At 43.0% G+C, this 57,005-nt stretch overlaps 2 protein-coding genes across 7 annotated transcripts; both read left to right on the top strand.

Moving 5' to 3' along the window:
• The first annotated feature begins 19,605 nt into the window (after window positions 1-19,605).
• LOC119878871 (corticosteroid 11-beta-dehydrogenase isozyme 1-like) lies at window positions 19,606-21,992 on the top strand. The gene is made up of 2 exons (XM_038589420.1): window positions 19,606-19,777; window positions 21,435-21,992. The coding sequence occupies exons 1-2, from the start codon at window positions 19,639-19,641 to the stop codon at window positions 21,653-21,655; spliced, it is 360 nt and encodes a 119-aa protein (XP_038445348.1). The 5' UTR covers window positions 19,606-19,638; the 3' UTR covers window positions 21,656-21,992.
• Window positions 21,993-33,257: 11,265 nt separating this feature from the next.
• Window positions 33,258-56,470, top strand: LOC119878872 (TRAF3-interacting JNK-activating modulator-like). Of its 6 annotated transcripts, none has more exons than XM_038589421.1 (16): window positions 33,258-33,522; window positions 37,408-37,811; window positions 39,695-39,839; window positions 39,983-40,046; window positions 40,308-40,332; window positions 40,599-40,628; window positions 40,723-40,818; window positions 47,168-47,239; window positions 49,458-49,598; window positions 49,713-49,850; window positions 51,070-51,199; window positions 51,778-51,840; window positions 53,294-53,353; window positions 54,445-54,581; window positions 55,455-55,568; window positions 56,222-56,314. In XM_038589421.1, the coding sequence occupies exons 2-16, from the start codon at window positions 37,467-37,469 to the stop codon at window positions 56,312-56,314; spliced, it is 1,653 nt and encodes a 550-aa protein (XP_038445349.1). In that variant the 5' UTR covers window positions 33,258-33,522; window positions 37,408-37,466. The 6 variants fall into 6 exon arrangements, 5 of the variants coding, with proteins under 5 accessions (XP_038445349.1, XP_038445353.1, XP_038445351.1 ...); XM_038589423.1 differs by lacking the exon at window positions 33,258-33,522 and adding an exon at window positions 33,984-34,027; XM_038589424.1 differs by lacking the exon at window positions 33,258-33,522 and adding an exon at window positions 36,167-36,305.
• Window positions 56,471-57,005: the final 535 nt, after the last annotated feature.

Genomic DNA, 57,005 nt, shown 5'->3' with positions numbered 1-57,005 from the left:
TTTAAATATTAAAAAAAAAAAAAAAACCTAAAGGAATAAGAGAGCCTTGCCAATAGCCTCTGAATGCTCAGACCTCTCTTTGCGAGCACCATAAGCGTCTCCAATTACCTATTCATTATTCTCCAAGTAGACCCTCTTTGAAAAGATCAGCTTTCTATATGTATTCCTTTTCTGGTTTACTCATTTCCAGCATTGCTTCATATTTTTTTACATAGATGTATAGTATTTCAGACACATTACGAGATGAGTAGCTAGGGGCCACTACCTCATAAGACAATGCTTTTGTGGGAAAACTCAAACCAATGTATGAAGTCACTTGTTGGATCTTAACCTGTTTGTGGGTTAAGAGCTGCCTGTGTGGTCTAAACCTACTTTAAGAATTCATCGTTACAAAGAGGGGGAAAAAATAAAATAGGTTTCTCCACTAGAGATATCAACTAACAGGATTTGGAATACCCATATGGTGTTTTGCATCAAGGCAATAATATACAGATGTTAATCTCATCCTTGCTTTCAGCTCTGCTTACCCACTTTTTCCTGAAAGGCAGACAATGTCCCGATGTATGGATATGCCTTGGAATGTGGTGGGAGGGGAGGGCCAAGGTCAAGGTCTGGAGATGCAAAGGGGCCTAAGAACTAGAGTAGGAAGGGGTGATATTTATCCCTCACCCAACTGTTTTATGTTTTTCTAAGATGAATCTTTACCCTTAAATCCAATTATCTCAGAAATAATTTTCAGGAACCACACTTTACAAGGTGAGTGACAGTGTTTATACATGTGAATAGAGGTATTTGTGTGGGCAGGAGGCAGGTGCTGCTTCAGATTTGAAGAGAATTTGAGGAGAAGGGAGACAGGGGAAGATAAGGTATGTGCATGCGGAAGAAGGTATGTGCATGTGTAGATAGATATGTCATCTATAGGGTCAGGAAGATGCCCAGAAAGGAGATTCAAGTAAGAATCCACAACCTGGACGTAAAAATTTCAGGAGCCACAGTTGTCTCAATTCAAGAGGTTGTGTTTAGGCAAACCTGAAGGATTGAGACAGAACCTGTTGGTGGTTGTGCCAGCCGTGCAAAAGGGGCAAATGCAGATTTGCGAGGAGAGAGACTCCCTGCTGAAGACAGTAACAATTTAGCACAGGTTGAGAACCATGCAATGCCATCCATGACAACCATTGCTCTACCTTTCTCCCTTGAAAGGCTGGGTAGAGCTTAAGTAATCATGGCTATTAACCCGACTAAACTATTGGTTTTGTTCCAGTGCACTTCCTGATGAAAATAGGAGAACCCTACCATCATGTCTTTACATTTACTTACCGAGGAGTTTGAGAAGGCTTAGAACAAATACACTCTATTTGGAAATATACAGATAGAAAACTAGATCTTAAGCAAAGAAGAATATAAGACCTGTTGAATCACTATGTTGTATACCTGAAACTAATCTAACATTGTGTGTCAGTTATACTTTAATAACCCCCCCCAAAAAAAGGAAAAGAATATTTAAAAATGCCAGAATTAGGGGTGCCTGGTTGGCTCTGTTGGTTGAGCATCTGCCTTCGGCATGGGTCATGATCCCAGGGTCTTGAGATCGAGCCCCATGTCTGGCTCCCTGCTCAGCGGGGTGTCTGCTTCTCCCTCTGCCCCTCCTCCTTCCCTCGTTCTCTCTGTCTCTCTCTTAAATAAATAAAATCTCTTAAAAATGTCAAAATTAGACTTAACACAGATGCAGCACTTAAGTTTCAAATTTGTCTCTTGAATTTTTTTTAAAAATATTTTTTTATTTATTTGAGAGAGAGAAAGAGAGCACGAGTGGAGGGGGGTAGGAGCAGAGGAAGAGGGAGAAGCAGACTCCCCGCTGAGCAGGGAGCCCAATACCAGGCTCCATCCCAGGACCCCAGGGTCATGATCTGAGCCAACAGCAGACGCTTAGCCAACTGAACCACTTAAGTGCCCCATGCCTCTTGAACTTTCTTAACAGAAAGAACAAGAGGGAAGGTCAGTATATAGATAAGATTATATTCAAAAGAAGGAGGTATTACAGGAAGCAAATAATATCCTAAATAAATTTCTCATAAAAGACTACAAAGTGAAGGCATAAAGTAAAGAAAAGAGCAATGTCCCCAACAACTTTCTTAAATGTTTCTTTAATTTTAAAAATTACACACACACACACACACACACCCTCTATGAATATCTGAAAAAAGAAGTATAAAACTTAAAGTAAAAATCATCCACAATCATGCCAATATTTTTGAGAATTTCTTTCCAGATATAGAGATATAAAACAATTATTTTCCTATTGCCAGACATTTAGGTTCCTTTCAATGTTTTGCTATTTTAAAAATCCTGTAATAAATGCCTTCTATGTAAATCAGTAGCGGAGTTGATGATTATTTCCTCGATAAATTCTTAGTACTAGATTTGTTGGGTGAAATGATAGAAACATTTTGAAGGCTTTTGGTACATATTTCCAAACTGCCTTAGATAAAAGGAAAAAATAAAGGCTAGACTTTTAAATAGACAAAATTAAAATGAATTTAGATAAATATGAACATCATGCCCCATTTTCACCCTGAGTATAGACATGAGTGTCTCTCTCACACCTACTTTGCAGAGTTCACAAAGTGTTTGGTAATTGACAAGTTTGTAAGAAGAAAAAAATGTGTTTAGTAGTCATAATTTTCATTTCTTTGTTTATTTGTGACATGGAACATGAGGTCCAATATGTGGAGCAAAAATAATCCCTTTGAGACCAGTGGTATTCTATTTTTGATTACTATTATATCTTATTCCATGTAACAGCATATGGCATGTAGTGGATATTTAATAAAAGCCTGGTCATTAGTGAATTAATTTCATTTCCATGTGTCTATGGGATATTTTTATTTTCTATTCTGTGAATTGTTTTCCCATGCCCCTGCCCACTGAGATGTTAGCAAAACTTGCCTAATAATAAATATACCTAATCGATTTCATATGCAACTTCTTGTTGGAAACATTGACAAAGGCATATCTTTGAAACTCAGCTAAATATAAAATTAATAAAGTGAAAAGTGAATTTGACATGGTGTGAATATACAGCTTTAGACAGTTGGGTTTGACCCAAGGAGAATTCCTTGTTCAAATACTTGTTGAAATAAGTATTAATTTCAATAAGTAGAAGTCCACTTAAGATACTTCAAGATGCGGAATGCCTAGGGAGAGAGAGCATGACTTCACATCTGAGAAATGTACTCTACACATGAACTTGCAAAAGTATTTGTGAAATATATTCATTCATTTATTCCAAAAATATGAATTGAGGATCCACTCTGAGCCACACACAGTACCAGATGCCAGGGCTATGGCAGGGAGCAAGGAAGGCAAGGCAAGGTGCATCACTGTGGAGCCTCCATTCCAGTGTAAACGACTATCGCATTGTTTACAGTTATAAAAAAACTGAAAGCAATCTGAATGTCCACTACTAGTGACAGGTTTCTAATACAGTGAAATATTATGTAAATTTTTATACATGCTGACTATAAAAATCATGATGCTTGAAAGAAAAGTAATTTAGAGAACAGTATATATAGTATGAGTCCAACTATGTTTAAAGAAAGGGGCTTTTACCTTTCATTTTATAGACTTCAGAGCTATTTATTGTACAATAAGCTTAGAATAATTAGAAAAATCAGAATAATTTTTTTAAAGTAAGGGATCGAGTTCTATGTGGTAACTAGAACCAAAATATTACTCCTCCCATGGGGCTGACTTGGGGGGAGGGGAGGACTGAGATTGTGCTCAATCTCACAAGTAAACAAGCAAATTCAAGTGACTGAAACTATTACATTAGCAAATTCAAACTACTAAATGCCATGGTGGGAGTGGACTGTTGATTTTTGTTGTGTTTTGTGTGTTTGTTTGCCTACAAAATTGTCAATTGCTGAGAACTTTGTTCACTCCACAGAGTAGGTATAATAAGCTGGGCACTCTCGATATACTCCTGGTGGAGAAAAGTGTGGGTTGTTTTTTTTTTTTTAATTAATTTTAAGTGGTTTCTACCACTGATCTTTAAAAGTCTAGCCCCTCATTTTTCTTTTTGTCTAAAGCAATTTGGCAATATGTATCAATAGCCTCAAAAGTACTTCCATCATTTCACTCAGAAAATGTCATGCTGAGAATCTATCAGGATATAATCATCAGTCCAGTCACAGAAATACGTAGGAGAACATTTATCGGAGGATTTTTTTCAACCATGTCTGCTAATCTGCAAGCAAAGCTACCAACGCTGAGAATAGCCCGCTGGCATGTGCCTGAAGTCAGTCATCACAGTCAACTAAATGTGAAGATCCAATTAATGCATAGTCCATTTTACTCCGTGGGTTTTAAATTTTTTGATATTTGCCCACAAAGTTGTCTGGTTCAGGAACTCCCAGGTAGTCATACGATAAACCCTTTATTTCTAGCATTAGGAAAGTAATTAACATCAAATAAATGTCAAACAATATTTATTTATTCATTCATTTATTTATTTAAAGATTTTATTTATTTATTCATGAGAGACACAGACAGAAAGAGAGGCAGAGACATAGGCAGAGGGAGAAGCAGACATCACGGGGAGCGCGATGCGGGACTCGATCCCAGGACCCCAGGGATCCCTACCTGAACTGAAGGCAGACCCTCAACCACTGAGCCACCCAACTGCCCCATATTAAGCAATATTTAAAGAATACTATTTTGAAGGGGTGTCACATCGCTGGCCTACATTGGACATCCATCTGTCTCAGCCCATCCCTAGGGAGGCAGCTGGCCATACAGCAATGATAGCTTAGACATTGCAAGAATATAAGGCCATGCCAGGATCCCCCAGAGATAGCATGGCTTTGCCATACCTGCTTTTCTCAGCACCTTTGTGCACCTTTCTTCTCTCTCCATTAGCCCCTCCTTCATTTGGAACCTGCTTCAACCTGGCTGCCGCAGCCCTTTCCTCAGCCCAATGGCTTTCTATATGCTTTGAGTTTCCGCCCCATCACCAGCTATCCTGGTCTCTCAATCTCCCAACTCCAAACTCCCCCTGGAAGGAAGAGGTATCTAATTGGTGCTGCTGAATTTTATAAGTCAATGCCCCAAGTTATTCACGGCCTGACCAGTCTGGAGGCACAATCATTGACTCAGGTCTAACCAGTGAGGCCACAGGGAGGACAGAGTTAGGAAAGAAGCAGGGTACACGATGGTTGATGTGTCTGAGTCATTTGTATTAGCCTTTGGATAATCTTCCTTAAAGACTGCTCCTGTCAGCACAGGTTGTCCAACTGGGGCAGGCCAGGGCAGGTTTGTGTCAGGTAGCAGCAATGGCAGCGTGGCTTGAGATATCAACACTGAGATGAGATGAGATGAGATGAGATGAGATGAGATGAGATGAGATGAGATGGATGAGATGAGATGAGATGAGGAGGATGTCCATACAAGAAGCAGCAATGGTAGTCTGGTACGAAGTTTCAGAGCTCAAGTGGACCAAGAAGGGTGTCCATGTGGTACCTGGCATGGAGCGTTAGAACTAAGAGAGAGAATACGGACATCTGCAAGGGGTGCTGCCAAGGGACAGCCCAACATGGAGTAAAGAGGTCACCCATGTGCCCTAGGATGAAGTGCCAGAGCCCGGTTGGGATAAGAAGGGCACCCACACAAAGGGCTCAGAAATAACTAAAGAATAATCACATATGAGGGGAATTCATCAAATAAGTAATACATATTAAGGATAATGGATCTTGTTGTTAGCGTTACAAAGTAGAATGAAGCCTGTGATATTGGATTGGACCTGGAGGTATCTATGAACCAATTGTTCTTAATATCCATGGTTAAATATGGAAATATAGATGTGTATGTCTATATATGCACGCATATATTCCCTAGCTCTGTCTACTGAGAGGACCTGGGAGCACACTGAGTGTCTAGATCTTGGTTTCTAAACATCATTCTCCACTAAAAAGATCCAAGTATTCTTGGAGAAATGGTTGATTCCAGGACAATGCCAGAAAAGGTTTAAGATGAACCTGAAAATCTTGTGCCAGTAATTTAAAAAACTTCCCAAAGAATAATAACGACATGTTACTAGGACACAGAAACTTTTAAAAGGTTCCCGCTTGCCAACCCTGGAACCATTGGGGCATTCAACTAAATAATGATAATAACGGATTATAAGCCATAAGATACAATAAAAACCCATGATGATATAAATAAGTACATGGAAAAATGGGGAGTGAGAAGACATTTCCATATGGTGGAAAGCTAAATGATAAATTTAGAAAGAGTGATGAAATTAGAAACAATTAGTAATAATTCAAAAAAAGAATTAGTAATAATTCAGCCAGAAAACATCAATGGTTGCCAAAACTAGTGAATAAAAGTTTAATAAGAAACATGATATTTACTGTCTTAAAGTACCACCCTCCTCAACAACAGAAAAACATGATTCTAAAATGAACAAAGGACTTAAGTAGACATTTCTCCAAAGAAGACGTACAAATGACCAACGGGTATATGAAAAAAATGCTCAACATCACTAATTATCCAAATGTAAATCCAAACCACAATGAGATACCACCTAACAACTGCTGGGGTGGTCATTATCAAAAATTAGAAACAAAACAAAATAAAAACAAGAACAGAAAGTAACAAGATCTGTTAAGATTTAGAGAAATTGGAACCTTTGTGCACTGTTGGTGGGAATGTTAAATGGTGCGGCCGTTATGGAAACTAGTATAGAAGTTCCTTAAAAAATTAGAAATAGAGTTACCACATGATCCCAAAATCATACTCCTTGGTATATACTTGAAAGAACTGAAAGCACACCTCAAAAAAGATACTTGTATACTCAGGTTTATAGAAGCATTATTCATAATAACTAAATCATGGAAGCAACACAAATGTCCATCAACAGATGAGTGAATAAGCAAAATATAGTATATACATACAATTAAGCCTTTTAAAAAAAGGGAAATCCTGATATATGCTACAACATGGATGAACTTTGAGGTCATTATGTTAAGTGAAATGAACCAGTCACAAAAAGGAAAATATTATATAATTACACGTACATAAGATACTTAGAGTAGTCAAAAATCATAGAGACAGAAGGTGGATGGTAGTTCCAGGGGCTAGAAGGAGAGGGGAATGGGGAGTGACTGTTAGTGGATACACAATTTCAGCATTGCAAGATAAAAAGAGCTCTGGAGATGGATGCTGGTAATAACTGGCACAACAATATGAACGTACTTAATCCAGCTGAACTGTACACTTAACGTTGGTTAAGATAGGGGTTTTTTAAAGTAGCATCTTACAAGATATTGTAGTAGATTGAATGGCGATCCTCAAAAAGATATGTCTATGTCCTAACTCCCTGAATCTATATATGTGACATTATTTGGAAAAAGGGTCATTGTGGCTGTAATTAATTTAAGGATCTTGAGATGAGATCATCCTGGATGACCTGGGTGGGCTCTAAATCCAGTGGCAAGTGTCCTTATAAGAGACAGAAGAGGGGTGGCTGGATGACTCTGTTGGTTAAATGTGTGCCTTCCACTCAGGTCATGATCTTGGGATCCTGGGATCTAGCCTGCTTCTCCCTCTTCCTCTGCCTCCTCCCCCTGCTCGTGCTCTGTGTCTGTCTCTCTCTCTCTCTCTCCAATAAATAAAAAACCTTTAAAAAATAAAATAAAAAGAGACAGAAGAAAAGACATAGACAGAAAGATACAGTTGTGTGAAAACAGAGGTGGAGCTTGGAGTGATATGGTTATGAGAAATGCTGACAGCCACTAGAAACTAGAAGAAGCTCTAGAGGAGGCTTCTCTCTCCTCTAGAGCTTTTGGAGGGAGTGCAGCCAGGCAACACCTTCACTTCAGACTTCTGGTTTCCAGAACTGTGAAAGAATAAAATTCTGTTGTCTTAAGTCAGCCGCTTATGGTAATTTGTTACGGCAGATCTAGGAAACCAATAAATTACTTCCCACATTTTGATATGGTTGTGGTTTGATATGCATTGTGGTTATGTCTGAGAATGTGAAGGAAATTCACACTAACTTATTCGGGGGTGATGGGACATTAGATCACAATGACCTCAATTACAGTAATTACTCCCAAATGGTTCAGAAAAGGGAGTACAATTCTTGCAACTCTTCTCTAAGTTTGAAATTATTTCAAAAGAAAAAGTCCCCATCCTAGAGGGTGTAGTGACTTGGAAGAGGTATATGGGTGGATTTTGTGGGGCTTTCTCATGGGTTCCTTGGGGATCCCCTGTAGGAGATGTGCTAATACTTCCTCCAGCTGACTCTTTTTTGGCTTCTTCCTCAGCTCCAAGGCTTTGATCAGCCCATCCCCCTTGGCCCAGTCCACCCCACCATCCAAGCGCAGGGGACCCCAGGCCAGCTCCCCTCCACAGGTTCCACATTTGATTTCTGAGAAGCCTGATGCTTATCGATATATTTGATCCCACGATGCATTCAACTAGTTCCCAAACTCCAGTGGATACTTGCAAAGGTCTCCAAATAATCTTAAATCCCCTCTCGTGCAACTTAAGGTGATAAGAATGCAAATGCCTCCCTGACCCCCAGTGGATGAACACATATGACAATGACCATTCTCCTTTCTCTAAGCACAACTATTTAAGCTGGATGTGGGTGATTAGGTAATGCTCGTGGAACCGGATGGGCCCACCCCTCAACTGTGGGGCTCTTGAAATCTACTCTTTTATTCTCACCTTAGGAGATGTGCTCAACGCTCAGGACAATAGGAGGAGCCATATTTCATGGCCTGTACCTACGCAAGAAAAGCTCTTGCCAAAGTCATCTTGCAAAACCTAGTAACCGGTTTTATCTCACTTATCTCTGATGTATTTTGCACTGTTTCAACACCATACACCCCTCTTATATGTCCAGCCAAAACAGTCCCCTCAGGGTCATGTCCTCTGGCCACCCTGAATGCCATGTCTCAGTTCGCTTTATTCCAAAGTCTTACTGCTGGTTTCCTTAGGATTCTTTTCATCCTGAGCCCCCTTCTCTTTTCACTCAATATGCTCTCCCTGGACATCCCCATCCAGTCCACGTTGCTTCTGTTACCACTGGGTTGTGGGTTGTCTTAATACTTACAACGACACCTCAGGTTCTCCTAAGCCTGCAGTAGAAAGATGATTTATTTTTAGAACCCGAATCAACCCAAACAACTAAGGGAGTTGGACCGTGAGGGGCCCAGCTAAGGAAATATTTTTAGGAAGAACTGGATAAAAGGAGCAGGATCCAGGATGAGTTCCCCTCCTCGAAGCCATCAGGGAATGGTGAACCCCAAGTTGAGGCTCACTCAGTAGAAGATGTGGTGCATTTGCCTGGGGTCACTCTGAAAGTCTGAAGGCAGGCAGAAATGAAGCTTTTCAATCCTGCACACTTTCTTCAGAGTTCTCAATTCAAGCAGTTTAAAATCTGCCTTTGAAATGGAAATACTGTAATTTCAAAATCTCAGCAGGGCAGTTGGGGATGGAGGGTGTGGAGTGGATGAACAAAAGCACTGAGGCCTGCTTTTGACCTCTTCTTCTCAGCTAACAAGCTCCAGCACACAGCTAAGCTGCCAGCCCTCTGGCTCTTGCTGTTCCTACAGTGGCTAAGTCCCAACGTTTCTGGGACAGAGCTAATTGCAAACAGTATGTCCCATTCATCACCAAGTCTGCACTCTTACTTGTCAGACTCCATGTCCCATATTTTGCTTCAGAAAATATGATCCCCAGAGCTCTGTTTCTTTGCGGTCTAAAACTTCCCCGGAGAGAAATCTAGCTGACATCTATCTGTTCTGCTGTGATGGCTCCATTCTCCCCACGTAAACAAAAGTTAACCCAGGACAGAAGCACTCAGGCGTCGACCCCCTCACTTTCATGACAGTTTCGTGCAAATTAGTATATTTATTTACTTGTTCATTTGATTTAATTAACCTCATACTCTGGCATATTTTCTAACTGGTAATTGAACAAGTGGATCTTGTATGCTGCAATCAGAAAACAACTTTATTCTTTCCCGCAGACCCATTTATGGGTTAGCTCATCCCTGAAACTGGATGTGATCGCAGGCAGATGGCAACGCGCTAGGATAATAAAAGATCCTCTAGCTGCTTCCAGTCTCAAGAAAGGTCTCACTTCAGTAATTAAAATGTCCAGTCACGAGTAATTTAACTAAAGCTTCTCCCCGATCAAGCTCTAACCTGCTATAGGAAACAGGGATAGGAAAGAGTTGGATTCAGCTTTTCCTCTCATTCCCTATCTCCTCCTCATTTACCAGGCTGCCTCGCCCCTCTTGTTTAAAAAAAATAGGGGGCACAGGGAAGAAGGAGGTTCAGGAGAGGTAAGGTCCCACCCACTAGGCTGGCCCCCTACCAGATGTACCACTGAACTGTGGCCACAGCACTTGTTCAAAGCTCATGCTCTCTGACCTCAGAGGATGACCAAACCTGACTCTTGCATTGAGTGTTTTTGTGGGGTCTTAGGAAGCCCCCGCTGGAACACTGCTAGCTCTTCTTGTGATGTGGACAGCAGATGCTTATGTTATTTATTTCCCTCAGGCCCTGGGGGTACAGTGGGAATACAGGGGGGTACACTCACCACTTGGGGCTGTCCTTTGGGACAAGATTGGGAATGACAATGGGGAAGAAGGGGTGCGCATTAGGACAAAGCCCCATACCACCAACTCTGTAGTGGCCTTGCCCATAATAACCAGAACCTCTCAGGTTTAGTCAAACCCCATTCCTTGGTGCTCCTCAAGGTCCTAGGGACAAGCTCTCCTTGAGGTGCCCTTAGAGCTTCTATCACAAGGATAGACATGAGAAGGCTTACCCTTTCTCCTTGGAAGATCACTGAGACGCTGTTCATTTCCGCTCCCTACCCAGTTCCTTTTGGTTTTTTCACCTTCTGGCCTTTAATTCCCTCAGGATGGTTGCAGGTTCATATGTTACAAACACCTTTTGGTTTGGGGTGTTTTGGGGGTTTTGCTTATCTGTGTTACCATGTGCTGTCCAGGCAGTCTGGAACCTCCCTTCTGAAGATGGAAGTCTTTGCCAGTTACTTTGCTCTCAGCCTTTGAACCTCAACTCAAACTAGAGTGGGAGAAGTCAATTTTTAACATGTTGTTACATATTATTTATTCCATCTTGGCCAGGGCCCCTTAACTCACAGAATCTTTCTAAAAAAAAAATTAAAAATCTGGGTTTTTGGAGGGGCCTTGTCCTTTTCAGCTTTCTGAAACTTCTCAATATATTTTACATAAAGAATGATACAGAGGTTCCCTCACACAAGAGAATCAGCATTATATGGGAAAATGTTTAAGAACAGCTCTGTGAATAGAAAGTGGGCTTTAATGAAATGCACCAGATTTGTTTTGGAATAGTGAACACCTAGGAGATTTTTCTCCCTTCTCTTCTCTTTTTTCTACTTTTTGACATGTTTCAGCTTTTCTTTAGTGAGCCTAGACTGGTTCGCAAAATCCTTTATCTGCAACTCCAAAATCCAAAAAGCTATGGGCTGGGGCGTGGAGTGGGGGTTGGGAGCTCTAAATACTAAGGATTTTTTTTCCCCATAATTAATTCTCTATAGTTAATTTAACTTGAATTGAAGGGAAGCTACTTAAAGCTCTTATCTCAGAATAAATCTTCAAATATTTTAATGCAGAAATAATAATGTTTTTGCTTTCAGCATGCCTCCCCAGACTCTACTGGGAGTGCTATATAATATACATTATAAGCCCCATGCCACCTCCTAAATCAAAAAATAATTCTAAATTATTTTACACATCGGACACTATGGGTTTTGGACAAGTGTTTATTACCCTATACTTTTGAAAAGGAGAAAATATAATGAACTGTGTTATTATTTTTCTTGCTCTAGTGGCTACTCATTATCACTAACTCATCCTCACCTTTAGTCTTTGTACAAGCTACTCCCATACTTCCCTGGCCCTTCTGTACCTTCTCTTATCAAAGTAGACTTCACAATCTACCTCCTGAAGGTGAAATCTGAAGTTTCCTCGTTAGTCCAAGATCTTTCTTCACCTAAATATTCATCTTGGGTTTGGGACACATTTTTCCCAGGTCACACTAATTTGGGCTTTAAAGAGACACAATAACTCATAATTCAATGATTGCTCACCCAGTTCCTGTATAAAACTTCAGCACCTTCCAAAGACCTCCCCTCTTTATTTCTTCTAGGAGTTCCTAGATCATGTTCAATGAACATATGTTACCATGCATCTCTGGTTCCCACACCCACCCTCAAAGCCCACCATAAATATGGTTTATGGAAAAAGGCCTTTCCTTACTGAACCCTTCAACACAGACCCAGAACACAGACTAGAGGACTCTGGGGAGGGAGTAGACTAAAATCTGCAGTTCTCTTCATATTTGAGTTTGTTTTCTAAGATCTTATTATTTTTAAGTAATCTCTACTCCCAACATAGGGCTTGAATTTACAACCCCGAGATCAAGAGTTGCATGCTGTACCAACTGAGCCAGACAGGTGCCCCAACTCTCCATATTTGAATTTGAGAATAACTGGTTTAAAGGTCTGCAGATCAATGCCAGATCACAAAATTTAAGAGATAAAATTTATAATAAATGTCAATGACAGTTGCAGTGTACCTCATGTATGGTTTTCATAATAAAGGTTAATGAGTTTTCAACAGTCTTTGTCCAATCTTGACTATTGTCTAGTAACTCAGTACTTTCTTCACCATTTAAAAATATTTTTAGAGGAGTCTGGGTGGCTCAGTTGGTTAAGTGTCTGCCTTCAGGTGAGGTCATGATCCCAGGGTCCTGAAATCAAGTCCCACATTGGGCTCCCTGCTCAGAGGGGCATCTGCTTCTCCCTCTTCCTCAGCCCCTCTCCCCACTTGTGCTCTATCAAATAAATATATAAAATCTTATATATATATATATATATATATATATATATATATATATATAGTTTTTTTTAACCATACATCTTATCTGGTAACTTTTTCTGCCATATCCTACTGTTTCTCTATCTTTCTCCTCTCTTCCTCTTTGTCTTTCTCTCTTCTCTCACTCTCCTCTCTGGAAAGAAAACAACAACAAAAACATCACCAGCAACAAAATCTCTCCTTTCCTCCTAAGAAACAATTGGAGATCTTTTTTGTACTTTGAACATAACCTAAGGCATAATTAAAGACAGAGAGTGGGATACACTAAGCTCCCTTAGTGGGACAAAATCACTGTTACAGGACTTCAGACTATGGGTTCACATAGTCTCTTGCTTCTGCATCCCTGTTGCTATCTGGGCAGACACACAAAATACCATAGTCAATATCTTTATTATCATCTAGAAGGGTAATGTGAGCTGACATGTCAACCCAGAACCTGTGAGTGTGACCTTTTATGAAAAATGTCTTTACAGATGTAATAAAGGTAAGGATCTCAAGATCAGATTATCTCAGGTTATATTGATGGCCTAAATCCATTGGCAAGTATCCTAATAAGAAGAGTAACTTACACACAAAATTGGAGAAGGCCATATGGAAATGGAGACAGAGATTGAAGTGATGCATCTATAAACCATGGAACATGTAAGATTAGCACCAGACTGATATCAGAAGCTTGCAGAGACAAGGAAAGATTCTCCACTTGAGCCTTTTTGGAGGGAACATGATCCTGCTGATACCTTGGTTTTGTATTTGTAGTCTCCAGGAACTATGAGAGAATAAATTTTTTGTTTGCCTAAAGCCACCAAGTTTGTGGTAATTTGTTATGGCAGCTCTAGGAAACTAACACAAAGAACCTAGTAGTTGCTAGCCCTCTGGGTGCCCTTGTCTGTCATCTTAGAAGTGAAAATAACACTACTATTCCTAAATTTTGCCTACGGCAACCCTCTATGGGTCTCCTCCCTCTCTGGGAAACTCTGTACTATCGCTTTAACTATCGCTCATAAACTGCTTTGCTGCCCTCCAAAAAAATAATAATACATTTTGCCTATTTGAGGCTCAATTGTCACGTAGAGAGAATCTTCACCAACTCAGGAATGGCTGGATTTAAACATCTGCTTCTGAAAAATACTCAGATAAAGAACAGTGGCTTCTGACTGAGTTGATGTATAGAATTGTTGAATCATCATATATGGATACCTGGAATTAATCTAACACTGTAATATTAGTTATGCTGGAATTTAAATTTAAAAAAATTAAAAGAAACATGAGGAAATCTCACCTACTTGCTTGAAATTCATGGCCACTAGAGTCAAATTTGAATCCTGATTTGACTCCTGGTTCTCCTACTCATAAACTATGCACTTTAGGCAATTATTTAGCCTTGAGACTAGCACATAAGACCTAATAAATGATAGCTCCTATTTAGCTCCAATTTTGTGATTGTTTTGTTTTACTTCACATGGCGCTTCTCTGTTTGTTTTATTCCTTTCCATGGCAGGAAATAGCTACCCCAGTCCCAACCCACACGACTTTTAGTTTCAAAATCCACAGCAGCTAATAGAATCTTTGCATCACTTATTTCAATATCTTTAAAGAGAGAGACCACGATGTATGTTCAAACCATTGTGCATATTAGCTCCTATCACTGGCTTGACCTTCTATGTCCTGCGAAGGCAAGATCTTTTTGAAGGGTATGTATGTAGGAAGGCAGTGGTGAGCATTTCCAGAAGTCTTTTAAGTGTTTATATTCAAATCTCTTTATATATTCTTTCATAATGTATGCCTTTGATTTCATGCTTTAATTAAAGTAAATCTCCTACCTTGAGATCATATATTGACCCTTTATTTGTTACTTTCCATGTATACTCTCTAAAATAATTTGGAATTTTTTTATTAGAAGGGTACTTCTTTCTCTAAGTAGCCTATTGTCCCAACATAATCTTTTCAATAGGTATGTACTTTTCTCACCAATTTGAAACATGAATACCAATAACAATCACCTTTACTAATAATTTTTATGTGCCAGAGTTTGCGCTAAGTATATTACATGGATTGTTTCAGCTTAGCAGTATTATTACCCACATATGACAGCTAAGAAAATGGCCATACTTGGGATTCACACTCAGGTCATCTAATTATAGAGCTCATACTTTTAACCACTATGCTACTCTTATAAATAATTTGGGTCTATTTTTTAGCTCAAACAATAGGAAAGATTTTTGACATAACTGGAAGTCCAGATTTAGGGTTGACTTGGCTCGTGCTTCACTTTGGCAGCACATTACTAAAATAGGGTTGACTTGACTTGAGTTCAGTGTCCCCATGATTCTCTGGCTCTGCTGCCTTCCATGTGTGATTTCATCCCCAGGCTGATAGTGAATAGCTGCAGTAATTCTAGCCCCCCATATCCATTCACAAGAATGTCCAGTAGAAAAGAAAACAAAATGGCTACTTTAAGAAACTCCCCCAGAAGAATAAAGAATTTTCTCAGACCTCCAACAAAATTCTCCTCCAAGATGGGGCCAAATACTCATTCCGTGTCAATTATGGACTAGGAGATTAGATTAAATCAATTATACAAGCCCAACCCTAGAGTTAGAGATGGAATCAAATTTCCTTTGGAACATGGGCAGCATAAAAAGTAAGAAGGACTATCATTAAGGATTAGGTTCAGCTTCTCTCTAATGCAGAAAACCTAAAATAGCAGTAGGTTAAATAAGTTGAAAAGTAAATAAGTCTGGAGGTAGGCAAGTCCTGGAGGTAGAGCTTAGGATAGAGGCTCCATGGTCACCCCAGTTTCCCTCCTGTCTCAATGCTCTGCCATCTCACCATGTGGCTTCTACTTCATGGTCCTAGATCATTCTGAAGCCACAGCCATCATATCCACCTTCAGGCACCAAGAAGGAGGAAGGAGTGGAAGGGAAAGAGACTGATTTCTTCTTTTAAAGGACATTATCCCAGAACTCATATGATACATTTCTGTTACAACCCATTGGACAGCACTTAGTCATTGGCAACATTGGCTGAAAAAAGCTGGATAAATGTGGACTTTATCCCAGATATTATTTGCCCAGGACACAAATCAGAGATTCACAACTAATAAAGCAGAGCAAAAGATATAATGAGAGCATGCTAGCAGTCTCTACAACAGGTGGAAACATGAATTCAACTGGGGTTCAGTTACAAAAGAATAAAGGGGAACCTAAATTCTGATTAGGCAACGAACAATGTGTCCTGAAGCCCCAGTGGAGTGTTTGGTCCAGTCCTAGACTAGTCAACAACCCAGTGTATCAGATACTCTGGTTGGACATCCTGTGCCACACACCCATTCCTGGAACTTGACCATAGAGTCATTCATGCCAAAAAACTCATGATTGAGAATGGAGCTGGAGCAGCTCCCTAAAGAGATTTGTTTGTATCTTTTTGAGAGTTAATATACTAGTAATTAAAGTTTCAGATTGAAGATATTAATCTTTGTCCACTATGTTCCAAATTGTTTTCTAGTTTTTTCATTTACCCTTTTACTGTTATAATGATGTTATTATAGTTATTGCTTTCACTACAGAAGTTTTACATTTTGTATTATCAAGTATTCTTTTGCTTTTTCACATTTTTTTTTACTTTTCTGTTAGAATGATCCCTTTATAATACGGATATGATAAATATTCACCTATAGTATCTTCTTTTCCTGATTGAATTATTTTTTATCAGTCAGAAGATTGCATTCTGCTGCAATATAACAAAAAGTCCAATTACAATCACTTAACACTAATAAGGGCTTACTTTTTTCTCAGGTAATAAGTTCAAAGTTTGTTTGGTGGACTTATTATATCTTAAAGAATCCAAGCTCATTCCACCATTTCCGTGCTCTAATCCTAATATGTAGGTTTTTCCTCAAGTTCACAAATGATCACTGCAATTGTAGGCATCACATCTGAAGTACTTTTAGAATGAAAGAAGAAAGGCAAAATGTAAAAGGTACATGCCACCTGAATCTACCTATTTCAGCAGGAAATCAGTATCTTTCCTGGAGACCCCATCTATAGGATTTCTCACTGGCTAGAACTAGATTACTTGGCCTCACAAAAGAGCAAGGGAATCTTGAGGAAATAAATATTTTTATCTCAACACACTTCTGCCTCTGAGAAAAAAAAATCTAATTCTATTATCAAAAAGGGGGAAATGGATATTGGGTAGACAACATCTGCCATATTTTTCCATCTAGAATTTTGGGGATATATGATATAGAACAAGGAACTAACAATTTTTGCCACTGACTTAACCAACTTTCCAGCATCTTTATTGATTAAGTCATTCTTTTTTCATTGATTTGGCAAGAAATTTCATTTAAGAATTTATAGAGTTTCTGTTGTGTGCTCTGCGGCAACACGATCAGGATCCCGAGGGTAAGAGGATGAGGAAAATAAAAGAAAAGTAAAGGAGATGGGGACAGGAGGGGACACAGTGGATGATGTCCAAGCAGTGCAGCTTTATTCAAGGTTTCTACAAGATTATATAGCATAAGCAAAACAAAGACAAAGAAGTATCTGTTCTTAGCATGTTTGTGAAACCCTCCAAGGTTCCCCTTTATCAGCATGCAAGACAGACCCACTGGTGCCAGAAGACCTTGGTAAATAGATAAGCTTGTTGCTCCAGATGTACATACCTCAAAGAAATATTAGATATGGTTAACAGACCAGCAAGGACAGCACAGACCCCTATTCAACTTTATGGCGAGGGCCATAATACATTGTATCTAATGTGTTATGTGGGCGATCACTGCACAAGCCAGCTCTGAAAACCATTGCTCAAGCCCTTTCTCAAGCGTCAACCAAACTATTCACCCTTTAGGCTCCTGAGCCTTTTGAGTGAATGAGGGATGCAAGTCGAGGCCTGGTTTTGGTTCAGTTACTCCAGCTAGTCCGTGGTCGCCCACAAGTTTCCAGTTCCAATAAGGGCAAGAGTGGTATCTAACAGATCAGCCTGCATTAGATCAAACTTTGGACAAAATATGGAAAACAACCATTGAAGGCAATGGGGGAGAAAAGGCAAAAGCTGACAAAAACTGGAGTCTTGTTGATACTTGAAAGGGGGAACTGACACTAGGTGAGTTTCCCAATTTTACAGCTTATGCCTAAAGGCAGGCCACAGTCAACACAATGCCATCTTACTACCTTGAAGAACCAGAAAGAAGAGTTTAGGGTTTCTGTAGCAGCCAGAAAGTGGAGGGGGACACCCTGGAAAGGAACGAGCCACAGGGGAAGAATACCAAATTCTATATACAGACTCTTCCAAAATCTGTTTGTCCCCTAAATTACACCACTCATAGGCAGGTAGATACCAAGAAGCCCAAATAAGATTAAATAATTCAACGGATATTTTAGCTGAACCCTGCTGCAAGAGACACAGGGTTTCAGCCAAGTTAAATGCCCACATGAAAAAAAAATCAATATTCTTTGGAGGAATATGTCAGAATCCAGAGGCTCTACAAGCATCATTCACAATATCAAGAATACACAGCAAAGTTCTCTACATACAAGAATAGGAAATATGACTGATACTCAGGAGGAAAAGCAATCAATGGAGAACATTTCCTTAAAAGACCTTATTTTAGAATTAGCAGACAAAAATCCTAAAGTAACTGTTATAACTCTTTGATCAGCAGAGTCTAAGGTCTCAAGCCATTTCTAATCCCTCCCTTTAGAAAGGGTATAATGAATAGGTTATCCTATTAAGCAGATGTCCACATGTCCTCCCAAAAAACTGGCTGAGAATTAACCAGGATGATGAAAGTAAGAAAAAGCAGGGGTTTTTTTTCTTTTTGTTTTTTGTTTTTTAAGATTATTCATTCATTTATGTTATTTGAGAGAGAGGGAGTGACAAAGAGAGAGCATGTGCAGGAGAGGGGGCAGAGGGAGAAGGAGAAGTAGACTCCCCACTAAGCAGGGAGCTCAATGTGGGGCTGATCCCAGGACACCAAGATCATGGCCCAAGCTGAAGGCAGACGCAGAAGCAGAAAAAAGGCAGGGATTTTCATTTCGCTTGTATAGAAAGAAAAATCAATAATAGGTTGCTATGTTGGCAGAGAGCTCTTGCCCAAACCTTCGGATCTCAGCATTCTTGGGTTCAAGAGGTAGCAGAGTTAGCAGTTGTGGGATTACATGGCTCTTTTATGGTCATTTATTTACCACCTTTATTAAAATCTAACCAATCTCTCTTCAGAGAAGATTTTTCCTGTAGCCCACCCCACCCTCCCACCTCAATCTCTTCAAGGAGAGTTTCTTTGATACCTTAATAATCTTTTTTCTTTCAGAAATTCAACACAGGGGATCCCTGGGTGGCGCAGCGGTTTGGCGCCTGCCTTTGGCCCAGGGCGCGATCCTGGAGACCCGGGATCGAATCCCACGTCGGGCTCCCGGTGCATGGAGCCTGCTTCTCCCTCTGCCTGTGTCTCTGCCTCTCTCTCTCTCTCTGTGACTATCATAAATAAATAAAAATTGAAAAAAAATATTAAAAAAAAAAAAAAGAAATTCAACACAGCATGATAATCTCATAGGAGTAAAGAGAAACTATGTCTCAAAGGGTAAAAGGACTCCACAGGGGTTACAAATCCTACTACAGATAAAGCAAAGATCATCTCTGTAGAAGCTAAAATGGGTCATCTTCTTAACCCATTTCCTTATTATTTAGGGAAAATGTCTTCTCCACTTGTTGCACCCTATTCTGCAAGCAAATTTGCTCTGGACGGATTTTTCTCCTCTGTCAGGATGGAACATTCAGTGACCAAGGTCAATGTGTCGATCACTCTCTGTATCCTCGGCCTCATAAACACAGGTAAGGTGAAGAGAGTGGAATAAACAGCCTGCAGATGACTGCCTTCCTTACCATTGTGGGCAAAGAAGGTGCTGAACTCTTTGACTCATGTGTAAGGCACTAAAAACCAGCAAAAGCACAAGTCTCCATTTAACGAAGCACTTCTGTCACTAGTGGAGCCTCTGACTATTCTTTGACCCTTCTTTCCATTCTGACCACCAAGTGTGCTGAGTGACACCAGACTCATCACTTGACCCTATTCTTTACATCCTCAGGAACACTCGATGGCCACTACTTTCCTCTTGAGGCTTATCAAGTACAAGTTTCTTATTCTTAATATCATCACCTGTAATAAGACATATTGATATCATGAACCTTTTTCTTCTTCATGAATAATCTCTAAACCCAATATGAGGCTCAAACTTACAACCCCAAGATCAAGAATTGCATGTTCTATTGACTGAGCCGGTCAGGCACCCCTCATAACCCTTTGACATGATGCACTGAGAAGGACACAGTATCATTTTTGTGATATTCTTGCCAAAAAGGCATAATCTCAATCTAGTCAGCAGAGGGAGATGGACAGAGGCACCTGGCTGGCTCAGCCGGTAGAGCATGAGGCCCTTGATCTCGGGGTAGTAAGTTTGAGTACCATGTTGGGTGTAGAAATTACTTAAAAATTTAAAAAAAATTTTTTTTTAAAAAGAGAGAGAAATGGACAAACCCAAACTGACATTCTACAAAACAGTTGATTAATAATACTCTTCAAAACTGTCAAGCCCATGAAGGACAAGGAAAGAATGAAGAACTGTCACAGACTGGAGAGAAAATAAGAAGAAATTACTACTAAGTGTAATCCTGGCTAAGACCCTCAAACACAAAAAGGTTGTTAGTGAACAAAATAAGGTCTGTGTTTTAGTTAGTAAATTTGTCCCAAATATATTGTACACTGACAATAGTACAGTGCTTATGTGTGACGTTATAATTAGGGGAAGCAGAGTGAAGGCTACAAGGGAATATTCTGCACAAGTTTTACAACTTTTCTGTAAGTCCAAATGCAAGTTTATCTAGAATAGGTACAATGAGAAAACTTTATTTAAAGAGTAATTGAGTCAATTGAGTGGTTGTTCTTGAACAAGAGAGAAAGAAAGACACATAATGAACAAGGATAGAAAAAGAAAAAGAAGCTGTGCAAAAAGGACATGGAAATTTGGAAGAGATAACTAACTTTCCTTCCAAATGAAAGTGGTTTGTGTTGACAGAAACAAAGGCCTGGATTCTTGTCCATATCCTCCTTTTACAAGCTAGTAAATCATTATCATACAGCACTTGGCTTTACCCACTGATACTTTCCATTAGCTTCTATACTCATTCTGCTCCTCCATATTACTCTTTCATCCCATCCAAAACGCACAAGAGAGAAGCATGATTTAAATCTCTCCATCACCTTTAACTGCCCCCCAAATCTTCATCCAGGAAGACAGGGCCCACATTAACTCTAAGCCTCTCTTTGCAGAGTGGGCCCTAAATGTACCCAGTCTTCTGAGACGGCCTGTAGGCCTTGTAGAGCAAGCACAGGCAAACAGCCCCTAACAGCTAAGCTGTTGCTGTCTACAGACCCTCCACCTTGTAGACTCTACTGGTCTTGGATAACCACACTCTTCTCTCATTTCTACAGACACAGCCATGAAGGCCGTTTCTGGGATACTCAGCACAGTAGGAGCATCTTCAAAGGAAGAATGTGCCCTGGAGATCATCAAAGGGGGAGCTCTGCGCCAAGAGGAAGTGTACTATGACAACTCAGTCTGGACAGCTTTCCTACTGGGAAATCCAGGGAGGAAGATCCTGGAATTCTTGTCATTAAGAAGTTATAAACTGGACAAATTTATAAACAACTAAGCACTTCCTTAGGATGCGGCATGGGAAGGGACTGTTCATCCTGATATTACCTGAGCTCCATCCATGAAGGTATCTCCCCGGAGAGACAAATGAGTGTCCCCAGAGAGTTGGAAGTCACACATCACATCTCACAATTTGAAGGAGTTCCTCTAACACTTGCACAGTGGAAATGTAATTATAATGAATGTCATGAACCACTGCAACCTGTGGTCATGAAAATGATAGTAACCAGAGGTACGATTAAAAAATAGTTCTATCAAATTTACCTCATATATAATATTATGATTAATACAATATTAATTATAATAAAGGTCATATCAACTTTATAAATTCATAATTAGTAGCTCTAAGTTCAGTTCATTCAGTATGGCTCCTTTAAAACCATGATCTATACAAGTGAAAATTTTCAGTGTTCATTTCGTATTTTGTGGTCGGAAACTTTTCTGTTCTTGAGTTAAAGAAATCACCCTACTCTTCATTTAGTGGACATCATGTCCATACCTATTATATATTTCAGATACTCTTTATATTATTTTACATTGCTTCTCTGGGAAGGAGAACACCTGGGTGGGTATAAATCATTAGGGCAAACCCATGGATGTGGAAATCCCTGTTAACTGGAGCCAGAGAACCTACACATGTTTATTGAGCTCAGGCTGCATCAAGCATCTATACTTTACATGTGAGCTTTCAATGGTATATTAGAAGTCTGGAGAGAAGGGGATGGAGCTTAATCCTCCCACTTACACATTTAGTCATTTATTCATTCAACAAACATTTATCAAGCATGTGTCAGGCATCACCTGACTACAACCAAACAGGAAACAGAAATCAACTATATTAACAAATGAGCAAAGCCCTATATTGGTTAGCTCCTGAACAGGTCAGAGATGGCAAATTAGATCATTTTAGTAGACTTTATTTAAAAAGGGGATTATTTATTCAAAGTGTGGATAAGGTTATTGGGCAATCACATAAGGTAGTATCTCGAGGCTAGTCCCACCTCAGGGACAAAAAGAATGGTTATGAGAACCCAGAGATAGAAACTATTTGGAAAGCATCACAGAACAGGAGCTATGATATTCAGTTATGGGATGCCACTAGCCCACCTAGGACCATGTAGGAGGGATCTTGGGGAATAAACACCCAGCCTCACTCTCCTCCCTCCCTTCAATTTCTTGCTAATATTTTCTATTATCTAAACAGAGGGACAAGGGAGCAGATTCATATAAACCACACAGGTCAGCTTCCTCATGGACAGCAGGGTAGGAAAGAATGGAGAGTGTTCTGGGGGCACAGATGGGATATATCCAGCATGAACGCAACATCCCAAAATGTAGGGCTTCCATGGGAAGAGATACTAGGACACAAGACATGGGCTTGGAAATGCAAGGGAAATTTCCTTTTCCCATCTCTTACTCTAAACGTCCAGGCAGCAGAACAGACTGGAATCCATTAAGCCTGCCAGCCACATGGACAAGGAGCTAGATCTGAGGGTGAGTATAGCTGGGCTTTCTTAGAAAGAGATTCTCTCCAGACTATGCTCAGTGCTAGGGAGCAAGAAAGACCTGACTGCACCTAGGTGCAAGTAAATAGACCCAAGGGGTGCATGGGTGGCTCAGTCAGTTAAGTGTCTGCCTTCAGCCCAGGTCATGATCCCGGGGTCCTGGGATAGAGCCCCATGTTGGGCTCCCTGCTCAGTGGGAAGTCTGCTTCTCCCTCTCCCCTGCTCATGCTTTCTCTTGCTCTCTCTCTCTCTCAAATAAATAAAATCTTGAAAGAAAGAAGGAAAGAAAGAAAGAAAGAAAGAAAGAAAGAAAGAAAGAAAGAAAGAAAAGAAAAGAAAAGAAAAGAAAAGAAAAGAAAAGAAAAGAAAAGAAAAGAAAAAAAAGAAAAAAAAGAAAAGAAAGAAAATAGACCCAAAAAGTGAAGTTAGATTTCTGACTATATGGCATTCTGACTAACACACATGCATTGCTAGTGCTGGATCAGAGATCATGAAGTGTCTGGATGTAGGTGATAACTGCTGTGCCAGTCCCATGTTCTGCACACGACACAGATGGGGCAAGAAGCCAGGCTTGCAACAGGATGAGGGCAGGAGGCTGATCAGGAGAAAAGGAGGTAACTGCTGAGACAGGAGCGGGACTAAATGACAAATTTACAGCCAGAGTCAGCTTCCAATTAGTTTTGCCTTCAACCTGAACTTTTAGGGTTCTCTTTAGACTTAAAGACACATTAAGACTTCAGCCTATGTTTAGTATAAATCAGCTGCTCCCTGATTCTGTTCACCTATGGGGAAAGCAAGAGAAGGTGTGTAACAATATTTAGGTAACGAATAAACTAAACCTTTGGTCTTTCCAAGGGTGTGTTGGTAAATGTTTAACAACTGGCTGACCAGAAAGAGAGAGAGAGAGAGAGAGAGAGAAAAGCCCTAATTTGTAATATTTGCCTGCTTCCTCGATGTAAATGCTCTCACTGTGGTCGATTTCAAGCCACCAGGTCACATCACTGAATGTGTAATAGAAGAGAAACGGCACCATCAGCTCTTTCAAACCTGTACAGCCTGCTCCAGCACACCACCCTGACTTTCCAATTCCACATTCTTGACAGAATTAGTTATTCTTAAAGGCCCAGATCAAATGCTTCTCTCCTCCAAGGACTTGAAAGTAACAGGCAGCTTCTTTCTACCATTGCTGGGCAAGCTAGGGGAACAAGGGCTCCCAAAGACAGAGGATGCCCACATTCTGGATTCTCAGGGTGTCAGCATTTTGCATGACGTCCATGGCCTTACCTGTGTGCGAGTCCTGAAATCGACTTTCGTGTTCGCTAGCACAGCATTCCCCTGGGAGTAGCAGAAAACCCCACTGACAGTGGCTCAATCAAGTAGAAATTACTTCTCCTCCCATAACAAAAAGTCTGGGAGGAGCAGACCAGGGTGTCAGGAAGCCAGGTTAACTTCTGTCTTTCCACTCAACTAACCATCCTCCTCCTCATCACCGTGGAGTACAAGACAGCTGGTCTACCTCAGCATCATGCTGTGTTTCAGGAAAGGAAAAGAGGAACGTGAAGGGCAAAGCATGCACAGCAGCTGAATCTGCACCCTGATATAGAACAAACTGGGAAGCCCCATCTAGGACTTCAACTCGCATCTTGTCGTGTGACCATCCATCCCCTCAGGAGAGGTTGAGAAATGGAGCTTTCAGCTGAGCACATTGTCACACCCTCCACGAAATTGGGGCTCTGTTAGGCAAGCAGAAGTGTTTGTCACAAGTGTAAATCATGACAAATGCAAAGAAATACACAGAGCGGAAGGACACCATTCCTAAGATGCCAGGTTCCTGACCATGATGACAGGACCCAGTCCCACTGACCATCTGCAAGGCCTAATTTAGTCCCAGCTACCCCCATGCTGCAGAACATCCTAGGCTCCCGCCTCTCCAAACTTCACTTTGAGAAACTACAATTCCCTCTCTCCAGTAAAAAGTGTCATGGAAGACCCTGGACAAGAGGTAGCAGGGAGCCCTGAGGTGACCTCAGAGGCAATGACTCACATTGGCACAGGGGAGTCATCCCATCTGCTGTTCCTGGAGAGTTCTCTCTCAGGGACAGTTAATTCCCACCTCGCCACCACATCTGTTCATCCAGGCTGGGCCTTTCTCCATGGCTGGACCGCTCTAGGCCAGTGTTGCAAACCCACCCCCAGAGTCCATGGCAAGCTTCAAAAATTTCTCCAGAGTAGTAGCTGCCAAAGCTTTTGATCACATACTTCATTATTAAAAAATGATTAGGCGTAGAGATTTCTAACAGATACACAGTAATATTTACTAACATGAAGTGTATACAAAAATAAACATCATGAAAAGACAAGATTAAAAATAAATAGAAATTGTACTGTCTTCTCCCCACATCCAGTCACTCCTCTGACATGCCAGAGACCATGGCTCTAAAGCCATGTTAGAGAAAGAGGTCAGTGTATGTTATGCTTCTAGCCAGCCATAGGTTAGAGCATCAGCAAGCACCCGTGGTTCAGGGTCAGCCCCCATTCACCTTTCAGGGGGCCACATGTAGGATAGAATCCATCCTCCCCACCCCCACTCCACCCCCTCACCCCCCCCCCACAATGCCAGCTGTCCGAAGAATTTGCCAAGGACCCACATTCTTCTTCATTAGTGCCCAGCCTAGAGCACTGGGGAACATATGCTAATCAAGTCCCGGAAGTATCCCTTAATTTCTCCAGGGAAGTATGCAAACCAAACTAATTTGCAGTATCAAGGGAGCAGAAAAACACATTGCCCGCCTTGATGCGGTGCTCATCCTGTCTCACGATGACTCCAGCAACTCCACTTCCCTGTCAACATCTCAGTACTCTTAGATCCTGCACCACAGGGTCACCAGTTCATGGACAATGCTCAGGAAAATCAAGATACCCCTTCCATGCTCCCCCCTAGGCAATTCTTAATGTAACTTCTCTAGCTGTTAGAAGTTCTCTAGTTAGACTTAGAACGTGTCTAAATTCTCCAGTTTTTAAGGAGGAGGTAGGGGGGAACCAGGGACAGGGACAGAGCCAATGAGAAAAGAAAGAATTTTCAAAAAGGTAAAGCAGGACTTAGGATGCTAATGCCTACAGGAAAATTAAAAAAAAAAAAAAAAAAAAAAGCCAGGAGAAGCAGATTTAGGTCCATATGGATCCAGAACACATAGGGTGAGGAGGACAGGAACCTAGAGCAAAAGGTAAAGCCACAGGATGGGGCAGCCCAGGTGGCTCAGCGGTTTAGCGCTGCCTTCTGCCCAGGGCCTGATCCTGGAGTCCTGGGATCAAGTCCCATGTCAGGCTCCCTGCATGGAGCCTGCTTCTCCCTCTGCCTGTGTCTCTGCCTCTCTCTCTCTCTCTCTCTGTGTGTCTCTCATAAATAAATAAATAATAAATAAATAAATAAATAAATAAATAAAGCCACAGGATGATGGGGGAACACGGGGCTAGCTGAGGACCAGGCACCAGCCAGGGCAGCACATGCACAAGTCCCTGAAACAGGCAGAGGGACCTTCCTCTATGGACTCAACTGCCTCGAGGCAATCTTAGCCCAACCCCCAGGAGCCTGTAAGTCTACTTTAACATATAAAAATTCCTTTAGAAATTTCCTTTATCTCTAAACCCCCAAGATACCTGCTGGCAATCATCCCCCAGCACACGGCCCAGGATACACATCTGAAGAGTCTCATTACTCAGGGTTTATTAGACGGTAATAAGTGACTTTTTCCCAACAATAGCTAGGCCCCTCAAGGTTCTGGAAACCTTGCTTCCAAAATTCCCCAGACCCCTCCCAACTCCCAGGTATCCAATCAGCTACCCTCAGAGGCCCGGGGCAGTAGCTCTTGGTGCCCACGGGTCCTAATCCTGCGCTTTACTAAAACCACCATTTTGCACCAAAGACGGCTCAAGAATTCTTTCTTGGTGGTTGGCTCCGGACCTCACTTATATTCCAACACTTCATCAAGGAGTGGGTGGCTAGGAAATGAGTTCTTAAAGAAAAAAAAGGGGGGTGGGCAGCCCAGGTGGCTCAGTGGTTTAGCACCTGCCTTCAGCCCAGGGCCTGATGCTAGAGACCTGGGATCGAGTCCCACCTTGGGCCCCCTGCATGGGGCCTGCTTCTCCCTCTGCCTGTGTCTCTCCCTCTCTGTGTTTCTATGAATTAATTAATTAATTAATTAATTAATCTTTAAAAAAATTTAAAAATTAAAAAAAAAAAGAGAAAGAAAAGTGCCAGATGAACAAACTGTTTGAGTTGGGGAGGCTTTGGAGATAGGAGTCTCTGGGGGGGACAATAGAAGTGCAGGGTGCACAGGCTATCGCAGGGCCAGGAGCCCGAGGGTTTCCGCAGCCCCCCCACCGGTGACCGGTGACCTGGAGCCCGCGGTTTCTTCCTGCCGGTTCGCATCCTCACCCCGGAGAATCAGGCTTAGGGCGCCGGTCCCTAGCCGCCAGCCTAGGCCCTAAACCACTGGCTTTTAGCTAGATCTGTTCAATAGCGACAGCTAGTGGTCACCCTTAAAAGCAGGGTGCTTGTGAGCCTCCGAGGGAAAGAAAGGTCAATGTGAAGTGGGGAGACCAAGGCAGATTCTAGGCGGTCACTGCAAACGAGCATGTTTGCAGAGCCAAAAGGTATAAAGAAAACCCAACTTCTTAAAATGATGTCCGAGGGCCTTGGTTACCTCCATCGCCACGTCTCAGACCACCTGTCCTGCCTTTGACTCCCCAAGGACCAGGAATGGCCGGTCCTCTGAAGGCAGCCTTTTATTCCCACCAGGGCTTTGCCCATGCTATCTCCTCTGCCCAGACTGCTCTTCACTCTCCCTATTGTCTGCTTAGCTCCTACCTGTCCTTCAAGACTCAGCTCTGCCCTGACCTCCTCAGGGACAAGTGTCTTCCTTCCACCCAGGCCTATCCACAGTGCTGGGATGGGTGCTCTCCCACCGCCCACCCATGCCTCTATAATTTTCTGTATCTGTCAATCACTTTAGCTCACTATGCTTTAAATCTACCTTTAAAATGGTCTTTGTAACTACTTGAAGGTATTTATTTTCTTTTTACTCATTGTTGCATCCCTGATACTGAACACAGATCTTGGTATGAATAAGGTATGTGATTAATGTTTGAGAAATAAAGGACTCCTAGGCCCTAATACTGGGAAAGGCTTAACAGGTGGACAAAACAACTTTTCATTTTGAGGAAGAGGTGTAGCTGGATCTAAAAGTCATTTCATCAGATTCCTGCCCATTATTCTTTTCCCCGCACCACCCTGTCTTTGCCTACAAGCAATAGCACCTTAGTCGTTGGGAGAGTCCCTCACCTCTCAGCGGTTCTCAGAACCTTGCCATCTCCAGCAGTGACCCACATCCTAGCTCTGTTCCTTCCTGCCCACTTCCTGCAGAACTTCCTCATCAGAACTAAACTGCTTCCTCTTGAAACTGCTCCAGCATACCCACTCCTGGATTTTATCCTACAGGAAGTATTTCAAAAGACAAAAAAACAAAAACAAAACAAAACAAAAACACACACACATAATTGCCTGCCTGAAGATGCTCATTTGCAGTATTATTTGTAAAAGTTAAAAATTAGAAATGACAGGGGTGCCTGGGTGGCTCAGTCAGTTGGGCATCCGCCTTTGGCTCCAGTCTTGGTCCCAAGATCCTGGATCAAGTCCCTTGTCGGGCTCCCTACTCAGCAAGGAGTCTGCTTCTCCCTCTCCCTCTGCCTGCCACTCCCCCTGCTTGTGCTCCACTTCTCTCTGTGTGTCAAATAAATAAGTAAATAAAATCTGTTTAAAAAATTAGAAATGAGGGACACCTGGGTGGCTCAGCAGGTGAGCATCTTCCTTCAGCTCAGGGCATGATCCTGGAGTCCTGGGATTGAGTCCCACATCAGACTCTCTGCATGGAGCTTGCTTCTCCCTCTGCCTATGTCTCTGCTTCTCTGTGTGTGTGTCACTCATGAATAAATAAAATTTAAAAAAATTAGAAATGACTAAAATCTCCATATAAATAAAAATAAATCTCTCTATATAATCTCCATATGAATCAACTGATTAACTACATCATGCAGAATCTAAGAATAAACTCCCTACAATGGGGGACAATTTGTTTTTTACTCCACTTTATTAACAAACATAGGACTTACTATGTTCAGGCACTATTCTATTGCATGAATATAAACTCATTGAATCCTCAAGACAGCCCTATGAGGTAGGTGCTATTGTGTTCCCATTTATTGCAGAACACATTTTCTTTGGTCTGATATAAAATAAAATGGTCTACAAGACATTTATTTGAAGGACCGCTGTGAAGCACATCAAGTGTTTTTCTTCCATATGCAATTGTGTGATATATATATATATATATATATATATATATTTGTAAAAGAACATCGTCAGTTGACTTGAGTTGGGTGAGTTTAAAAAACTTACATATTTGGGATACCTGTGTGATTCAGCGTTTGAGCCTCTGCCTTCCGCTCAAGGTGTGATCCTGGGATCAGGCTCATCCCGCATCAGGCTCCCTGCGGGGAGCCTGCTTCTCCTTCTGCCTGTGTCTCTGCCTCTCCCTCTCCCTCTCCCTCTCTCTCTCTCTCTCTCATTCTGTGTCTCTCATGGATAAATAAATCTTTTTTAAAAAAACTTACATATTTTAACTTTTCCCATCATTCCATGGATGGAGAAGTTCCTTATGTTTATTAATTTTTCAAAGTGATTATTTTAAATGTTTTTTTTAGTCTCTGGATATACTTATGAAATGGTATCAGATAAAACACACTGTTGCAGCCGAACTACTTCATTTCCATACAACTGCAGGTCTGAGCGAGAGTCTGTTTAGTCATAACCACTGATAAGTCACAAGGGCAGATGCTCCAAATTGCAGATGTTACTATGACAGTAGTGACAGCTAGTTTATTGAGCGCATCCTAAATGTTATACTAAATTAATCACATCAAGTAGGTATGATCATTATTGCCATCTTACAGAGGAGGAACCAGAGATGCAAAGAGGTTAATTTACTAAGCCGAAACAGGAAGCAAATGGTAAACCCAGGCTACCAATCCAGGCAGCCCTACTTCTGAGAGGTCCTGCTGATCTTCCGCCCCAGGCTGCTACTCAGGCAGTATGCTTCCCACTGAGCAACGGGCCCTAAAAAGCAGGTGCCAGATGTGATATACAAAGTAATCTTGTTATAAGGTCGAAAGTTATCACAGCTCTAAATTAATGATTGCAATTACAGAAAGTTATGATAACTCAGGCTCATTTTTCTATGGCTATTAAATTGTATTTACCAGGGGTTAATAATTATCCTAAGCAATGTCAGCCTGACATGGCTATTGTTCAATAATAAGGAAATTATTAAACAGATTGTGGTACTTTAACATTATGGAATATATGATGACACTAAAAGGTAAAAATGCCAAAAAAAAAAATGCCAAAAAAGAACTAAAACTCTGAAAAAAAAAAGATAGTATCAAGTGGAAAAACAAACGCATAATTATAGGTTCACTACACTTAAAATACGTTTTTTAAAAAGGTGTATATATAGACAAAAACTAGGAGGGAATGTGAAAAAGATGAAATTTGCGTTTGGGAGTAAGATTAAGATGTTTGTTTTCTACTTTGAGAGTAATTTAAAAAAAAAAAACTATAAAACGGGCACCTGCGTGGCTCAGTCAGTTAAGCATCCTTGACTCTTGATCTCAGCTCAAGTCTTGATCTCAGGAGTTCAAGCTCCATGTCAGGCTCCCTGCTGAGTGTGGAACCTACTTTATAAATAAATAAATAAATAAATAAATAAATAAATAAATAAATAAATAAATAAATAAATAAAGTTATTCTAATGGTATCATATTAGAATTTTTACAAACTGAAAAAAAGAAAATCTGAATGTTTTTTGACCCATCTTTCTATCAATTTGCCTTATCAGTCTTCAGAGAGTGCTCCTAAAATGCTCTCTGCACAGCAGGCTGACAGCAATCTGTCAGTGCTTTGGTGAGATCAGTTTTGGTTCAATATTACTACATCAATTTAAATATTCTCTGTTATGAACAACAGATTGTTCTGAATATAAAATAGATCAGAAAGGAAGGGTGTCTGGCTGGCTCAGTCGGCAGAGTGCGTGACGCTTGACCTCAGGGTCATGAGTTTGAGCCCCATGCTGAGTGTAGAGTTTATGTAAAAAAAAATTTTTTTAAAGGTAAGTAAGGTAAGTATAGAAATATGAAAAACATATAGAAAAGGCTCTGGAAGATATTTCAGTGTGGAATGTGAGGACATCTATGAAATAACTTGGGACAGTTTAACCAAGGCTGTGGTAAGGAATGACAGTTTAAACCAGGAAGGAAAATTGCCAGTTTCAGAAAGAAGATAACACTATTAAATGAGCTAATTTTACTAGGGAGCAAATATCTCCAGAATTAGAGTGTTAGTGAATACAGTTAGTGTTGTTTAGGCTCTCAGAATTCTTGGCTGAAGACAAAAGCAATCATTTTACCTTTCACTAGATCATTGGTGTGGTATCCCATTGAGTATGTTGCCCTAAAAGGGATTTTGATCTTCATACACGTTTCTTTCTGATTCTTTTTAAAAGATTTTATTTATTTGAAAGAGAGAGAGACAGAGCACATGAGAGAGAGCACATAACCAGGGTAGAGGAGGCAGAGGGAGAGGGAGAAGCAGACTCCCTACTCAGCAGGGAGCCTGATGTGGGGCTTGATTCCAGGACCCTGAGATCAGGACCCAAACTGAAGGCAGCTGCTTAACTCACTGAGCCATCCAGGCCCCTTCTTTCTGATTTTTTTTTTAAGTTTTCATTTATTTATTCATGAGAGAGGCATAGGCAGAGGGAGAAGAAGGCTCCCTGCAGGGAGCCCCATGCGGGACTCGATCCCAGGACCCCAGGATCAGGCGTTGAGCTGAAGGCAGACACTCAACCGCTGAGTCACCGAGGCGTCCCCTTTCTGATTTTTAATGGAGTCCAAAAAGTTGGTCGATAGGAATTCCTGTTATGATCTCTATACTCCAGTGTCCTAAGCTACCAGAACCTTCTCTCTCTTCTGTGCCAATAAAAATTTCTTATTCTGCTCTGTTGGACTCCCCAGCGTCTCTATCCTCTGCTGATTCTCGCCTCCGTATGTCAGGCTCCAGGATCTTGAGCTCTTGTCTCTCATCCTGAAGGAATGTTGTTTGCCTTCGGCTCTAATGCCTGAGAATCCATCCTCTGTGCTTTTCCCTTGCCTACTCCTTGTCTTCTTCCTCCTCAAAGAACGGGGGAAGGAGTAGGCACTGGAGAAGATTGTGACATACTTCCCACAGGTCAATAAATACACGTTATCACAACTGTTTAAAAGTCCCGTCATAGCCTTCACATGTGCCAAGACGTAGGATTCACAGAAGCTGTATTGAGTGGACCATACAGACCAAGCTGATTGCACATGGTTACAAAGCTATTTAGTTAACTTGTCCTAATGCAATTTCCCCTCCACCTTCTTATGCATTTCCTGACAGTATCATTTGTAATAGCTTCTTTTTAATGCACAGAGATCGGTTCTTTCTAGTTTTTACCCAAATTTCTTGTCAATTGGAAATTCTTTTTATGAGATTCTGCTGCTATGGCTCCTTTCATTCCCTTGCCACCCATCCACCACCTTTTCACACCCCCTACCCCGCACTACTTCAGAAAGGAGCAAAGTCAGAGCTGGCCTCATTCCAGAATTCTGAAAAAGACACCGGGTACTTCAGAAGAGCAGAAACTCCTTACAACTCTTTGGGATTGGGAAGAGGTAACCAGAGGAAAGAGAAAATCTTTACAGAGACAGCTACCTGATATACATGAAAACCTATGCTGGGAACGTCTCTTCTATGTCAAAAAGCTGTTTGCCTCCCCATAGAAACTGCAAGGTTTGGATGTGACCCAGAGTCCCATCCTTGTCTACTTTTAGAAAGGGATCTTGATTTGCAACCAACTGAGAGCTCACACCAATGCACTAGCCAGAGAAAGGGTGGCTGGTGGGTGCCCAAAGATGGGAGGAGCTCCTGTGCCCAGCCCCAGAGGCCTCAAGGGCTCGGGGGCCCACTCAGATTGTACCCGAGAGCAAGAGAGAGGAACTGGGGTGAGCTAGCACTGTGGCTTTGTCTGTTTCCTGTTTCAGCAAGGCTGCCGTGCAAAAAGAAAGACGGTACCAAGAAGGGAAATGCTAAGGGGGCCCAGAGCCATGGATTGAGAGCTTGCATTTTACTCAGCTGCTGTCCTGCCCCATCTGAGACCAGAGCCAAGATCTGCCCAGGAGCTGGAATGCTTTCCTGAGCTGCTTGGTTTGGAGCCTGGGACCCAAGGTAACTGAGAAGGAGGATGCTTTTGTGTCCAGATTGGGGACCTCTGACTCTGGGGTGGGGAAGATGCTCGGTCATCCAAGCTTCCCTAGGCTCAGAGGGGGAGACACGGAAGCAGATGGATTAGTTTAAGAGTGTTTGGGGTTGGGTAAGCAGGAAGGCATCCTGGCTGGCTCCCGGAGGCACTAGCCATGGCATAGGGGTAGATCTTTGAACGCTCCTCTGCTCCGTCCTTCAGATTGTATTAGGAGTGAGTCAAATGACTTAGCGTCCCAGCTACCCAGTACTGGGCATGAGTTAAATGCTCTTTTATAGTTCCCCTCAAAGCAGGAGTCCCCAAAACAATAAGCTGCCTTTCCACAGCCCAGGTGCCTGCCGGCCCTTCTCTCCTGGGCTCACACTGGGAGCTCTGCACCAGGACGGCCAGACCTATACAGGAAGACATTCATAGCACACACAGCCAGGAAGTAGGAGCAGACTTGGAAAGGCAGCGACAAACCACTGTCAGGTGAGGGCAGCACCCTGACCTCTCCCTGAGGCACTACGCCCTGAGCCAAGATCACCTCCTCCCCAAGCTCCAAATGGGCCCTGTCATGCTGCCAGCTGCCAGAAAGCCTGGGCAGTGGCCCAGTGACCTTTCTTTGAACCACACAGGGACTAGTTCCCTTTTCTTCTACAGCCCATCCCTGTCAGTCAACCATGCCACATGGCTTCTTGTGTTGAAGCAAATCAGAACAGTCAAGACACCCCCGAAAGCTGGATGTGATTCCACTCAGCTGTGTGCACCTAATCCTACCGGGTGTCAGGCCCTGGGGGTCTGCGAATGCTCCCTTCTGTAAGGAGCCCTTTGGACGGCAAGTCCCCACTTGGGCAACAGGTCCCAGTGTTTGCCCCTTAGGAAGCAGAGCAAAGCCACTGCATGTGTCTGCAGACTGGTGCACTGGCCAGGGTCAGGCAGTCTGGGGAGACCTCATCTCAGGCTCCATCTCCTCCCCCACGGCGCTTTCCCCCTCAGGAAGGTAGGAGGATTCTCCATAATCACAGGCTTTGCCCCCTCTACAAAGCCCTAGGATTACCTGGGGCCCACGTTTTAATGGTGGGATGCAGACAGGCTGGACACCGGCTCTTCTCCCCACCTCTTCTTTGCTTTTCTGCCGGGCCTATTTGACATGGCGGTTGTGTCCAGCTCAAGGACAAGTCCTTGTAGCCCACATCCAGAGGTCAGACGAACCGAAGCAGTAAATACGATCCACATGAGGCCACATCCTCTCCGTGTAGTAAACAGAAAAGGGTGGGGAACAGAAGGATGAGGCATTCTTGATCTTGGGGTGCTGGTCCAGCTGAAGGCCTTGGGCTTAACAGCACCAAGTCTTTGGTAGCCAAGATCAGCAAGACAGGGGTAGTAATAATCCTACTTCAGTATTGTAAAAAAGCTGACATTTATTGTGTGTTATGTGCCAGATGCTTGATGTGCGTTTTCTTCTTTAATTCTTATAACCTTACAAGGGAGGTTGGGGTCTCGTTTTATAAATGAAAAAAACTAAGGCTTAGAGGCACTTAAAAGCAAAAAGGTAGTAGATGACAGAGCCAGGATATGAACCCACACAGCCAGGAGCGAGGGCTCTCTCCGCTTCCCCCATCTAAGGTAGAATTAGCCAGGAGCTACGGCTTAGGCTCCTAGAAGGGTAGATTCTGGACATGGGATTCACCTGTAATAATCCCGAGTCTCCTCCATTCAGTCATTTACAACTCAATATGAATGGGTCTTTTGCATCCTGTTCTGTTTTTAAATAACAGAAGTGGCAGGTGGGAAGTCAGGGAACCGTACAGAGTAGGAATGAGGAGAAAAGCCTAAAGAAAGGGGGGGAGCATCATCTACTCCCAGGGATGGGAGTAGAGAACAAGCATCCACAACCTCACAGTTTTCCTTTCTTTCTTTCTTTCTTTCTTTCTTTCTTTCTTTCTTTCTTTCTTTCTTTCTTTCTTTCTTTCTCTTTCTTTCTTTCTTTTTTTTCTTTCTTTCTTTCTTTTTTTCTTTCTTTTTCTTTCTTTCTTTCCTTTCTTTCTTCTTTCTCTTTCTTTTTAAGATTTTATTTATTTATTCATGAGAGACACACAGAGAGAGTCAGAGACACAGGCAGGGGGAGAAGCAGGCTCCCTACAGGGAACCTGATGCAGGACTCGATCCCAGGACCCCGGCATCATGACCTGAGCCAAAGGCAGACTTTCAGCCACTGAGTCACCCAAGTACCCTGCAGCCTCACAGTTCTGCCTGGGGTCTGCACTGCCCCATACCAGAGTATCCCCCACTAAGCCTCTTTGAGAGCATGCCTGGCTTGACCTTATAGGACCCCTCTCCTGGAGTAAGATTGCCCCACCCACAAATGACCCCAGGGAATGAGTGGTCTGATCAGAGAGATAGCAGGAATCCTGCAGAGAATTCTGGACTGAGCCAGATGGGCAGCAAAGTTCCAATGAAAGGACAAAAAGGCTGCTACCTGTTGAGTCTGTTTGGCCTATAAATAAACTCAAGGGGCCAGAGCTGGCAATTACTTGCTGGTCAATGAAGCTGAGATGCCCTTTCTGACCTATCCAGGAACGAGGTTCTGTGGGCAGTGGGTAGTGACATTGTAGGACAGAAAGGAGAAACAGAAGCTGGAAGGGGGAGTCCCTCTTCCTTCGTCCTCCACTGGGCTAGCTCCAATGGTCAGTGGAAACAGGGCACAGAATTTCCTGTGTTCAGGATCTGGCTCAGCCACATCCAGCCCCAAACAAATTTGCAGAAGGTAGGTGAGGGAGAATGGGAAAGAGGGAGAAAGCATAGAGAAAGAAGAAGAAGTTAGAGTTGGGGTTATGTGAATACCAGGTAAGATTATCTAAACAGGCAGCAAGTACGGCTTCTACACCACGCCTGGTTCCCTGGGGACTTGTGGTTACTGTTTTCATTTTTTTCATTTTTGTTTATAATAGCCTTATTGAGGTATCATTCATGTGGTTGCTGGTTTTGATGGTATGATTTGTATTTGGGCTAAGGAGAGCAGACCTAGCAGCCTACGTAGCCCTAGCAGGGAGGAGATTCTAAAACATGAAACCTTTAGCTTGGAGTGTTATTGAGCTAGAAGCTGTGAAATGGGTTTCAGTCAACACTGCACAGATGGCAGGTACTCAGCCAATATTGGTTTGAGTTGATGTGCTCCTGAGGGTCAGATCCCAATCCTGGGACAGGAGTGGATACCAATGGACCAACGTCAGGACTCCATGACCGGAGGAATTAGTGTGAGCTTTTCCTCCTAAACCATGCCCAGGTCTGGGCTCAGAAGCTAGTTGCTAAGGGTTAAGAAGACAGCAGTGGGTGGTAGTCACAGGACTGGCCCCAATTTTGGGGGGGGGGGGGTCTGGTTATTATTCCAGGCCTTGAGAAAAGAGTCACTCAGCTATTTCAGCTTGGGTCAAGAGAGCAGGAAAGATGCGGGCCTTCCTTTTAGATTGGAGAAGAGAGAGCCAGTTTACCTGTTCTCTAGAAGTCTCTGGAAAATGAACACATCCCTATCTGCCATCCAAAATGCTATATGCTCCTGACAATTTTTATCAATCGTTTCTCAGGTTCCCCTGACTTAGAAACAGGGTGAGATCAAGGAAGGTGAGATCAAGGAAGAAGTGGCAGTGCAAAGAGATCTTCCCACTTTGCAGAGGGGGAACGTAGGCCAGAGGAAAGCAAAAATTAGTATGGAGCCTGGACCTAGGAGTCCTGCTCCAAGTTCAACACCATCACCTCCTCAGTTTTCAACTGAGACATTGTGCTATTTCTGCCCCCTGGTCCAGGGAGATAGTCATTTTTCTGCCCATCTCCTGACCCCTCCCCTTCTCCTCCCTCTTGGCATTTGGCAGACCCAGGCAGCTATTCCAGGAACTGGAAGCCAAGCACAACAGGTGCTCAGGAGGTCATCATGATCAGCCCAGACCCCAGGCCTTCCCCTGGCTTGGCCCGGGGGGCTGAGAGCTATGAGGCCAAGTGTGAACGCCGGCAGGAAATCCGTGAGAGCCGTCGTTGCCGCCCCAATGTGACCACTTGCCGCCGGGTGGGGAAGGCACTGAGGACCCAGCAGAGAGAGCAGCTCCAGAGTGCACGACAACGGGAGTTCTTCAGGAGGAGGGACCTGGAGGTGGAGGAGACAGGCAAGGCCCAGAGCCCCAGGGCCAAGGAGCGAGGTCCCTCCAGGAGGCCAGGCCAGCCAACTGACCTCAAGGAACCCTTGTCTTGGGCCAACAGGATCTCTTCCCCCCGGCAGCAGGTGGGTCATGTCAAGGGACACGCTACTCTGGATGGAGGCAGGGGTACTAAGGCAGATGATTGGGCTCAGACTCACCAAAAAGTGATTTAAATTAAGCTCCTTCTTCCTCAGTCATAGAGCATCTCCCTTACCCACTTACTCATTCAGAGGTTTTTGTTGTTTGGGTTTTTGTTTGTTTAGCTCTTTTTTGTTGTTGTTTTGCACTGGCCTTTTAAGGAAGAAAAAAAACGTAAAAGCAATCCCATTGCTAATTCTTAGTTATCAGTTCAAATTTAGGCAGTCTATACATATGTTCTAGAGCATTTCTTCATCCATCATTCAACAAATATTTACTGAGTGCTTACTGTGTGCCAGGTACACAGGCCTATCTTCTTGATACTCTCAGGAGTACACACACACACACCCTCTCCTCTCCTCTTCTGTGAGACTATTGTACCCACCTACCTTTTCTCTGTTACTTGGACCATTCCGTTTGTACTAAATTCATGCAGCGAAGGTCTTGTCTGGTCCAGTAAGCTTTCCCTGGCTTCTCCAGGCCACCTCTGCACTCTGTGGTCCTTATGAGGTTATAAATCCTCTAAGATTGTGTAATAATACTTAGAGAACCCATCGTTCTGGCCTGGGAAGGAGCAGTGCTGGCAAAAATCAGGGTGTGCTGAGAGGATCTAAGCCAGCAAACCATCTGTGTCTTCCTACCCATGTTATGAGTATGCTGACAGCAGGGATGGGTCCGCTGTATTCCCTGGAAGTGCCTGGCCTGGTTCCGCACCCAGAGTAGAAGTTCAGTCGGGCTTCTTTTTTTTTTTTTTTTTTTTTTTTTTTTTTTTAATTTTTATTTATTTATGATAGTCACAGAGAGAGAGAGAGAGAGAGAGAGGCAGAGACACAGGCAGAGGGAGAAGCAGGCTCCATGCACCGGGAGCCTGATGTGGGATTCGATCCCGGGTCTCCAGGATCGCGCCCTGGGCCAAAGGCAGGCGCCAAACCGCTGCACCACCCAGGGATCCCTCAGTCGGGCTTCTTAATTAGTGGATCTGTTATCAGTAATAGAAGGTGCTGCTCAGAAAAACGATCCTTGAGCCCGATTGTAAAATAAAACCAACTGTTACCTTCTAAGGCGAGAAGACTTCTGAATGCTTTTTGTTTAAAAAGAATTTTTTTAAGGAGAAAAAAGTGCAAAAACACATTTAACTAAAGAACTTTGCCTAAGCCTGTCAGTTATCGAAGTTTTACTGAGCTCGAGTCGGTCTGCATGATTGGATACCACAGGCACCCCTTAGCCTTTTGGTGTTCTGTTACAACCATAGAATTTTTGAGTTTGCATGAAGAATATATAAAAAGAGCCGACTAGATTGTGACAACTACTACTATACCCCTCCCTACACATTCCTGCTCTACTGGCTCTTCTCACAAAACCTCAGCAGTATTCCAGCCATGACTGAGAGGAAGGAAGCCACCTCTCAAACATGGAAGGGACCTCAGAGATCATCTACATCACACAGACTCATTGCACAGATAGGAGATGAGACCTAGTAGAAAAGGCAGGGTCTGACCCTAGATGCCTTCACTCTCAGGCCAGTTCTCTTTCCACATCACCATGCTGGCAGCATAGGTGGCTGAAACCAAATAAGATAAGTCAGGGGTTCTAGAGAAAGTAAGGAGAGATAAGCCCAGCTCCCCATTTGCCTGGCATGGGAAGGACCATTCCTCCCACAGCTGAGGAAGGCCAGGAGCAGGGACAACTTTGTAGTTTTTAAGTTTTGAATGGGTTACCTTGGTTTTCTGGACCTGAAACTTGATCACTGGTTCACTTTTCTGCGGTCAGCTGGAGAATGATGCTCTAAGAGGCTCTAGGCTTTCCGCATCCCCTACTTGTTTTCCAGGTGTCAGGGACCAGCTCTGAGGTCTTTCCAAGCCAGCATCACCTTCCCTCAGGCCCCTGGAGGGATTTGGCCAGCCAGCCCTCCCAGGCTGAGGACCTTTCACTGAAGGATTATCCCGCCAAAAAACCACCCAAACACCACCGTGGTAAGAGCAGAGCCTCCCCCACCTCACTGGGGCCTGCAGAGAATCTGGCCACAGCAGGCTCAGCTTGCTGACAGTGGAGAGTCCCTGTGCCTTCCCACTTCCTCCTCCATGGGTTCTGAATCACCTTATCCTCTATCACTCAGGCACCCAGACAAAGGCAGAAACAGCCCAGCCAGCAATTAAGAATGATGCCAGTCAGCAGACCAAGTGAGTACCTTCCATGTCCTTGCCCCCAGCTTCCTTCCATACCATCCACTCCTCTCTTCTAAGCTTTGCTTGAATCCTCACCCAGTATGTGGAGAAGGAACACAGCAAACTTCCACATCCACCTTAGTTGAGAGAAAGGAAGGCCTTCCCCACCCTATTGGCTCTTCAGAAGAGATCAGAGAAGGAATCCACCCGCCATCTCCTGATGTGCTTGTTTCTTTGATCGAGTGTCATTTCTGTTTTTATTTCTTCTCTTCCCAGTTATGGAGTTGCAGTTCTAGATAAGGTAAGAAAATCCTCGCGTTGAAGGGGTTGACTCAAAGGGTATCTCAGCTCCTCTAAGCTCTGACATACTGGAATTCTATGGTAAACACAGCTGGGATGGAGGGGCACTTTCTTCCTGGATGAGCACAGACAGGAGGACCTGGAGGGACTCTGTCTGAGTCAAGGAAGAAAAGTTACTTGACACAAGCCAGTCTCGGCTCTCGTTGCATGTTCAAGAATTTCAGGGGACCTAGAGTCTTCTTGAATACCCTTTTTCTTTCTCTCTAGGAAATCATCCAGCTTTCTGAGTACCTCAAAGTAAGTAACATGTGAACTCTCCCCTCAGCTCCTTCACCCATTTGCTCTCTTCTCATCCAGATTAATCATGCCTTCTTGCATTTTTGCCCCCCAGGAGGCCCTACAGAGGGAGCTGGTTCTAAAACAAAAAATGGTCATTCTCCAAGACCTACTGTCCACTCTGATAAGGGCCTCTGACAGCTCTTGGAAGGTAAGGGAATGAAATCTTTGTTTGAACAAAGCTTGTGGGCTCTTACTCTTCTTACACACCACCCCAGCAAGAGAAGGGGTTTTCTCACTACTGAAGAGGCGAGGTAGGAGGTGCTAAGATCTAAAGGTCAAACATGCCACAGTAAATATATGGAAGAGCTCAGCTAAATCCAGAATCATTAGCTGGGCTCATGTTGCTCCACACCCAGGGAAGACTCAGAACCAAAACAGGCAAGAATTGCCATTTTTCAATTTGTTGGAAGAAAAGAAGGATGATCCCAATACATTTGCCGTTATTGACTATGGTGAATGTCAACTCTTTTTGTATGGGATTCATACCAATATTAACTCTGAGCCATCATGCACCTACTATTCAGCTTAGATATCAATGTCAAAGTGAGAAGGGACCTGAAAGATCATGTAGTCTAAGTTTTCCCATTTCACCAACAAGGAAACTGAGTGTCAGAGAGGTCAAGTGACTTGCCCAAAGTCACATTGCTAGTTAGAGGCAGAATTGGAACTAAAACTCAGGCCTCCTTATTTTAGTCCATTCATTCAACAAATATTTATAGATCATGTTCTCCGTACTGAGCACTGGAAATCATGAGATATTAATTAGTTAGAGTTCCTGCTTTTAGAAAGCTTGTGGTTTTGTCAGGGAGGCAGATGCCTAAACAATGCAGAGATATGACAAACGAAATAAGAGAAATGTTTTCAGTATATAATAGTATATATAAGATGGAAGGAATGACTCCAGAGAAGAGGAAAACCAAGGAAATATTTATAGTTATGGAAGTATTTTCCAGACTAACGTGGAAGCAGAAACTATATTCTAGGCTGGGGATACAGCACAGACAAAGACCTAGAGGCATAATATAGTCTAATGCAATGGGTCTCCAACACTTAATCTGAAGACTGCTTTATACTCTTCAAAAAGTTTACTGAAAACCCCAAAGAATGTTTTGTATTTACCACATCAGGATTTACCATATTAGAAATGAAAACAGGAAACTTAAAATGTGTGTAAATTTTAAAATACAGTAGTAAACCCACTACATGCGAACCTAAATGACATACTTTTATGAAAATAAGTTTATTTTCCAAAAAATCATGAGAGGAGTAACACTATTTTACACTTTGGCAAATCTTTTTAAAGTCTGAACAGAAGATTCTCGTATTTCCATCTGCTATAATACATTGTTTTGGTTGAAGCGTATGGAGGAAAATCCAGCCTCACACAGATACATAGTTGGGAGAGAAAAGACCTCATAGAACCTGTGAAAGGGTCTCGGGGACTCTCAGGGTCCTTAGACCCCCAGAGTGAGATCCCTTAGATGTTCAGGGAGCTACGCCACTGGAGCATAAAGTGCCTGGTCCAAAAAGAATGCATGACCTCACGGGCCTCCATGAACATCTAACCCTGCGGCATAGATGGTTCATATTTAGACAGAGAGATGGGCTGGGAGGGTTTAAAACAAAACTGAGAAGTTAATGGTGATATAAAAGAGACTTCCTAAGCGCAGTCCTCCTTCCTCACGTGGCATTCTACGGGATTTAGTGTCTACGTTCAGGGGTCCTGATTGTCAAGGAAGTTGTTTTCATCAGCCGAGCAGGAGCCTGGGACAGACAGCTGTGCATGCCAGGTGGTTTCCGGTGCTGAACTAATTTGAGATCATCTCACTCATTTATTCAACAGACATCTGATAAGTTGCAACTATGTGCTGAGCCCTGTGCTATGGGGACAAAAAGAAGTAGGGTTCTTGCTCTTGAGGAGCTCACATATCAGCCAGGAAGAGAGAGATGTACGGTGTGATGAAGCTGTAACAGTGGTTTCTAAAACGTGACACGGAGGAGAGAGAAGCAAATAATTACTCGGCCCAAAGTGGAACAGGGTAGGCTTCAAAGGAAAGGGACCACTTGAGTTGGGTCAGGAAGGATGCGTCGTTTACTGGTTACAGAAGTAGGAATGATGATGGGGAAGAAAAAGCAGAAAGGAAAGGCTGTTTAAGGTAAAGGAATCAGAATGCTTATAGGCCCTCTGTCTCACAAACAATTGGGTATAGCCGAGTGTGGCTGAAATGACGGCATCATGTCAGAGGAGTTCCAAAGATAAGACCAGAAAGGGCTTCAGATGGGTCTCTGGAATTATGAAGCTTAACCTTTTTCAGATGGACAGGGTATCTCAACCTTAAAATAATGTAGAGACTCTTTCCTAAATGAAAGGATCACAGATCCCGGAGAATACATGCTACTCCCAGTTCGAGAACACTGCTCCAGGCCATCAGCAGGGTAGCAATGGGAGGACTCTGTATTTGGGTTTAAAGTCCTACACTTAGCAATGTTTGGCCCATCCTCACGAAGAGCTCAGTCAATAGCTGTGGAGCTGTGGTCACTTTGGCAGCATACACGCTGAAATCGCTGAGGAACTAAGTCGAAAATGAATGATCAGATCTGTGCTTTGAAATGTTCTCTGACAACAATCAGGACCCTGGCTCTGGGTGGGTGGGGAAGTGGCCAGAGCTGTGTTGACATCCCAAGCGAGTCATAGCAAGCTTGGCGGAAATGGGAGACATTTCCAAGGTCACCTCTGGAGGCAGTTTCACGCCACAAGGGGCATGAGAGCCTCGGTTCCTCTGCTTGTGGTTTTCTCCCTCCCGTCTTCCCACCCCTCCCTATACTCACCCTTCTTTTCTTCCTCCTTTCCACCAACCCCCCTCCCCCCCACAGCTTCCTGTTTTTAACAGAAATAGTCAGATTTTTTCAGTTAAGAGGTCTTGTTTCCCCCAAAACAAAATAAAGCAACCCTCTACTCCTGCCATGGAAGCCTCAACTTCCATGGAAGGACAGCCCGAGACTGTGGTCCTGGGAAAACTAATTGAGAAGAATGTGACCAAAACGGGGGCTGGCGTTCAGCCCAGTTCAGGCCTCTGTTTTTTCCATTTGGCCCCCATGATTTGAGTTTCCAACTTCACATGCAGGGAAGCTCACCACAAGCTCTGTGAGAACCCCAAGAATGAGGTCCCTCCATTGCTTCCTCCTCAAAGCTGACTCTGGGCCTATTAGATAATATGATGCGGCCTAGGGCCCTGCGGGGACTCCAGAGCAGAAAACAATTCGGGTAATAAGAGAAAGCAAGCTCTCAGTGTTGGGCAATTCAAAAACCGAGGCAGGGCACACTTGGGTTTTAAGTTCTGTAAAGTGGAAACGAGATTTTTGAGATGACAGCCCAGCGGGGGATTGGCTGCAAGCCTCAATCAACCTCTGCTAGAGCAGAGATGAGCTGTGGGCTGGTGCTTCTGTGGTGAGGTGGTAGTGTTTCTGGAGAACAGATCAGAGGCTGGGGAAAGCCAAGCAGAAGCAGGAGCTGAAGCCCTCAGACCAGCACCAGGTGTGTACAGCCTCCACCTTGCTCCCTTTTCCAGCTGGGGGAGGGGGGGGTGCTCTGCTCTCTGAGCCCTGGGGCTCCCAGGCTGGGGCGGGGGGGGCGGCGATTGCCAAAAAACGGGTCCACTGTAGGCCTGTAAAGAGTGCTTCTTCCCACATACTGCACCACTGGGCTTCATGACGGGAGAGGGGGGCGTGGGGGGCTGGGGCTCACACCAGGAAACTACATGCCTCATTTGCAACAACTTGGCTACAACTTTCTTCCCTGCCTCAGGGAGTCTGGGAAGGTGAGCTGTGGAGGAGATTTTTTTTTTAAGCCCCAGACTTGGGTGGTCCTTCATCCCCACTGAAGGGGCTATCCTGAACTGTCTTCTGTTGCATTGTGAATGGAAAAGTAATCTGGGGTACGGCTAAAATACAAAAATGTTGGGGAGGGCCAAGATACTGATTAAGACCATAGTAAGGGAGGAGTGAGGAATCACCCAAAAAAGGGTAAGAGACAGGGGAAATATAAGGATATTGCTTTTGGGCTGGTCTGCTTTCTTCTCAAACCACAGCCAGATAAACCTTAAACTCGGTGGGTTTGATTACACTGTGCCATAGCAAGGAGTTTAGGCACAAGGAAAATGTAGAGATCTGAACCAGGAAATGGGGGTGCAGAAGTTGAGTTCAGGACCCGTGGATTGACAGTGAACCCGCCATTCAGGGGAAGGCAGCCCTTTACCAGTTAGTCCCAAGCCCAAAACAATGGAAGTCTTTGTCCATCTCTTTTATCTGTCCCAAAGCCCTGTGGTTACTGGCGATGCCAAATCCAGTTGGACTCTCAGCTCTCACACGAGACATTATGAAAAACATTAATAGCAGGAGGCACTTTGAAAAATTATTTTTGGCAAAGCTTTTTGCTTTTGCAAAGCCCAGCTGAGTAATACAGGAAGCAGAAAGGGTGGGGGCGCCCTCTGGCTCCCAAGGTTTAGAAGAATCAGCCAAACAAGATCAAAACAGGAGCTGTGAGATACCACTTCCTGCCTCCCCCAGGTGCCCTGAAACTCATTGAAGGGGACAGACCTCAAAACAGAGTCCTCTCCTCTGCACCCAGGCCACGGTAGACCAGAAGCATAATGAGGGTTCCAAACACCCAAGCCGCCTGACTGAGAGGGGACATGGCATCTTAGGCACTGAGAGAAATGTCATTTCTAGACCTCACAAGCATCTCACAGGGCCTGGTTGGAAAAGCCAGAGAAAGGATATGGAAATCGGTTCTTGCTAGAGACCCATGGCCTTTCCTCTGGGAAACCATCTCATTGATGGCACCCCCGCCACCCCCGCTCCCAACCCCCTCGTACACACAACCTTCCGTCAGACTGGAAGAACAAAGCCCTGCCCTGGAAAAAGGGAGACAATTACAGGTGAGGAAAGTACAGAGCAGCGAAGAGGTAGTTAGCTACTAGGCTGAAATACTGAAAAATTGAGAAACAGATAAGCCTCTTCCAGCTTGCCCTTCTCCACCCTCACCCTTGAGATTAGCATCCTTCCTGGAATGTCCAAGATGGCATCAAACCCACCCTGCTTGGGAATACACAGAACGTGGCTTTCTGGGAAGCCCCTTCACCACCACGACTACTCCCCAAATAACACACACCCTGCCTTGATAGCTCTCCTCCATTTCCTGCTTTCTTAAAGGATTTCTCAACTTTTAAAAAAAAAAAAAAAGATTTTTAATTTATTTGAGAGAGTGTGCACGTGCACACAAGAGAGCATGAGCAGGAGGAGGGGCATAGGGAGAGGGAGAAGCAGACTCCAGGCTAAGCAGGACCCCAAGATCATGACTTGAGCCAAAGGCAGCCAGCCACTCAACCAACTGAGCCACCCAGGCGCCCCCTCTCATCTTGAGTCCAGTGTGTGTGTGTGTGTGTGTGTGTGTGTGTGTGTGTGTGTGTTGAGGGAAAGGGGAGGTAGTGAGGGGAGATACTAGTTTGTTAGGGCTGCTATAACAAAATACCACAGTCTGGGTGCTTAACCAACAGAAATTTATTTTCTCATAATTCTGGAAGCTAGAAGTCTAAAACAAGGTGTTGACAGGGTGGTTTCTCCTGAGGCCTCTCTCCTTGGCTTGCAGATGGCTGCCTTCTCCTGTCTTCACATGATGTTCTGTTCTCTTTTTATGAGCACGCACGTCATATTGGATTAGGGCCCACCCTAATGACCTCATTTTAACTTAATTATTTTTTTTTCTAAAAGAAGGAAAGAGAGAGCATGGCAGGGGGGCAGGGAGAGGAGAGAGAGAATCTCAAGCTGACTCCATACGGAGCTGGAGCCCGAAGCAGGGCTCGATCCCACGACCCCAAGATTATAACCTAAGCCAAAATCAATAGACAGTCAACGACTGAGCCACTCAGGCTCCCCTCAACCTAATTATCGCTTTAAAGACCCTATTTTCAAATACAGTCACATTCTGAGGTGCTGAGAGTTAGGATGTAACATCTAAACTTGGGGTGAAGGCAGTGGAGGAGGCACAATTCAGCCCATGAAAGGATAAGGAAGGGAATGTAGAGACTTCTTTAGTCTTACCAGCCTATACTTTAGAAGTAAAGCTCCAGGTACAAGGCTATAAGAGATGGAAATATAGAAGTGCCTAGACACGGGAAAGAGGTAATGAGGAAAGAAAGAAAGAAAGCTTAGAAGATTTCTTTCAAGTGAACTCCTAATCTGATATCCTGAAACATTGGCTAGAGAACCTCAAGGTACCGAGAAGAACTGAGGACAGTCTGATTCTCCCTTCTCCTGTTTCAGAGAACTGGAAAAGATCCTTTGTCATTTTTCTTCCTCTCTACCTCCTGAAAGGGTTCAGTTCCAAAAACATTGGGCTTGAACACGACCACGTTCTAGGCAATAAGCTAGAAAAACAGAAGAAAACTCTGCATGCTGTATTTTGGCCCAAACTCATTAACTCATCCCATTTGCTCCAGGGCCAGCTGAATGAAGACAAATTGAAGGGCAAACTGAGATCTTTAGAAAACCAGCTGTACACCTGTACCCAGGTAAGCATTCGGGAGGACACTTTCAGCCCAGGAATCTAGAATTAAAGGAGAATGCTTGAACCTTGATTCTACTCTCTAGAAATGACACTTGAAAGAGATGAAAGCACCCATACCTACTCACTCAGTTCTGTCTTTGCCATTTTCACTTTGGCCTCTAACCCATCCTTTCTCCCTTTTTCCTGGCGTTCTTCCCTTTGCACCCTGAGAAGGAACCCTAGCATCAGTACTGTGCCAGTTCCAGGGGAATCTTAGGAATACCTGGAACTGTAGGGAGAGACCCTAGGTAAAGATTCACAATACCCAGATAGACCTTCATAGGTCCCAATCTCTGAATAGATAAGTTGGATATTATAATAAAGTCTTACAAAATGATTTCCATTCCATGGGCAACTTTAGTCTAGTAGCAATCCCTGGGAAGAAGTAAAAGGCTACCACTCTTGGGTTTTCTATTGCACTGTTATCCATCTTCAGTTAACTCATTAGCCTGGTCTTGGATTACAAGAGATAGAAAGAAATCAGCTTTCACACCTGAGAAGTGATGGATTTCTGATAAGAGAATGAGGTGTCAGATAAGAGAATGAGGTGATGTGAAGTTAGGGAGATAAGATGGACCTGGCTGCACGGTTTTGGTCTTAGGCGGGAACAGAGTTTATATACAGGTTTGCTGATCCACAATTTTTATTTTTTCAGTATGGCCTGCTTTGTCACTCTTATGAACTAAATAATGCCAACTGTGCTCATAAAATACTGACTTCTAATCCAAAATACCAGTCTATATATTTCAGTGAGGGGTAAAGCTGGCCAGTATGGGTAAATCCACTAACTAGAACATACCCATGTATGACCTCAGCCAGTAGCTCCTAGATCTGGCTTCTAATGAAAGTTTTAAGAACATAAGATCTACTGATATTTAAATTCAAATTTTCAGATGATTCCAAAGTTAAATGGAAATTATTTCATATTGATCCCTAAATTTGCATCATCTGGACTACTGCTTATTCAGTGGGATAACTGAATTGACAGTAAAAGCTGCCTGCCTTCTCCAGAATCACAAGGCAAAAAGATGAAAAGGATAGGAAGGGGAAGACCCTAAGGGAATTTGCAAAGCTGCTCTTAACTTCTTAAGTTAAGCCAAGACAATTTTTAATGCAAATGTATGAATTTTAAAACATTAAGAGTACTGAGGATTGTTCAGATCTCTGAAGCTACACATTTTTTTAAAGCATGCTGTCTACCTTGAAGGAGTTTACAATCCCCTAAGGGACAATATTGACAATGGAGAGTCAATAGAATGAAAAGATAGACATACAAGGGACACTATGTGAACCTTAAGAAAAGCTACCTAATCCATAATGAGTTGAGGGATGGGAGTGATTGGTCAAGATTTATCAGAATTTACGTGATCTTTGGACTGAATCTTGAGCATGAGTAGAAGTTAACTAGGTGAAAAGGGTAGATGAGGATGCTCTAGGCAGAAGCTATACGGAAAAAGGCAAAGGCCAAAAAGCCCAGTGCTTAGGGGATCTATAAGCAATTCAGCTTGGGTGGAAGTAGCATAGAATCAAAGTCTGAGCTTATAAGGAGGAGCCATGCCAAGGAATTTGGACCTGCTCCTTAGTCACTGAGAGATTAACAGAGAGTTACGTGATTAGATTTACATTTCAGAAAGTACCCTTTGGCTACAAGGCTTGAAGATAGAGAAAATATTGAATTGACCCATACAATATTGTCCGAGTCTGAACTGACAGAAAGTCTGGAGAAGAGACAGATTGGAACTGTTAAAGAGGTTGATTTGACAATGCTCAATGAACCACTGATTAGTGGGAGAAAGAGAAATCAAGGATGACTCCCTGGTCTCAGGCTTGGGAGACAGTGGGTGAGGATGCTAGTCACTGAGAAGCAGCAGCCCAGGAGAAAGTAGGTTGAGAAAGACGATTTTGCTTTGGAAATGCTGAATTTGAAGTGCCTCTGGAAGGCCTGGGGGAATGCCCAACATGCCTAGAGCACTATTTGTTATGCGTGCTTACCTTCCTCATCACCTGGGACCCTCTCCCTGCCCACCTTGAGCCTGGAAGAAGACCCATCAGATTACTTCTATCTCTGCTCAGGGGGGCAGGGGAGGTGAGTGCAAGGACCAAATTCTTTTCCTTTCTGTATCCCAGCTCAGGGATTCGCACACAGAAGCTCAATATGTTTGTTGATTGGATCAAATTTACAGAAATACTCCCCTTGGGGAATGAAAAAGGTGTTATTGGAGATGGAAGACCAGAAAAACAGCTATGAGCAGAAGGCCAAGGAGTCACTGCAGAAAGTGCTGGAGGAGAAAATGAGTGCAGAGCAGCAATTGCAAAGCACACAGGTGTGGGGATGCTGGGCCTGGGACCCCGGGGTGGCTCTGGGCAGCATAGAAGGCAGCTGCACAACTCCCTGGAACCCCCAAGGCACCCTCCTCTTGTCTTGACCACCCTCTCAGCGGTCCCTGGCTCTGGCCGAGCAGAAGTGTGAAGAGTGGAGGAGCCAGTATGAAGCTCTGAAGGAGGACTGGAGGAAACTGGGGACCCAGCACCGAGAGCTGGAGAGCCAACTCCATGTGCTTCAGTCTAAATTGCAGGTACCAGGCCCGGGGTGGGGTGGGGACTTGGGGAGAGAAGGCAGGGCTCCTGGGTTGGGGACAGTGACAGCAGCAAGGAAAGAAGCTGCCACTAGGACGGGGGTTCCAAAACAGCCTGAGAGCATGTGGTTTTTAGTTCCTCACTCTTTCAGTTCCTCACTCATTACCCACTTTGTACCCGACTCACTGTTTGGGCTCTGAAATCTAATTGTGAGTTCAGCAAGGATGTCTGCACTGCTCATGCCAATGAACTAAGTGTTCACTGGATGACACCATCCAAATGCAAAGGATGTGACTAGAATATTCATCAGATTGCTGTCATACTCCAACCCACTCTCTGCACCCCATCCCAGCAGAGCATCCAGCTCAGAAATGCCTACTACTGGCACGGAACAAGCATCACTAGCTTACTTATAGGCTGGGTATTACCTAACATCCTGCCACTATGATTTTAAGCAATTATAGTAGACCCCTGGCATTCTCCAGGGTTCCATCATTTCCAACCCATGTTACCTTGTCAAAGTTAACTAATCTAAATCTCACTTTCCCCATCTCCGAAAGGAGGCTAATAGTACCCATATCATAGGAATGTTGTAGGATTAAGTGAGTTAATCCATACAAAGTATGTAGCACAATACCCGGCACATACAAGCCTCCACATATATTAGCTATTTTTCTTCATAGATTTTACTTACTTGGTTTGAAATTTTTGAGAACCCACATCAAAAATTTACCTTTATAATTTCATTGAAGCAGAAACCTGAGTAACCAAATTAATAAGACAGGGCATGGGAGTCTTATCGAAGGAACAAACCCAGCTGACCAGGGCACAATAACCACATCTCTTATAAAGGTCTTTTTCTTTTTAACCTTATTGAGAAAAACAAAAAACAAAAAACAAACAAAAAAAAAACGACCCTATCTGAGAGAAAAAATAGCAGTGTTAGAATGAAAAGACAATGTGAAGACACCTAAAAAGTGATGATTTGGTATTTTTCAATTTGGGCATTAACTCAAACGAGTTCCTTGTGAAACATCCAAAAGTCTAATGCATTGTTAAAATGTGAGAAATAGAGCAGCAGGAAAAAAAAAAAAATCCTAGTTTCCATTTCCCTAATACTTCAGTCTATGAAATTCTAGTTTTCCTCTTCTATGGGATCTGTTCCCAACCTCCACCCTGGCACTGACCTGCTTCTGTGTCGGGCCCTCCTCCTTACAGGGAGCAGACAGTAGAGACCTACAGATGAACCAGGCTCTGCAACTTCTGGAGAATGAGCACCAGGAACTACAGGCCAAGATTGAACTTCTACAGGGGGACAGAGACAGCTCAGATACCCAACACCTACAAGGTACCCGGCTCCTCGGAGGCCTCTGGCTGAGAGAGCCCCAGAAAGGAAGCTAGGTGGAGGAGAAGGCCTCAGGCTTTGGTTGGGTTGGTGATTTCATTTTACCTCGAGGGAAAGGCAGGGCTGTTTTGATCATCCAGGACTGAAAATTAATTGTGCTGCACTAGCGAATCTTGTAGTATCGGCCTGCTTTTCCAGCCAGTCCCTCTGAACCAGGTCACAGCATTCCCACTTTAGTCACACGTGGCGAAGCTGCATTTCTAATTTGAAAGGGAAAGGTCAGTTGAAACACAAGGACAGTGAAGGTCTCCCATCACAGCCTGTGTGTCAACAGGGCGGGGGCAGGTACCAAATCCTATGCAAACACAACTCTTGATTCAACCTGAGGTTGCTGAGGCCAATGAGATCCAAGGTCCTCGAGAGCTGATTTACCTCTCCAGTACTGTGACAAGTAGAAGAGTAGCTTCCACTTGACACATCAGAGGCCACAGACATCAGAGGCACCTACTAACTCGTTCTCTGGTGTCAGGTTCATTAAGTCTTAGGTTCGTCTATTTCAGTTTGCATTATTTCATTTTCAGATCAACTGAAGAGGTCAGAGGAGGAGAAACTCACCCTGATGGCCAAAGTACAGCAGCTGCAGGGTAAGTTCCCTTTCCAAATTCTCAAAGTAGCACAGCTGGCTCTCTGGTGTTCTTGGGGCTCCTGTCCCACAAAAGGCATCCAGTGGAGGGGTTTGGGGCTGTCTTTGACATATCCCCTACCTCTGTGCATTTTCAGACCTTCTTGGAAAGTGAGGTCATGTACATAGCTCTTCACAAGTTAATATTTGCCGTTTTTTTTTTCTTTAAACTTCTCTCTTTCTGTGCCAATGACATCCGCCCAAATTTCCCTGGTTTTCAGATTTCAAAACAAAAACAAAAACAAAAAAAATGGTAGGTTTTCTAAGGCAGTTATTTTATATATTGTCATTCATTACATATGTGAATATGTCCTATAGACTTCTGTCTTTAGGAATGGTTCAGAAAATCAGTTCACGCCATGTATGCCTCAAAACTACCTTTTGGAGCCAAAGAGGGAGTTTTTGTAGAAAAAAGGAAGTAGGCAATTGCCGAAAAGAGAACCTGATTTGATTAATATCTCCGCTGGCTGCCCACCACCTTAACCTCGGACACCCCTACAGAGAAATTTCACACAATGAATATTAAAAGTAAGGCAACCACCAGCAGATGCCAAGCACCTATTGGGCAGAAGCTGAATGGGCAAGGAGCCATGTCAAAATCGTGCATTTATTTATTCAGTACATATCTGTTGAGCCCCTATCAAGTGCCAGGTACTTTAGATATACATGGTGAGGATACAGTGCTGAGCAAGCTGACACAGCAGCTTCCCTAGGGAAGCTTACATTCTGAATAAGCTCTACAATAAAGTACAGAGTTTCTGTGAATAACTAAGTACGTGTCAGGTAGCAGTAACTACTATGGAGAAAAATAAAGCAGGTTAAAGGGAAACCGGTTGTTATTTCATACAAAGTCATCTGGGGAAGTCTTTCTTCTAAGGTAACATTTAAGCAGAGACTTAAAGGTAAAGACAAAGTAGGATGAGTATGAGGATGATGTACTTATAAAAAATACCACACACTGGGTCACTTAACAGAAATTTATTTTGCTCTGGAGGCTACAAGTTCAAGGTCAAAGTGTTGGCAGGGTTGATTCCTCCTGAGGGCTTTGAGGATACAATCTGTTCCAGGCCACTCTCCTTGGCTTGCAGATGGCCTTCTTCTTCCTGTGTTTCTTCTTGTCTTCTATCTATGCACGTCTGTGTTGAAATTTCCCCTTCTTGGAGGACATCAGTCATATGAAATCAGGGCCAACTCTAATATCCTAAAATACTTGATTACCTGTGTAAAGAACCTATCTCCAAATGAGATCACATTCTGAGGACCTAGGGGTTAGGATTTCCTATGAATGGTGGTGGTTATTCAACCAATAACAGACAAGAACATTTTGAATAATTAAGTTTCGAAGCAAAGTTCTGAAAAGACACTGTTTGCAGTAGATATGCTAGTATAGAAAAGTTCCTTATGTTTTCCTGCAGGTCTGCTCCAGAATCAATCCTTACAGCTTCAAGAACAGGAGAAACTCTTAACAAAGAAAGGTCAGCAAATTTACTTCCACAAATTCTAAGATAGTGGTCTTTCTTTGCCTACCTAGAGGCAGGAGACGGACCACATGACCTCTTGGAGTCCCATGCAGTTCTAGGAGTCTGTTAGGGCAGGAATCTAGGGGAGCTTTTTGGTGATTGATCATTGGCTTTGAGAACACTTTAACCAGTTAGCCTCCTATCCTGAGAAGTATATAAACTGTGAAAAGAATTTCTACTCTCTCCAAAAAATATGTCTGTGTTGAACATTTCAATAAATTGATTTTGAACTCAGGATTTAATGTCAATTTTTACACTTGACTTTCTGAATCAAATCCAACTCCCCAAGTCCACACTGTGTTGCATGCAACGGTTACCTCACTCTTAACCCTCAAGAGTCTTCTGCCTTAGCTCTCTGAGAAGAATTCATCATGTACGGGCGGGGGTCGGGCAGGGAGAAAGACCCTCACTTATGCGTTCCATGAGGTCTTTTGTTTTCTCATCAATCACCATGTAAAAGATAAGACAGAAATTATTATACTCACATAGTATGGATAAGAAAAAGAAAGTCTACGGTCATAAGAATTAAGGACACCACTAAGACAACAATCCACAATTTCTAACTCCTAGTTCACTGCTCTCTTCACCAAGACTAAGACTGCCACGTGGCTCAGAAGCCATCCTTAAGCCACCCCATGAAGATGAATTCTAGGGTAGGACAGCCATTCTCATGACTGAAATGAGGACAGAAGGGAAAGGGCTTAGTTATATCAACAGCACCAAACAAACCTACCACCAGAAATACTACAAAAGAAACTGGATTAGTAAGTATCCTCTAGAAATATCTGCCATTAAACAGGACTAGGGATACAAAGAAAAGATGCCAATCTTGACCTCAAGGGGCTCAAATTCCAGCTCTGTGTCAAGATTGAGCAAGGTCCCAATGGGAGGAAGTGAGAGAATTCTACTCCGTGCAGTCTCGTCAGGGACAGGTCCTCCCTTGCTCCCTCTCCTCCCTTCCCGTCACTCCAGGGTTCTCTCAGTGATAAGGCCCTCCCTCGGAGGTGTGGACCTCACTATCACTGAGAATCTGGCTGCTTTTTTAGATCAGGCTTTGCCTCTGTGGAGTCCAAAGCCCTCCCATAATGAAGTGGAACCTGAGGGTACAGGGAAGGAGAAAGAATGGGATTTCAGAGACCAGCTGCAAAAGAAGACTTTGCAGCTCCAGGCCAAGGAAAAGGAGGTGAGACGGTGACCTCAAGATAGTGAGGGGATCATCCCACAATAGTAAGGAAAACTACTGGGAGGCAGCCAGAGAGCAAAGATTTCAAAGTTTAAATTGTGACTGGATGTCAGTAGGTATTCATTTGCCTTTATAAAATGTCTTTACTTTTGGGCTAATTTGTCAATCTTTTCCTTCCTTTATTTATACCAACTGTTATTCAGGGTTTTACTAGTTACCTTTTGTAAAGTCAACCTAAACTCAAACACATTTAATAAACATATTATTTCCTCAAACTTTGCCCTAGAGTTATCTCAAAACTATATATATATATATATATATATATATATATATATACATAATAGTGTCTTTTACGCAAATATAATTTTAATTATTTATATATATATATATATATATATATATATACACACACACACACACACATATATACATATATAGTGTCTTTTAATTAACAAAGCCCTTTCCATCTACATACTGGGGAACATACATATCCCCAGAAGTATTCATATGCAACTCAACCAGGTCCTGGCAAAGATGCTTTTACTAAGATCACTCCCAGGTCCTCTGTGCTAGAAGATCGTCATTTTTTGGTGCCCCCATCTACAAAGCACTTACACATACACAATCATGAGAGCACTGACATGTACAATACATATTATAATATGCATTATAATCATTTAAATGGACACATTCCAGACAAAGTAGGTGAGACAGTCAAAAGGCAAACTGAAATCTCTGAGAAAGGCTGGGAAGGGAGGATGATGGTAAAAATTCCAAATGAATGAAGGGGTAACTCACATGGGGCCCTCTCCCCAATCTGAGCTGTCCCAGAAGGAACTGATGGTGATGACGTTGGTGGTATTCTCCCCCCAGTGCAGAGAACTGCATTCGGAGTTAGACAACCTCAGTGACGAGTATCTCTCCTGCCTACGTAAGCTGCAGCATTGTCGAGAAGAGCTGAACCAGAGCCAACAGCCGCCTCCCAGAGTAAGAGAGTCTATCCTCCCGTATTGTCCTGGATGATGGTGGGACGGTTCCTCCTTTGGCCAAATCTTGCAGATAAAATTTATCAGCCTGTGCCAACCTCTGGCCAGCCTGTTCCACTCAGCCTGGTTTATATACTTGACAGTATAGCAAGTGTCAGTAAACACTGGCTCATGCATCTAAGCCTAATTTTCATGGAACTCTTGAACCTGAAGGGGAAGACTATTAGCTAAAACATGAAGTGGTGTTCTTTTAGCCTATTATTGTTTTTTTCTTTTAGCCTATTATGAGCTAGTGGCAAGAGTAAGGACAGCAAAAGCACTAAGGAATACAAACGGAGAATAATATAATTTTGCTGAATTATTTTCCATCCTTGATTATTATCGTATTTAAGTATCTGGCCTTTGCTGGGTTTGATTCCCCGGGCCAGTAATCCTGGCTTAGGAGCCAGTGACCAGCAGTAAAGTGATTTAATCCCAAAGGAAGTGACCAAGTGAGAGGGGCAGTGATGTAAACAGCTTTTTCTCCTCTACTGACCCAATACTTTCCACTGGGCAGGGATGAGAAGAAGGAAGATTATTTTTGCCTGTACCTTCTCTAAACAACCCATGGCCTCTTTCTCTCTCCCCAACACCCCCTCCTCAACCCCCTCACAGAGGCAATATGGCCAGTGGCTCTCGATGCTGATGATAATGATTGCTATAGCACTGGCAGTGCTCCTGGCCAACAAGGACAGCCTGATGATATGAATCACTTGTGACAGCTGCATGAGTGAAAATCTGAAGCAAGAAACTTAATGAAAAATTCAGAAGGTTTACATACTTTAAAGTGTGGATTTCCCTGAGATTTTTGACTTTGCTATTATTTTTTTTTAACCTACTGTAAAATAAACAAACTTCACCTAATTGTCTCTGTTCCTTGGAACTCTTAGTTTACCCCTGAAAGACATGTCATATCCATAAACGTAAGACATTTGAGCATCCTGGTCTAGTCTCCATAGTCCAATTAAGTTGGTGGTATATGAACATGCAGTAAAACCTACCCAGTCCTCCACTTTCCGGCAGACACTATCCACTAGGGCAGGTATATTTACAACCACCACACAAGAGTATATTGCTTGTCCTCCACCACCTTTCTTCACAATCTCTTTTCTCCTATCGCCTACCCAATTAAAAAAAAAAAAATCAACAGATATCTCAGCAACGTCAAGAGGACTTCCTAGTATAGAAATGGCAAAAATGTATGACCAAGGCCACCAGCACCTACTCCCCCTGCCCATGGCAATGTGCACAACTGATGACAGCATTTTTCCCTACTGTTCTCAAGATGCTCAGAATTCGTACTTGAGAGGTCATCCCTGAGCTAGAACTGATCATTTTCTGAATACCATCCACATGAGAGAAACACTAAAGTCAGAGAGCCACTGCTGGGAGCGTGACT

This window comes from Canis lupus, unplaced genomic scaffold (genome assembly GCF_011100685.1).
Source record: "Canis lupus familiaris isolate Mischka breed German Shepherd unplaced genomic scaffold, alternate assembly UU_Cfam_GSD_1.0 chrUn_S2020H2219, whole genome shotgun sequence".
In the NCBI taxonomy this organism is placed as follows: Eukaryota; Metazoa; Chordata; class Mammalia; order Carnivora; family Canidae; genus Canis; species Canis lupus.
Note: the sequence above shows the minus strand (reverse complement) of the source record. Positions and strands in the feature narration are given on the sequence as shown.

Excerpts from the sequence above, each read along its gene's own strand:
- LOC119878871 (XM_038589420.1), top strand. The coding sequence starts at position 19,639 with ATGTCTTCTCCACTTGTTGCACCCTATTCTGCAAGCAAATTTGCTCTG. Across the intron at positions 19,778-21,434 it reads CCTCGGCCTCATAAACACAG|ACACAGCCATGAAGGCCGTT; the intron begins GTAAGGTGAAGA and ends TCATTTCTACAG.
- LOC119878872 (XM_038589422.1), top strand. The coding sequence starts at position 37,467 with ATGATCAGCCCAGACCCCAGGCCTTCCCCTGGCTTGGCCCGGGGGGCT. Across the intron at positions 40,047-40,307 it reads GATGCCAGTCAGCAGACCAA|TTATGGAGTTGCAGTTCTAG; the intron begins GTGAGTACCTTC and ends TTCTCTTCCCAG. Across the intron at positions 49,599-49,712 it reads AGCAATTGCAAAGCACACAG|CGGTCCCTGGCTCTGGCCGA; the intron begins GTGTGGGGATGC and ends CCACCCTCTCAG.